This window comes from Trichosurus vulpecula, chromosome 2 (assembly GCF_011100635.1).
Source record: "Trichosurus vulpecula isolate mTriVul1 chromosome 2, mTriVul1.pri, whole genome shotgun sequence".
Lineage (NCBI taxonomy): Eukaryota > Metazoa > Chordata > Mammalia > Diprotodontia > Phalangeridae > Trichosurus > Trichosurus vulpecula.
In genome coordinates this window covers 441790654-441862742 of record NC_050574.1, presented here as the reverse complement: position 1 = coordinate 441862742, position 72089 = coordinate 441790654, and the positions used below count along the sequence as shown (strand labels likewise).

At 39.0% G+C, this 72089-nt stretch overlaps 2 protein-coding genes across 3 annotated transcripts in view; both read right to left on the bottom strand.

The window, feature by feature from the left end:
- The window catches only part of ICOSLG (inducible T cell costimulator ligand), a 22981-nt gene extending 17034 nt beyond the window's left edge, over positions 1 to 5947 (bottom strand). For both annotated transcript variants that reach the window (XM_036742894.1, XM_036742895.1), the window contains exon 1: positions 5828 to 5947. In XM_036742894.1, the coding sequence (XP_036598789.1) occupies positions 5828 to 5841 (14 nt within the window). In that variant the 5' untranslated portion in view covers positions 5842 to 5947. The remainder of the gene's footprint in view (positions 1 to 5827) is intronic.
- A 16172-nt stretch (positions 5948 to 22119) lies between these two features.
- On the bottom strand, positions 22120 to 65384 carry DNMT3L (DNA methyltransferase 3 like). Its single transcript, XM_036744202.1, has 13 exons — positions 65282 to 65384; positions 63669 to 63806; positions 62616 to 62705; positions 62155 to 62199; positions 60501 to 60580; positions 60276 to 60388; positions 57484 to 57658; positions 44455 to 44542; positions 42818 to 42906; positions 31571 to 31646; positions 28486 to 28625; positions 26418 to 26503; positions 22120 to 22279 (listed from the first exon to the last, which is right to left on the bottom strand). Exons 1-13 carry the CDS (start codon positions 65382 to 65384, stop codon positions 22120 to 22122), a joined length of 1383 nt encoding a protein of 460 aa, XP_036600097.1.
- Positions 65385 to 72089: the final 6705 nt, after the last annotated feature.

Sequence of the window (72089 nt, the reverse complement as noted above, 5' to 3'; positions counted from 1 at the left end):
GACTAGACCTCAGAAGACTAAGGACTGGCCATAGACCAGGGAAACATTTGTACGGTAATGAGAGATGGACCCCTGAGCATTAACGAATTCACCAAGAGATAGAATAGAGTAAAAAGTGGGTCCAAGGCAGAGTTCTGAGGGGACACTTGCAGTTGGTGAGCATGAGCTGGATGAAGATTCAGCAAAGGAGACAAGGAAGAGTTAGACAGGTAGGAAGAGTACAAAGAGAAAGCCATGTTAGGAGAACCTAGAAAGAAGAGATAGTGTTCAACAATATCAAACACAGCAAGAGAGTGCAAAAAGCATGAGAACTAAGAATAGGTCATTAAGTCTGGCAATTAAGAGATCATTTGGAGAATATGGTTTCAGCTGAATTATGCAGCCAGAGGACAGATTACAGAAGATTTAGAAGAGAGTAAGAGGAGAGGAAGTGGAGGTATGGAGGTGTAGATGGCTTTTTTTTTCCTGAGGAGTTCAGCTGATAAGGGAAAGAGATATAGGAAAATAGCCAGAAGGAAAAGTAGGATCAAATGAGGGGGTTTTGAGGATGAGTGAGATATGGGTATGTTCATAGGAGCAGGGAAAGAGACAGTAGATAGGAAAATATTGAAGATTAGAGATGGTATGAGTATGACAGTACAACCCACTGTAGAAGATGGCAGAGGAATGGGTCAAAGGTGCAGGAAAGGACCTTGGCAAGTAGAAGGGTCACCTGAGTGAAGGAAGATAGTAGAGAACTTTGTCAGAGGGGATGTGAGATGAGAAGGCGAGAAGAGGGAGTTTTCATCAAATAGCATTAAGTGTGTGTGTGTGTGTGTGTGTGTGTGTGTGTGTGTATGAGAGAGACACAGAGAGAAAGAGACAGAGATACGGAGAGAAACAGACAGAAAAACAGACAGAAAGAGACAGAGACAGACAGAAACAGACAGAGAGACAGAGAGAGAAATATGTGCACATCCTCAGTTGAGAGGGTAGGGGGAAAAGAGGCCATGGGAAATTTGAGGACAGATGAATGCGAAAGCTGCTGTGGTGAATGGGATAGAGAATCAATTAAGGAAGAGCTGAAGGATTGTGTTGCTGCAATGAGGGCCTAGTTGACTAAATTAATATCTTAGCACATTTTTATACATATTTATAATGTAGTATTTATTAACCCTTGGTTCCTGAATCTGATAAAGCATATAAATTAATAGATTTGCACAACCTCTCATTAATTAATCCATTAGTTCTGGGCCTTCATTCTTGTATAGAACAGAGAAAACTATTTTCCCCACTTTTATCTCTCTTTCTCTCTCCCTCTGCAACCCCCCCTCCCTTCTGTCTTATACCCCTAGTCTTAAACTTTAAAGAATATCAGTTACTACTCATACAATTTTTTTGTAGTAGCAAATAAAAATACAGTCATAAATTAATATTTACAGTGTATTGCTGTGAACAAAGTTCATGGAGTCACCCTTGTATTCTTCAAAAGGCAGGAAAAAGAGACGTGAAATGGAATATTCAGCCCTTCTCATTCAGTACTGTCACTGACTCCTCAATTCTGGATACAACAGTTCTATTAGAATGGTAACCCCACTGTTTCAGGAATTCTCTTCATAATATCTCTTCACAAAATGAGCTAAATACACTTTACTCACAATGCATTTTATGATTCTCCCACAAGAAAACAATTAACTTTCATAGTCCTCTCACAGATGACAGCTAATTCCCTCAGTCCCAAACTTACTTAAAAGAATAAAAGCTAAACTCTCAGCTCTCTTCACAGATGACAGTTAACATTGTCCTTCTCTTCCCCAAGAAAGGGTCATTTAAAATGAGTTTTCTCATAGTGCCTTACTCCTTCTACCATCACATTTCTCAGTTAGTTCCCCAAGATTCTTTTCCTTTTCTATGTCCCTCTGTCAGTATCCACAGAGGCCGAGGCTTATTGAACCTCGTGTTGTATTTGCTAAGGTTTTGTTGCCTGTCCTCCATTCTCAAAGAGGACCATGCCATCAGGAAGATGATGCCATGACTTGCAAGTGAATTGTATTTAAGTGAGGGAATGCTGTGCAAGGTCACCAGCCTCACTTTCTCTTCTGGGTCCAGTGGCAAGACATAGATCAGGATGACCAGAGATGGCCCCATTGTTATATTTGCTAAACTGGCAAGAGACTTGGCAGCACCCACTGGAGCTCAACTAAGCTGCCGCCTTCTGGCTAGCTTACCAATCAAGGTCAGGGAGTCACAGCTCTTCTGAGAGCCACATAACTTGATACCTTTTTTGTGTCTGTTTCTCTACATCAGAATTTTTAAATGACATTAAAAAAGAAAAGCTAGGGATTACTAATCTAATATTCTCAGTCAATTGTGATGTGTCTGAGAAAGCTGTCTTTGAGATAGTATTGGAGCTTTCCTAGACACAGATTTCCTGTTTAAAATATTTTTAGGGCTGCTAGGTGGTACAGTGGATAGAGCACCAGTCCCAGAGTCAGGAGGACCTGAGTTCAAATCTGATCACAGATACTAGCTGTTTGACCCTGGGCAAATCACTTAACTGTAATTGCCTCAAAAAAAAGAAAAGAAAAAAATATTTTGAAAAGATTTTTAAATGAGAGGTAAAATCTCCTTTTCATTGAGAAGATGCAGTGGCATGCTGTGTAAAGGGTCCTGGACTTGGAGTCAAAGGATTATGATTCAAATCCTTGGTTTGTTACCTATACTACTACTACCTACTTGAATGACTTTAGGTACATCATGTTCCCTGCCAGGGTTAGAATTATTACATTTAATATTGTTATGGTAGCACTTGCTAGGTGATACACATATAAGGTTACCAGGACATTCCTGAATTTGAGAAAAGAGAGTACCCTTTTTATTTTGTTATTATTCAGAAAACACATTCACCAAATGTATACTTCAATGGACTTTTAATCTAATTAATATGAATATTTCCTCCAGTGGCACAAATCGCAACAAATCTATAGATTTCTGACCCATCTGAAACCATCTATAGATTCTAATCCATTCCAATTTTGTGTAACCCTTACCCATGTCCTCCTATGTCCTTCTCCACAAGGGGTATATCCAAAGTTTGGGGGGCCATATGCTAGACCTCTTGATATTGCATGGGTACCAGTGGAGAATGCATGTTGTCCTTGAGCTATCCCTCAACTCCCAATACATGACTGGCTCATTTCCTTCTCTAGGCATACCTCCTTATGTGCAATTTTGATGTGTGATTCTGGCAACCCATCATTTATATATAGCGTAGAATCAAAACACAATCTTGGCCAGTAGTTTCAAATAGGGCCATCACAAGTTTAGAATGCAGAATTGCAATATTATTACCTCAGATAGTTTTAAAGAAATATTGTGAAGCAAATGACATTTATCTTTTGTGCCCTCCTCCTGCTCAGTGTCTCTTTCAGACATCCCCTTCTCCTCCCCTTCCTCAAGGCACCAGTTACTATCTACCTTCTGGCATCTCCAAAACTTCCCTCTCCCTTCCTTTTTCCTCTACCCTCCACTCTAGTTCCTCATACTTGAATTTAAAATGACCTTTCTCACTTCCCCTATAAAAACTCCCACTCCTTCATATGATATTAAAAGAAAAACAATTGGATTATAATTCACATTAAAGTGTTAGGTAAGGTGTCCTTTACATGAAAAGAAGAAGCAGAGAAAATTCAAAGAAGGAACAGAGGAAAAAGTTCTAGATTTGAAGTCAGAAGATTTCGGTTCTAATCCTACAACATTTAAGCATTTAAGTATGAAAAACAAATGGGTATATGAGGGAGTCACATGGTCCAGGAAGAAAAAGGAATAGGTTTTTATGGAGAGGAGAAAGATGACCTTAGGGAAGTTGTCCTTCAGTAAAATGGGGACTGGACTCGATGATCTCTAAGGTTCCTTCCAGTTTTAATCTAGGATCAAAAATCTGTAGAATTTCAGGTAGTGGAAAGTTTTAAAAACAATTAAGCTGTATAGGAGTGTCATCTGAGGATTTGGCGAAATTTACAAAATTCCTAACATAATGTTCATAGGGGACCTTTTATAGAGCTAGCCCTGTTCATGACAGTATGAATGTGTTTACATATGTTATAAAGAGATATACTTGCTGTTAAAATATTTAAAGTCATCTGCCACTCCCCAAGCTCACGTGGATTTTTGCCTACACCTCAACTTCAATGTCGTAAATCGAATCCCCTCCCCTCCTTCCTCATTTTGGCTTGTTTTTTTGGTAAGGATACTATAATACCAGCATCTTCTCAGTCAGCAAGGCTTTTACAATGATTTTGTAAAAAATGTTTTTCTAGTTTTAATTCTCTCCCCCTTTCCCCTCCCATCCCTTTCCATAATTCACCTACACCTATGGAGTCTATCCCTTAGTATTGTTTCTCTTGTCCTTCGCCACTTTTCTGGCCCCTTTACTAACGACCGAGTTCAGGCTGCCTCTTGGTTAGTCTACTTCAAAAGTCTCTTAAAATTTTTTTCCCAATTATATGTAAGAATAATTTTTAACATTTTTTTTAAAATGAGTTAATAGTCTCTACATGCCTTACATACCTTTCAAGTCATCATTACTCCCTGCTAAACTGGTCTCCTCTCAGTTCTGGAACCTGTCCCTAGCTTTCCTGCTCCTATGTGTTTGCTTGTGGTTCTCTCGATCTGCCGTGTCACAGCCATCCCCCTCCCATCAATCTGTTAAAAAACCTGCCCCAACATTGCAAGGTCTGTTCAAACACTGTCTTTCTCCATGAAGCCTTTCCTGATCTCTCCTGTCAAAGTTAATCTCTTCCCTGCACTCTCATAGCTCACTTTTCTGGGGGAAACTCTCTTCCGGTATCTTTCTACATTATATTAACAATTGTGTGCCTGTATGTTACTCTCCTCTTTGAAGGTAGGGGCTGCCACTTAATAATCTTTTCATCCTCCCTCCCCACCCCACTGTGCCACATAGCGTATACTGCGCATAAGGTGTGGACAATCAGTAAAACTTTATTGAACTGAAATTTTTGTGACCGTGGTGTTGCACAATACATTTAATTCCTGCCTTTTTACGCCCCCACAGGCAGGTTATGTATGGCGCCTTTCTACTACTTATTTAGAGATTGTCTAGTTAACATCATTTATGGATTTCTGGTAAAATATCCATTTGTGACTCGAGTGTAACTTTGCTACTTTTCCCCCGTCATGTCCCCATCCCGCCTTTCCGATACTTAAATCAGTTTTCTATGTACAGAGACTCAGGCGTTAGCTTTACTGAGAGGCGGCGTTCCTACAGAAACTCTTTCCTAATTACTAAACTTCCTTGGGTAACACCTTGCTACAATTATTAGTTCATTTTAAGCCTAGGGGTGCTCCTTACAGAAGTGCCTCTAAGAGCTGACTTTCACTGTCACCTCACCCCGGGTCAGCTGAATGCAGCCGCTGCCTTTCCGAGACTACAGCTGGCTCCTATTTAATAACGCACAGAACCCGGCAAGTGGCCCAAGTTATTCTTTTCTCTCCCGGTCTCCTACTTAGGGCTGGCTGCCTACCCTGCCCAGCCCAAGTTTTGAGGTAGTTTTGTTTAGCTAAGGATCAGTCACTTTCAGCTACTTCCCCCTTGGGGTCCTTCAGGGGGCTGGAACAGCTGGTGTCACCGCTATCTTTGCCCTCTTCCCTCCCCAAACAGCCGGGCGGCTTCCAGCTCCCCGGGGAGAACCCAAGTGGGGCTGTGTAGGTGGGAGAATAGGGTGGTTATAGAGGTTTAGCAGGCATTGAGAATCCTGATTTAGCGAGGGGACCCAGTGACTCTTCTCTTTCCCTTGTCCTAGCACCCTCCTCCCTTCTCCTCACTCACCTTTTCAGAGGCATGTTGTGAGCGCAGGAGAGATATTATGGTGATCCGACAGAGCGGCTTGGAGAGCAGAAGAGTCCAAGCACTGAGAGCTTCCGCAACCTGAGGCTGCAACCACACAGCTGTCAGTCCGGCTCCTAAAAGCACAGTCTTTCGCTTGGTCTGAGGGACTGGTGTTGGATGGCCCTCCCCTGCAGTTCCTCCTCCCACAGCCTAAGCCCTGCCCACACCCGGTCCCGCCTCTACCCTTCCCTACTTTGTCCCCTACCGGTTGGCGCACGGTTTCTGAACATCCTCGTCAGCTCCCAGGCCATCCAGCTCGTTCCTCTTATTTCAGGCCAAGCCCGGGTTAGCCCACAGACCAACTCCAAGCACTCTGGAATGGATTACTTTGCTCAAAAGGCAAGAGAAACTGGGTCTGTTCAGGGACAATAGTTTCCCAAGGCTGGATGGAAAAGTGAAAGAAAGTGGAGGGTGAAAGACTTCCCGAGGCATACCTCTATTTGTGCGGAATGGGCTGTTGGGCTCCGGGCAAGGGACTCAATGTCTTGCTGCCGCGGCCCCCCCCCCCCCCCCGCCCCCGTCTCTCCCCGGTCCAGTTAAATGGTCCCTAGCTCTTCATACCTGGCATTCTCCTGCGGCCATGAAGCATGAACACTCTTCTCTGACAGAATTTAAAGAAATTATCAATTGTCAAACTGTCAATTGTCCAACTGTCCATTGGGCAGTGGAAAATCAGCCTTGCCTCTAAAGACCATTAAAAAGCTGAGAAGAGTTAGAAGTAGAAGAACCTGGCCCTAAAGAGAGACTTGCCATTGGGAATGACGGGAGAGGAGAGAATTTCTCCCTCCTCTCTGTCCTTCAGCCTTGTTGCTTTGGAATAGATTTACTACATTTTTAGGAGAAAATGTATCCAGCAGGAACCAAAGAAAAACACTTCCAACTGACATGGATACAGAGACAGTCACTTGAGGAAGGGTGTTGCTGTCAGAAGCAGGAGCCAAACTTGTACAAGCAGGGAAGGGAGCCAGCTGCAGACTCCTAAATAAACTAGCCCTGACTATCAAGAGTCAAGGTGTAGAGAGCAGCAGACCCAGGAAGCCCAGCTAAAGAACTCACCCAGCTGAGATGTTGCACAGGGGTAGAGATTTGAGAGGACTTTCACTGGAGAAAAAAGACTTTTAGACCCTTTAATACTAGACTAGTGAATATTTTTACCATGTATGTTCCCCAGATATGTGCCTCACTACCATTGTACCCTAAATTTGTACATCCTCTTTCTGTAGATGGTTTGTATATTTGCAGGAGAGTATGCCCCAGATTATAAGGGAAATGAAAGCTACTTTTTGCTAAGAGCTAATTGCATCTACAGAGTATAATGGCCCTGGAGTCAAAAGGATATGAGTTCAAATCCAGCCTCAGACACTTACTAGCTGTGTGACCGTGGGTAAGTCACTTGTTTGCCTCAGTTTCCTCATCTGTAAAATAAGCTGGAGAACGAAATGGGAAACCACTCCAGTATCTCTACCAAGAAAATCCTAAATGGGTTCATGAACAGTCAGACACTACTAATTGACTAAGCGACAACAATTGCATCTACTGGCCGTTAATAGGAAGCACACCAGGGCTCATCAGGTGTAGTGATAGGAGCATGTACCACTAGCATCCTCCCCTGCCTTTGAACTTGGGGTAGCAGTCACCCTCTGGGGAATTAAGCCAAGAGTACAAATGGAAATTAGGAGAGTAGTCCAGAGGGTCTGTTACATACAATGATCTTTAGCATTTTTAACAACTTTTATTCCTATGAAAAACCCAGGAAATGCTAACCCTGTGCACTTCATTATTCTCTTGGAGATATTTGTGTGTGTGTGTTTGTGTTCAAGTTTCTGTTTTTGTGTGTGTGGCTATGATGATCAAGGATGTGAATACAGAGTAGGGAGTGGTTGAAATGACTGATCCCCAAAGTAATTTCTGTGCAGTTCAATTGAAGTCTGGAGCTTACAGCAAATGTTTACAGCTGTTGAGCTTAGTTGGCTCCGTGTGGTTCTACTCAATTGCTTTTGGTATGTTTGTGAGTATGTGGGGGCTGGGCAGAAGGTGAGTAGTTGAGATAGTAGCCCAAGCCACCTGCCTATAATGGACATGAAGAGCCAAACCCTAGGGAGCCTGGTGGTTTTCCCCCTCTTCACAGCTGCACCTCTGTTTCCTGCTCTGTTTCTGGTGATTACACCACACTAGCTCCTGCAGACCCTGCCCCCTATAGACGTTGCTGTAATCATGAGTCTCTGTCCTGGGTCAAAGCTTTTCTTATTTTATCATATGACTTCTGAACAAAATGTTAGTACTAAAGACAGGGGCAGCTATAGAATAGGGGAAGAAAATCTAGCCAGTTTTAGGCAGGAAGGCTAAGCTCAAGTCCCCTTCAGATCCGTACTGGTGGTGGGACCCCAGGCTAGCTACGTAGGTCTCATTGCCTTCAGGCAACTCTCTCTAGTCTCTGAGGCTTTAAATTGCAGAGTATGCAGCAGAAATGCTTTGATAGATGTTATTTCTTCACAAATTTTCTACCCAAAAAAATTTTGCATCTAGTTTAAAAGAAAAAAAGGACTCATCCACGGTGAGCCTGCTTAATAGTTTTCTCATATTCAAACTCAGTATTTCAATGTTAGCAGCAATAGATGTGAAAACAAGGGTGAGGGAATTCTGATGCAAAGGAGAAGTGGATGTTGTTATAAAACCCAATTTGTTAGTTAATCCTTGAAAAAAAGACAATTCATGGCCTAGGATAAAAATCACTTTCCCAGAACAATGGCACCTACGTCAATTTGTTTGGTTTTGTCTAGATCTGTGATTTTCTCTGTGGAGGGAATTCTGGGTGAGGAAATTCCCTCTACCGATGCATATCTGCAACTCATGTTCAATTTGTAGTCTTAGAAGGATGAACAACAACACAAGACCAATTAGAACTTCAGAAGATTGGTAATAAATCAGCTTTTCACCCCTTGGCTGAAAGTTGAGGATTACAAGTGCAGAATAAGATTTCTTTAAAAAGACATTACCAATGTGGGAATTTGTTTTGAATGACTACAGACTTTATTACAAGGGAAGGAATTTGTTTTTCTTTTTTTGGGGGAAGTTGGGGAGTGGTGTGGGGAAGGGTATGATAGTCATACTACAGAAAAAGAAGACAGTCTTAATGAATTATTAAACATACACAGACTCATGCAGAAGGAAGTTTAGATGGGAACTCAGGCAAAAGGGCAGAGTTGCAACAATCATATTAGGTATGAATAATACCCTTAGATCTTGAGATAAGCACAGCGCTTCACAACAAGCATTTATTAAGCACCTACTGGGTACCAGGCACAACCCCAACTTGCAAGGAGCCTCACTCTTCTTCTTTTGTTTTACTCTTTATGTCAAAATGTTGTTTGTCCTTCATTTTGAAAGAGTACCAATGACATGACTAGATGATGTCTTGACTTGCATATAACTTATATTTAAGTGAGGCAGAGCTGCACAAAGTCATCAGCCTCACTCTCTCTTCCAGAGTCATCAAAAGTCCAGTGGCAAGACAAAAGACAAAAGGATGTCTTGTGGTGGCCCAGGATGCAGTGGATGGCCCTGGTGTTTTTGATGTCTGACCAACCTTGAAGCACTTCACAGTCACCTTCATAGCTATTGGAACAAATTATTCTCATCCACCAATTTCACTGGGGGGAGTCTTCACAGGCTTGGAGTAGGCACCCCCCTAACTCACAGAGAGGATTAAGGCCTGTCAGTTACCCTCAACCTGGTCTGGCCAGTCTGCCAAGAAGATTTACTTGGGTGTGGCTCTTGCGTATACTACATTTTTCTTTTTTGTAATTTAAAAAAAAATTTAAATTAAAAACAAAATGAGAAAAGAAAAAAAAAACATTGCAATGTACACAGCAGACCATCAGAGAGGATTTAATATAAAACAATAAATTTCCATTTCCAGAAAACCTATGTAATAAATACTGCACATTGTTTTCAAAGCTGCCCAGCTTTTCTTTGCTTCTTTGTTGGTTTTCTTTTATTCTCTGCTGTGTACTTTTTACTTTATTTTTTCCACTCCATTCTTCTCCACACCCTAAAGAAGGCTACAATTAATCATGGGGATAAATATTTATATATATACATAATATATGTATGTAATATATATGTATGTATACATACATATGTATATATATGCACATTTACATTGATATCTATAAACATACACATATATGCACTCATACACATATATGTAAGACTGTACTATGCTTATTTCCTCCTATCATCTGTTTCTCTGAAGGTGGATGGCATCTTCCTTCATAAGTTCAAGTCTTTCCACGTTTTTCTAAATCAACCAGATCATCTCTTACACCACAGCAATATTACAACTCAATCACATCCTATCTGAGAGATTGTCTATGAAAATTCCCCCCCCCCCAATTGTCTGCATTCCTTTTATTCTTGGCTATATAGGTTTTCATTATACAAGAACATTTTAATTTAAAATAATTGAAATTATCCTTTTTATACTTCAACAATGCTCTTACCTTCAATATAGTTTAAGGTCTGATACTTCTGAATCTACTTCCCTTACATCTTTTCCCCCTGATTTCTTTAAAGTTCCTGACCTTATGTTCTTCCAAATGAATTTTGTTATTATTTTTTCTAACTCAGTAAAATAATATTTTAGTAATTTAATTGGGATGACATTGAAAAAATAGATTAGTTAGGGAAAATTGTTATTTTAAAAATTATATTGGCTTTAACTACCCATGAACAATAAATATTACTTCAATTATTTAGATTTGAGTTAATTTGTATAAAAAGTATTTTATGTTTATGTTCATATAGTTCCTAACTCTGTTTTGGCAGGCATATGCTCAGGTATTTTATACCATCCAGGTGTTTTAAATAGTCTAAAACAATAATGAATAATATTGGTGACATATAGTATAATTTCTCTTTTTTTCACATTTTATTAAATCTATTTTAACTTCAACTTTGCCTGAGATCATGATTACTATCCTGCTTTTTTTTACTTACTTAAGCTCTGTTCCTGCTCTTTATTTTATCTTTGTGTGTATCTCTCATTTTTATGTTTCCTGAAAGCAACATACTGTTGAATTCAAAATTTTAATCTGCTGTTTCCATTTTATGGTTAAATTCATCTCATTCACATTCTAAGCTACAATTACTTGTGCATTTTCCTCCTTCCTATTTCTTCTCTCTATGTTTCTCACCCTATTTACCCTGTTCCTCCTCATTCCACTGCTTTACTTCTACCCTCTACCTTGCTCTCCTATTCCTTAACCTACCCACCCCTGTACGAGTCCCTCCCTTATCCTCTTCCCCACCCTATCCCCTTGCCCTCTTATTTCTTTCTGAATTTAGAAGACTTTTATACCCTTCTAGATATATATTTTGTTCCCTCTTTAACTCATTCCTGATGAGAGTAAGGTTCCAGAACTGCCCACCTTTTCCCCTACTAGCTTCTTCTGTATCAATTTTTTCTTTTATGCCTCATTTGTATGAGATAATTACTCCTTTTTATCTCTCCTTACACAGTTTTATTTTTTTAGAATCACCCTATCATACACAGTTCAGCCCATACCTTTCTTTCAAACTACCCCAATAATGATGACAATCATAAGAGTACTGCTAATATTTTCACATTTAAGAAGTAAACAATTTAGGGGCAGCTAGGTGGCACAGTGAGTAGAGCACTGGCCCTGGAGTCAGGAGGACCTGAGTTCAAATCTGGCCTCAGACACTTGACAAACTTACTAGCTGTGTGACCTTGGACAAGTCACTTAACCCCAATTGCCCTTACTTCCTCCTTCAAAAAAAAGAAGTAAAGAATTTAACCTTATTGAGTCCCTTAAAAGTGGTCATTAATGTTCACCTTATATTTCTCCTGGGTGTTATATATTGAATTTTCCCTTAAGTTTTGGGGGTTTTATCACAAAAACCTGAAAGTTTTTGAGTTCATTAAATGACCATTTTTTCCCATTCAGGATTATACTTAACTTTGCTAGGTAAGTTACCATTGGTTGTAACCACAGCTCTTTTACTCTATAGAATATAGTATTCTAAGACCTACAGTCCTTCAGTGTAGTAGCTGCTAGGTCTTGCATAATCCTTGTTGTAGTTCCATGATATTTAATCTTTTTTTCCTTGTTGTTCCTAATATTTTCTCCTTAACCTGGGAGATTTGAAACTTGGCTGTGATATTCCTGTAAGTTTTCCTCCTAGGATCTCTTTCAGGTGGTGATCAGTAGATTTTTTCTATGTCGATTTCTCCTTTTTGTTCTAGAAGTTCAGGGCATTTTTCCTTAATAATTTCTTGTAATACTGTATCAAGTTTCTTTTTTTAAACTGTAATTTTCAGTTAGTTTGACTGTTCTTATATTATTTCTCCTCAAACTGTTCTGAAGATTGATTATTTTTCTGATGAAATGTTTTACTTTCTTTTCTATTTTTTTCATTCCTTTGATTTTGTTTTATAATTTCTTGGTGTCTTAGAATGTCATTGGCTTCCTCTTACTCAATTCTAGTTTTCAAGGAATTATTTTCTTCCTTAAGTTGTTGATTCTTTATGTCTAGTTGTTTGACTTTCTTTTCATAATTTTCTGATTTTCTTGGATTGCTCTTATTTTTTTTTCTAATTTTTCCTCAAACTCTCTTATTTGATTTTCAAAGTTCTTTTCAAGTTTTTCCAAGAACTTTTTGTGCTTGGGACCATTTGACGTTTCTCTGTGAAAAAGGAGTGGCTTTTTTTTAGCTCCATTATCTTCCTCTGAATATGAACCAAGATCTTCTGTATCCCTATAGTAGCTATCTGTGGTTGATATCTTTCTCCTTTGCTTACTCATTTTCATTTATTTATTTTTTGTTTTATTTTGTTTTTAGCAGCTATTAGTGTAGCCAAGATGTAGTCCCGAGGTATGGGGAATGATGCTCCAACTCTCAGGTCCTTTTTACTGTTATTTTCTGAGGTCTGTCTCAGGGCCCAACCTTGGACTCTCCTCCCCACTCCTAAGCCACAGGTAGGGCTCCCAGCCACATTGTCCCACAAATGATCTTGCTCCCTGCAGTCCCTCAGGTGGCTCCAAACTACAGCTGTCCTTTCTGTCCTGGAACTGAAACGAGGAACTCTGTTCTCCTGCAAGTGCCCACAGCCAACAGGGTCCCTGCTTCTTGCTACTACACTCACCAGGTGTGTGCTCCCTTCTTCTCCACAGCCCTGGATGAGTTTGGTCAGCTCAGCTGTGCTTGGAGTCCCTCGACAGAGGAGGGTCCTTCAATCTTCTACTCAGTGGTCAGACCCCAACATAGTCTTTGGGATGAAAGTTTCTAAGGCTGAGGTTGCCTCCCACCCCCAGCTGCCCCCAGGGGCTTGTTTGTTGATTCTGCAGAGGCAGCCTGGAGCTGTTTGCACTTCCCTCAGGCCAGAGGTCTGGTCTTTCCTGGGGGTTCTTCTCAAATTGTCTTAGGAGAACAACTGCTTTACCCTGTGTTTATTTCTGCTGCTCTGAGGTGATGCTCTCTTTTGTGGAGGAAATTTGGAGAGCCAAAAGTTTTCTGACCTACCCGCCATCTTCCCAGAATCATCTCCCATATGCTAAAGCTTCTTGGAGCCACAGGTGAGTACGGGGTATTTAAGAAGGACTAGAACCTCTGGTGTGAGAGCTTGCTGAGCCCCTTTCAGGGCTGCTCATCTACTTGTATGTCAAGGTACATGTTTGTTGATATCTATTAAATTCACAATATAAAGGAAAATGCTCACATGGATCTGTAATCTCATCAATTCGAGAGTTATCTCCAGTGATGATTCCCATGTTTGCCATCCATAGTTTCTTGAATATATTCTCCCAAAAGTTAACCACAGGGGGTTCACCCAACACTCTGGAGCTCTTCCTCACTTTCTCCTGACAGTGAAAGTAAACTTACCAAATGAGATTCTCTGCCTGACATTGGCATAGGTGTCATTGGCAATTCTCCTTTTGTTGTCCTGTATTACCTTGGTGATATCTTTTACTCCTGTTCTTAAGGGTTCTTCATTGGTTATGTATTGCAGCTTTTTCACACCATCATGCACCTATCTATCATCCTCTGTGAGATGTTTGTCTTTAGTTCTTTGGAGGTAGTGGTGTCCCATGTCTTGTTGCCAGATTTCAACACTGGTAGAATGGTAGAAAGTTTTGTGATTTTCCAAAAGCATCCCAGGTTATTCTACTTTTCCTTTTCAATTGTCAGCCTATCTCATTGTTTATCTCTACTGTCTGTTCCAGGGCAACTAGGCAGCTCAGTGGATAGAGTACTGGGCCTGGAGTTAGGAAGACTCATCTTCATGAGTTCAAATCTGGCCTCAGACATTTACTTAGTAGCTGTATGACCTTGGGTGAGACACTTAATCCTGTTTGCTTTAGTTTTCTTATCTGTAAAATGAGCTGGAGAAGGAAATGACAAACCACTCCAATATCTTTGCCAAGAAAACCCCAAATGGGGTCACAAAGAATCCCACACAACTGACTAATAACAATAACATGACCCTGTAAGATCCCAGGGCAAGTCACTTAATCTGTCTGCCTCAGTTTTCCCAGCCATAAAATGGAGATAGTAATGGCCCCTACCTTGAAAAGTTCTTGAGAAGATTAAATGAGATAATATTTGTAAAAAGCACTTAACACAGTGCCTGGAGTATTACAGGTGCTACATCCATCTCCTGTTTCATTCTACTGAATCAAATGCTATATTTTGTCATCAACAAACAATATTCACAATGGATTAGAGTTATTAGATGCTTGTTTCCTTCTAATAGGCTCATCAGGTAGCCTGATTCATGTATAATCATAACCTGAGGTCTCTTTCTCCAATTAAAAACTTTATAGACTCTCTTCCTTTGATCACCACCCAGAAAAAGAGATTGCTTGGCCAGTTGGTGCTTTTTTGTATGCATATCCAATTCAAGAAGGAACCCTTTTTGCCATACAGTGAGCAGACAGGAGATAGCCATAGAATGGATCCATGCCCTGCTCTGAGGTTCATCTTGGGGACTGCATCATGTAGAACATGCTGTGCCAGCTCATAAATACTGGCCTTTCATTGGCTAGTTCTCCAGTATACCAATAAGGTACTGAAACTGATCGAATGCTTCAGCTCATCCCTGATGCTTGAAAAGAGGTTTACAGAATCACTTTGTTATATACTTAAAAGAAATAGTAAGTTGTATGTAATAGATTTGCAGTTTCATGTGAAATCATCTTTTTTATTATACTATGTTATGGAAATGCTTGTTTTATTCTATAAATTAAAAATAAAATAATTTTTTTTTTTTTAAAAAAGAAGATCACCATGCACAAATCAGAGGTGGAGATCTACACTAGGTTGAATCAACTCAGTGTCCTTGATGGACATCTTTTCTCTCCTATGGCTAAGTAAATTTTCTTTTGCTAGATTTTAGGTGTACTACAAATGTCTCATTTCATTCCTCAACTCCCAGGGGACCAGCTTGATCAGCAACTGAAACTCTCATCCATCACAAACTTGTCCTGAAATGTTATAGGCTTCCTCCCCTCCCATTCTCTCCCTGCCACCCCAATTTAACAATCTTTGGCTTTGCCAATATTACTTTCAAAAAAAGGCTCTATTTTTAACCTTGCTCCAGAGTTTCCCATTGTCCCCATGCTGGTCTGGGTAGTCTTCCTGCTAGAACCAACCTATTGAATGTACATTTGGAAACAATTTTATTTTCTCCTTTTACGAACCCTTTCAAATATACTTCATTAAAGTCTTTTCAGGATTATAAAAAGTTTTGGTAAATAAGTCAGTAAGGGAAATGTAATGAACTTCACCTAGGAAGGGTTGCCAGATTTTTCCCAAGTCTGGGAGCATAGTTTATATTTTCTATAAATTTACATCCTGGTTTTTATGTTTTTTGGGAAAAAACACAACCCAAACTCATTCTGGGTATTGTCTGCAAGTGTGACTTCTACCATAATATATTTTAAGTGGCCAGCGAAAGAGTTGGATAAATTAGTAGGGATAGAAGAATTTTAATTTATGCCACTGTATGTAACTTTATGTACATGCATATGCATATGTGTGTATAGACAGTATACTGACACAAGGTGTCCCAAAGGTCTTGGTACAGTTTTAAACTAATTAAAGCTTAAAGCCCATTAGTGGAGATGGAGAGAGTACAGTGTAGCATCCCCTCTGGATCCAGCTGCAACTTGAGTTTTTATTGTTATATCTATGAGAAGTGTCCTGAATTCTAAACCACTAACTTTTGAAACAGGAACTGTCTATAAATTGGAGGCAGTCCTATCGTTAATTCCACCTTCTTAGGTGATGTCTGGAAGGGTGGGGAGGCTTACTTATTCTGATCATTTAAACTTAGGAAAACTTAATACTGCCCAAAGACTATTGGGACATCCTGCATAATAGGAATGCTACACATTTCACAAAACAGCAGAAAATATCTGAAATGGATTTTCTTTTCACTATAATGCTTGTGATCATTTCATAAGATCATAAGATGATGGATTTAGAACAGAAAATATAATACGCTATGTATTTTGATTGAACATAGAATCTCCATGTTGGCTGGACTTCAGAGGCCATTTAGTCCAACCCTGGGACTTGAGGTATGAACTCCCTCTACAATGTCCCTAACAAGTGACCCTTCAACCTCTGTGATGATCTCTAGTAACTTACTATTGCCACAGTCCAATTATCTCCTATTCCACATTTGGACATGTCTAATTGCTAGGATGTTTTTTCTCATATTGAGCATAACCTCCCCCCACCCCCACCCCAGTACTTTCTAAGGGCCAGCTTTTCAAATATTTGGAGTCCACACCATCCTTGCTCAATTCTTTTCTTATCCAACTATATATCTCAGTTCCTTCCATTGATCTTTGCATGTTTCCCACTCCTTCATACAAGTTGTTCTCCTCTGGACAAATTCAAACTTATAATTATCAGTCCTAAAATGTGGTCCCCTAGAATAGGCATATTATTTTAGATATGGTCTGACCAGGGTGTAATACAGTGGGATTGTAGTTCAGAAATCATAAAAAGTCACATTTTTGATGCTAGAGGAAGATATTTGATTATAATTTCCTACTAGATTATAAATTTTTTAAGACAATACAGGCTGGTATATGTAGAGTCTGGGATCCCTTCTCAATTCTTATACTTTCAGTACTTTATAATGGAGTGTTTTGCACATAATAGTTGCTCATGTGACTCAAACTCTTGTGACTTAGGCTTCCATGTGACTTAAGCAGGTCACATGGGCCTATTAATGGATGGGAAAGCTCTTCCAATTTGCTTTACCTTTACACACACACACACACACACACACACACACACATTATATATATTATACATGCACACACAAACACACACATATATGGTGTATATGTGCATATATGTGTATATATACACATATTTGTTTCTAATAGTAGCCATCTCTGGGGCAGGAGTGAGGGGTGCAGAAGGGAAAAAAAAGAAATGTACATGATAATTTTGTGGTATATTTGAAAGGAATAGCTAATTGTGCATAGTAGATTTGAAGTTTAATGTGCAATCATCTTTTTAATTGTACTATGTTATGGAAATGCTTATTTTATTATATAAATTAAAAATTATAAAATTAAATTAAATTAAAAAAAGAAAAGGAAAAAAGAGTACATTTGTTAAGCTAGTGGTTTATAGATATAAAAACAAATGGTTCTTACAGATGTAACAATAAAAATCCAAGCTGCTGCTGGCCCCAGACAAGATGATGCACTGTACTTGCTCCATCTCCAGGAAAAGGCCCCTTCCATCTCTGGACCCCAGCATGCACAATCCAGTTCAGTTCTAGAGTTGTTTAGCCACCTCAAGAAAGGTCACATTTTCTTTCTCATATTTTTTGGTTCTTTTCACCTCAGCCCCATAGCCCTGGGTTTTGGCTCAATGGTAACGTATCACCAAAGAGGGGAGTAAAAGGATACTTGATGCACAATATGGCTCAAGTATAGAACAGCTATTTGTTTCCACTGAACAAAGAAGTGCCTCACATACACAAGATACACAAGCACCCATTGACAGAGAAATTGAAACAAGCAGCAAACATAACTATAATCCTGGAAGGTGAAGCCTTAGAACCACCAGAAACAGAAAGCATTTTGCAGAGCTGCTGATTAGACTTTTTACATTTCACGTTCACTCTGCAGTGTCCAAACAATTCTACATCTTCTGGAAAGCCAGGTTCATCCTTTGGCTCTCAGTTGTCTTCTGCTGGACCTCTGTAGAAAACGTAGAAAGGGCACTTCCTGCAATGCATCTCGCACAAACTGAGCACCCTGGATTTCCTCATCTGTCAAGACTGGTAAAACTGCCTTTAAGGCTGGACCATGACCCTGCCAGTCACCTATGATTAGGTAAGGAAAAATAAAGCAGAAGAGGAAGCTAGAACCAAGGTGTGCTGGAGCTACCTCAGACCGGCTTGGAGAACTAATTGTTAACTTTTCAGTAAGAATTTACATCTTGAAAACAGGAAAATACTGCAAATTGGGGCTTGATTTGCTGTGTTGTTGATTTTCTAGACTTAAGAAGGTGATAGAGAAAATATTAATAGCATAGATTAAATTTACACGCTTGTTCTGCATTGTTTGGAGAGCTAGTTGTTAAACATTTACCAGCCCATGCCTGCAGCTAGGGATCTGAGATACAATCTCAGGTTCACCCAGGCAGGAAATGTGCTTTAGCTTCTATGTGCATCATGTGTCCAGGGTGAGGGAAGGGCACCAGCTCCTCTTTCCTACTCCTCCAGGGAGAAACTCAAATAGTCTTGACATGCATTGAGCACTGAGCCTAGAGTCAGAATGACCTGAGTTCAAATCCAGCCTTGTCATTTACTTGAAGTGTGACCCTGGGCAAGTCACTTAACCTGTTTGCCTCAGTTTCCTCAACTGTAAAATGGAGATAGTAATAGCATCTATCTTTGACTGTTGTTGTGAGGATCAAGCAGGATAATATTTGTAAGGCACTAGCCGAGGGTAAGGAATCCATTAGGCATTTAATAAATGCTTATTTCCTTCCTTCCTACACAGAAATAACGTTATTAGTGCTCTTTAGTCTCCCAACTAGTCTACAAACCCCATTTTACTCATAATGAAGATAAACTGGAACACTAATAAAATTTTTAAACATTTCCATAATAGTTATGTTGTGAAAGAAAGCATAGACCAAAAAAAAGCATCCTTCAATCTATATTCAGACACCACTAGACAGAATTGGATAGAATTTTTCTTCATAAGTCCTTCAGAGTGGTCCTGGGTCTTTGTATTGCTGAGAATACCTAAGCCAGTCATAGCTGATCATCTTACAATACTGCTGTTACTCTGTACACAAGACATTTTATTTTGCATCAGGTCGGATAAGTCTTCCTAGGTTTTTCTGAGAGCATCCTGCTCATCATTTCTTGTAGCACAATAATATTCCAACACAACCACATACCACAGTGTTTGTTTGTTCAGCCATTCCCCAATTGATGGCCATGCCCTCAATTTCCAATTTTTTTGCCACCAGAAAAGAGCTGCTATAAATATTTTTGTACATATAGGTCCTCTTACTTTTTGTTTTTTTTCCTCTCTTTTGGGAAACAGACCTAGTACTGGTATTGCTAGGTCAAATATGCATGATTTCATAGCCCTTTGGGCATAGTTCCAAATTGCTCTATGGAGTCAGTTCACAGCCCCACTAACAGGAGTACTGATATTATTATAGTGTTCCTTTATTCTGTGTGAAAATTGGCCCTCAGTTCTCAGCATCTAGAAGTGCTTGAGCTAGAACAAGGGATGCTAAGAGGTGGAGGTGAGGAGTGAATACATCTAAGGCAAAGGAGACAGCTAGAGCAAAGCCATGGAGACGAGATGTTGAGTGGAAAAAAAACCAGCAAGTAGGACAATATAGCTGTATAGTAGAATATGAAAAGGAGAATAACATATGATAAGTCTGGGAAAGTCTTGGGCACAGGTTGGAACAGGTTTTAAATGAAAGAATTTGCCATTGGGAGAGCAAGCTGGCAAAATTCACTCCTGGCACTAAGTATGGCTTAAAAATGGTTCTGATTTAATGCTAATTTTACTTAATACCTTCTTTCTTTAATCTTGATCAAGTTTTCCATATCTGCAAGTGGTGTGATGTGGATTCTTTTTGTTTCTGTAGACTTTCTCCTCAAGGCTTCTTTTAAATGAACTGAGATGAATCAGAAATCAGCCTGATGAACAAATAGTCCTTTCGCTGGGCATCGATGGTGCTATATTCATTTCCCCCCTTGCTTTCATTTCCCAATTTTGATTTTTTCCCAGCTTGCACATATTTATCTTGGAGTTGCTTTATCTGGTTGTGGCTAATATGAGCAATTTTTAATAGAAAGTAAATGAGAGTAAGGCTGTGAATGTAGGTGAGATCACACGCTTTTGTTCACAGTGGTTGGTGGTTAGAGGTGTTTGGCTAAAGAGGAGTAATCTCCATCTGGCACCCAAACTTCATGTGGGTAGATTTGCTCTTTCCCAACTCTCTTGTTTAAGCATGATTCTTTGCTTAGTCACATGCTTACCTTAGCCCTGTGAGAGGAAAGGAAAGTTGCTGTAGATCCTTGCTTTAGAGGTCTTGGGAGAATGTTTTTCTTTCTCAAGTCTCCTTCTTTCTGACACTGTTAACTCATTCATGCCCAGGGGAATTCATGAAGGCCAGGATTCACGGGTTTTAATCTTTTCCCTACTTTGGGGAGTTACATTTATTGAAAAAATCATTTTAGTTCATTTTTGAGCCTCTATCTGGAAAAACCCCAGTGTTTCACACTGAAAGTTTCATTTTTTTCTGTGTATTTGGCTATAACCTCCTTCTCAACTGCCCTTGAGTAAATATATATGTATATGTACATATACACATATGCACATATGTGTGTATGTATATATAAAATCAATAATGCATTAGATCAATTGTAGTTTTATCTTAATACTGGCTTTTATGAAGAACAATGTAAAGAAAGACATACCCAGCTGAGGTGACACACACCTGAAATTCCTTCTCCTAGGAAAGCCGAGACTAGTAGATTCAATCAATCAATAAACATTTATTAAGTGTCTACCATGTTCCAGGCACTGTGCTAAGAGCTGAGGATTACAAAAGAGGCAAAAAACATCCCCTGCCCTCAAGGAGCTCACAATATAATGGGGGAGATAATGGTCGGTCTGACGCTGCTTGCCTTTAGTGAGATTTCGGCTCCCCCTCTCCTCCTACATGTCTCCTCCACCCCCATGGTCATGGTATAGTGGTATAGTCATACACACACACACACACACACACATATATGTATCTATATATACGCATATAAAAATAATATATATACACACACCCATATACACATATGTATATATAGATGTATATGTGTGTGTATATATATATATATATGTGTGTGTAAATATATATATATACTTCTTTTTCATGGTATAATCACAGCCCTGGGGCTCCCAGGAGCCCATGTAGATAAGTGTTGGGGACTTCATATTCTCCAGTAGACACGGAACTCCAGTGCCAAAGCACAGTCCTATTTAGCGTCACAATTTGTGATCGCAGACTTAGAACTAGAAGTAACCTTTGAGGTCACCTTTGTCTAATTTCCTCATTTTATAGATGAAGAAATGAATGCCCAGAGAGATGAAGTGATTAATTGCTCAGTATCAAACAGGTGATAAGTCACAGGCACTGAGTATGAATCCAGGTTTTTTATATTCAGACCCCCCCCCATTGTTTCTACAGTACTTCACCATTTCTTTTCCTGACTTTTGCTGATGTGAATAGCATGCTTTTACATAATGATATTAGCTGTACTGCACTTATAAATAAACAACATGAAAACTGATGAAATAAATATCTTTTAATAAATCTGTTAAGATGTTTAAGTTATAGCACACAGAATGGTTTCAGGATGTTTTCAACATACACCCCATATAACAAATTTTTTTAAAAAGAGAACGGAAAAGTCATACTTTTAGGTTTTTTAACATTAAGTTAAGTAGTGCAGACAAGCAACTTGGGGCCTTTTCATAAGTAAAACAAAGCAGCAAACATACATGACAATATATAACAATAACTAAGCAAATGATAAAAATTATATGAGAAAATAACCATAAAACATATGTAAAAGAGCAGAATGTTAGGAAACATGTTTTAAGTAATAGTCTTTTTGTTCATGGTAAATGACTCACTTGAAATTAAGAAGTGTGGTCTTCTGAAAAACATTTAAAATATTCTCTCAGAGGGATAAAGCATTTATTCACAAGCCTGGCTGGCCACAGAGAAAAATCACTGAAGCTCTGTATATTCTGTGCTAGCAGAGATAAATCCCAGTCTGAAGCCAAAGCTGAATTATTGCTACAAAATAAAAAAAACAGCGGAAAGATTATAGTGCCTTAAAACAAACACCACTCCCACCCCTACCCCCAAGCAGGAAGGAACTAAGGATTGGGGTGGGGAGGATGAAGAAGAGATGGGAATGAAAATTAGGTGGGGATGGTGGTGGTGAAAATGTCCCAAAGAGTTCAAAAGACATTAAGATGCAGTATTTAATTATAGGTTGTCATTTTCTGCAGTAACTTTAAAAACTGAATAGTGGAAATAAGCAAATGTTTTCTATATTATACAGTCACAAATTATCTTGAAACACGTGATGCTGTAAGAAAGTCTTGGATTTCACCTCATGTGGAACTGGCCTGCTTGCCTTCCATCTGAGGTTACCTTCTCTCCACTCTCTGTATCGCTGTTGGAATGTTCTTTCCCACATTAGAATGGAAGCTCCTTGAGAACAGGGACTGTGTTTTGGGCCCTCTTTGCATCCACAGCACTCAGAAGAAGCGATACAAGGGCAATCTCAAGGTCTCTCTGAGGAACTTTGGAATTGATTGTGTGACGTGGGAGACGCTGGCGCAGGATCACTCGGCATGGCGTGCCCACATCGAAGAAGGCACTGTGCTCTATGAGCAAAACAGGATTGCAATAGCTCAAAAGAAACATGAGATGCACAAATTTAGAGACATCTCCACTCCAAATGTTCATGTGGACTATTTGAGCCTGCTGAGCTCTTACTGGTCTGATCAGTCACAGTCAGTCACACTGTACCTTGACCCCCTCATAGTGATGCCATTTTGGTCCTCTTCAAGAACAAAAGACAAAAACCAACCAACCAACCAACCAACCAACCAGTATCATTGTTGGAATGTTCTCTCCCACATTAGAATGTGATCTCCTTGAGAACAGGGACTGTGTTTTTATCCTTTGTATTCACAGCACTTAGCACATTGCTTACACACAGTAAGCATTTAATTAAATGCTTTGTGGATTGACTGACTGAATCAGGCCCCCGGACCTTGCAAGCAGTTTTTACCCTCATTTTCACAAGAAAATTCCTGAAATCGGTCATGGGATACTCTCTTACTCAATTAAAAGACAAAAATCGAAACAGTAAGAGGGGGGAAAAACTAGGGCAAATAAGAGATCATAGGTAATCCTCACCCAGTACAAGTGAAGTGAATAGCTTTGATATGAAATTGGTGCAATAGAAAGAACATTGAAACTATAGTCAGAAGTCCAGGGGCTTAGTGACATCTAACTGTTTATGCAGATTTCAATGTGCTGTTTCACCTCACTCAGACACAGTTTCCTCTTCTGTTTAGTGGTCTAGTCTAGAGCTAGCATTCTGTGGAATTCATGCATCACACAAGAACTGAATTCTTTGCTAGGCTATGACTGAACACACATTTATTGGGGAAGCATTAGATATAATGAATTTTCGGCAGGACATTTCTTGGTATACAATTCCATACCTGTGTAACTACAGTCTCCAGAGTTTAGTATAAGTGTATGTTTCACAAATATCCTACCCTTTCACCTACATAACCATCTATTTTTTTCCCTGTTTTAGGGTCCATAAGAGTAAATATTAGTAATAGAGAACTGGCTTTCCAACTGGGAAGACGTGGGAGCAAGACCCACCCTTTTCTGACAAATACTTGCCATATAACCCTGGGAAAGACCTTTAACTGCTCAGAAGCCCAGGCAACTCTATTAACATGCTAAGTTGTACAGTAGGTCCTGATCTACAGTGGAAGAGGGGATTTCCTTACTGGGACTTTTTTTTTATAACAATAAAATTACTGGTTCAGAACTCCTCTCCTACATACTCATCAACTTAAAAATAGTTCCAACCTTTAAGATACTTTACATTAGGACAGGTGAATAAAGTTAATAGTATTCGATAGAATACATAAAAGTATTTGGGGAGGATGTTTGAGTATATTGGGGGTCAGTTACTTTAAAGAACCATACAATTGGGTATAATCTTCCTAGTACTATATTTTCATTTAGTACATACTTCTGTCTTTTAGTTCATACCATTTGGTTTAAATAAGCAATTTCTGTACTTGGTGACATGTGGTCAAGGACACGAATATTATACTGGAGCTTGTGAAGGATTAGTGCAAAGTCCCATTGAGGGGATAGTGTCCTTGAACATCTTAATAATAACCACTTTGGCATGTTCAATTTGGAACTGGCTGCTAATGTCCTCTCTGGTCTTTTGCTACTTTTAAAAGATTTCACATGTGGTGACTGCTTATCAGAAATGGAAATGGTTTTCTGATTTTAATGGATTTGTTTTGTCTTCATCGACTATCAAAAAAAGCTCTGAGCATTAAAGAAAAAATATCTTTCAAAAGAGGAGAATTTCCCACTGACCTTTTTGCCCTCTAGGAAATAATAACTTTTCATGCCCTGGGCTAGTAATCCTGGTTATAAACCCAATTAAAATATTTTGCTTAAAATTATTCTTTCGCACCCCCATCTCCCAAACTCCAAACACAATAATACTAAAGGACACTGACTCTCTAGCTCCAATACAGAGGTGTGAGATTCTTGTGTAGTCCAACCTAGAATACTTTACAACCAATAACCAGGATTATATGGAATATGTTGGTACATCATAGTGCCTGGGGGAAGAGTTCGGATCGCTGTCTTCTTCATCTTATCCACTCTGCCTATAATTGTCTCCCTCCCCACAAAATCCAACCCAAATTAAATCCAATCTTTCATCAAGAAAAAGAGTGGATTAAGAGAGAAGATAAAGAGATCATAGGTATGTTTTGGTGGGCAGTTTTCATTTGTTTAGAAAAATTCTCCAAATACATTAAGGATCCATTATTTTGTCAGGTTACATATTTCCTTTGCCAAGGCAAATCACAACACCTCTCTCACTTACTGGACAGACTGAGAGTTTCTGTGTTTTGTCACCTTGAAGATATACAGTCTTTGAAACTTTTCTAGTCCGCACAAACCTGGAAGAACTTAGGGTTACCTTCTTACCATGAGGGCCATTAGGATAGAATAACCATCATCATCTTCACCAACATGATGGTGATTATCACTTATCATCATCACCACCACCACCACCACTACCATCATCATCATCACCACCACCATGATTATCATTATCATCATGATCATCATTACCACCACAATCGTCATCATCATCATCATCACCATCTTCTTCACCAACATGATGGTGATCATCACTATCAGTGACACCATCACCACCACCACCATCATCATCATCACCACCACCACCACCACCATCATCATCATCACCACCACCACCACCACCATCATCATCATCATCATCAACACCATGACTATCATTATCATCATGGTCATTGCTACCACCACAATCATCATCATCATCATCAACATTTGTATTGTGCTTTAAGTTGAGCAAAGTGCTCAATACATACTTTTTATTTGACCCTCACAAGAATCCTCTGCAATAGGTGCTGCTATTATCCCCATTTTACAAGTAGGGACACTGAGGCTTAGTAAGGTTAAGGGTCACACAATTAGTAAGTTTAAGGGCAGGGTTTAAAGCCATGTATTCCTAACTCCAAGCCCAACATTGTATTCACCATGACATGCTGCCTCTAATGGAAGCCTCAGAAGAAGCAATTAATTTAATGACCTCTAAAAGAAAAAAAAAAAGAGTCCTGAAGCAGTGTGCTACATTGTTCCACCCCACTTCAAAGACCATTTGTGGTGCTTATATGAACAAGGGTTGCCACAACTGTTTTCTAAACAAGAGGCCTCACTGAAGTTTCTTTGGTTTCAGAGTTTCAAGGAAATGGACACTGAAACTATGTAGGCTATGATCTTCTGATACTACCTTTTTGCCATGGTGGAAAATAGCACGGTCACTTCTGGATAATACTGAGAAGAGGGACTTCAAAAAGAGGGGACATTAAGCCAGGCCAATGGCCCTGGGGCGAAATCCATGGTGTTAGATATCAGAAAGAATCTCCTAACTACCTCTGTACTCTTTACTGTCTCTACAGTATCATTGTGTCCTATATGTTCAAAACCTTTCCTGGTAAAATGGATTTTCAGTTATTTGACTGAACATCAACTGTGATTTCATTGTTCATTTCTCAAAAAAACTTTGAAAAGAAATTTAAAGTTACATATTTTACATCACCTTTTCATGGATGGTATGTTGCTCCATACAAGGACTGCATTCTTGACCATCTCATCACACACCTCATATATGGTCACTGGATCAGTCTTAACAAATGGAAAATGTCACTTTGTATGAGTATGTAATGGATGCTAAGTAGCAATCTCTACCCCGACACCCCACTCCACCCCATAGTATAATCCTAATGAGTACAGAGAGTAGCTGACCGCAGAATCATCTGTGATATTAAAAATGTGTTTACCAGGTTGTCTACACTGAATAAAACTGATAGATTAACAAAACATTTGTTTACATTTGAAACTTTCCTTATGCAGATAACTCCATGAGAAGAGGAGCCACATTTACTTCCTTTGAGTTTCATTTGAAATTATTCTAATGTGGATGCAATCCTTTGTGTAAGCACCTTAGTGAGCTGCCACCTCTTTTGTCTTCAGTATTGGGAACTGTGCTCCCTAATAGGAACCACAGTGTTCCTCTAAGTATATATGACTTGAATAAAATCACATGAAAATGGGATTCCAGGTTTATGGATGGCATCATGTCAGCTTCTTATAACTTTAAATGAGTTTTATACAGTAAAAAACATCATAATTATTATAAGTCTTGGTGGTATTATATACATATTTTAAAAAAGAACAAATGCTGGAGCAAGAATTAGGAACAATGATACATCATGTTCTTCTCTATGTGGATATTACCTTCACTAGTGCTGACTACTCATTCTGTGCCACTATTTGTTTTTGTTTTTTTTTTTTTTTGCAGGGCAATTGGGGTTAAGTGACTTGCCCAAAGTCACACAGCTAGTAAGTGTGTAAAGTGTCTGAGGCGAGATTTGAACTCAGGTCCTCCTGACTCCGGGGCCGGCACTCTACTCACTGAGCCACCCAGCTGCCTCTCCACTCTTACCCATATTCTTCCATAAATTCTTCACACAGAATATTCTCAGTGTTCTATAAACCTTGTTCTGCATTTCAATATCTAAAACTAAAATAGTTTACGTTATATTTTTCTGATCATAATAAAAAAGAGTTGAAAAAAGTTTTCCTTTTATCAGGATACAAATTAGAGCAAAAATTCCTTATCTCCTATAGGGTATTTGTAGCTAGGAACAACATCCTTTTGATCCATTTGAATTTTTAATCTCTTAGTAAAATTATAATCAGGAAGAGAAATAGTTTAAAAAGAAATTAAACCTTAACAGAGGAAGGCTCCTGAGAGAGGAAGGAAGAGTATTAAGAAGGAATGAGTAAAAAGTTTCATCCATGATTATGACTCATAAACTGAACTGAAAAATCACTGAGACTGAAAGAATCATCATCATAGTTTGAACTAATATCAAAGAAAGATGAGGCTGACAGAGATAAGAATCATAAGCCAGGAAAGAAGACCCATCCATGACTTAGTATGAATCAAAGTTAAAGAAAAAATAACTGCCATAATCATTGATGTTAGGTACTTGGTGAGGAAAAGTGTGTTGACAAACAAAGGAGGATGAGAAGGAGAAAGGTAAAGAAAGAGAGGAGGAGGAGGAAAAGAAGGAAGAGGAAGAAGAACAAGAGAAAGGAGGAGAAGAAACAACATGATATTTGTCTCTTCAAAAGCAAAATTACAGAAGTAATTTTCAAAAGCAAAATAATATTATTATTACAGAAGTAATTTTCAAAAGCAAAATAATATTATTATTACAGAAGTAATTTTTGAGAATATTCCACATCCATATATAGTTACGATTCCCAACTCTTCCTTATTGGCCAACACCAATGATTAGGACAAGATTGAAAAATTAAGAAACTTAACTGATGGTCCCCTAGGGCAGTACCCCACAACTAGAAACAGGGATTATATTTCTGCAGCATTTGCAGGTCAAAGATAACAAGGCTTTAGCCTTTAGCTTGTGGTATCTAACTTAAACCATTAGGTCTGACCAATGTCAGCGCCCGAGGGTACATGCTTCCTAGAACACAAGGCAAACTTTGTGTTACTGAATGAGGAAAAGATTTGGGGAGACTTTGGAAAAAGATTCTGTTTGTTATGGTGAGCTGACCTTGAAACACAAACATCTTTATACCTCAAGGAATCGAGAAGCAATTTCTCTGTCATCTTCGGTCAGGACCAAATTGTCCACAAACATCCAGAAAAATGGCTTTTCACTGTCCATCTTAGGCTTCCCATACTCTAAGATTCGGTAATACTGAAGGAAGTACCATACTAGAAGTAGCAGAAAATAAAGGGAATTATTATTCCGAAAAGAAACAAAGGATATAATCCTAAAATGTCTTCCTCTAGAAAGTGGCAACATGGACCCTGAAAATAAACTCTGAATTAAATATGTGGGTAGGCATGCCAGAGAAGAATGGAAAAGAGAATTATTTGACATTGGATACAGATTTATCATCTTGTTTGCATTTAGTCATATTTTAGTTTCTTGTTTTATTTCTTTCCTCATGTCTAGTCTTTCCATGATAAAAAGAATGGGTAAAATCTGTTCAAGGGAAGTATCAGAGAAAATAGGGCCCACTTGGTTTTTGCTGACTTTATTTCTATTGTCAATTATTTTAAAAACATTTTATTTATTAGTGCATTCTGATTTTATATCATTTTAATTTCCTAATACATCTTGCATAGAACTGTCCTTTGTAACAGAAAAAACCACATAATGAAAACAAATCAAAACACTGACCATTTTTGACAGTGTGCAGAATTCTGCATCTGCTGTTCATCACCTCTGTCTCAACCAAATGAAGAAAGTGACATGAGTTATTTTCCTCATGGATTTGTACAACTGAAACACTAAGGGAATGATGGTAACACATAACTACTCTCCTTCCATAGGGAGCAAAGCCAGATTAGTTCCTGAAAACAGCAGGCTTTTATTCTGTGAGTCTCCCCTGACAGGACTGTTTTGTGATTTGGCGACCATTTTATTACGGTGCAGGGCTCTCTCTGAAGAATAAAATGGGAGAGAGGAGGAGAAAGGAAGAATTTAAGCTTTTTCTCTACCATAACATGCCTGATTCTTTGCCCTGGAAGGAAGCAAATAGACACTTCTAAACGACAATGGAATGTTCTCTGAGGGTTTCTGGAAAGTGAGGAGTCTGTCCGTCCCTAACTGCTTGGGTACAGCGTTGCTGCCACACTTCTGAGGGCCAGCCTTGCTGTGTGAAAATTCAACTCAATTTAACAAACTTTTGTGAAATGCCTACCCTAGGCAAGACAATATATTGGGCTTCTGAAGATACAAAGTGAAAAATACCAGTGTTCCTCCCCACCTTTTCTGGAGCGCATTGAGGTGGGGTAGTTCATCAACACAAATCAATATGACACAATATGGTATTACAGTAAGGGAAAAGGAGAGATTCAGAGAAAGGGCTGTAAGAAATTTGATGAAGAAAATACTTTTAGCTGAGGAGGAGAGAGGCTGAGGGGAGGTTGCTGTTTGGATGGGATCGGTCATCAGAGTTTGGGCATTGGTTGCCTGCCACCATGGTACCTGCTCCCTCCCCTCCTGAGAGTTCCCTCTACCACATGAAGAATAATACGAGAAACATAAAAATGTTGATTGTCAAGGAGATCAGTTTTCACTACATTAGAGATTTTTAACCTTTTTTTGCATCATGGATTCCTTTGGCAGTCTGGTGAAGGCTATGGACCCCTTCTCAGAATAATGTTTTAAATGCATAGAATAAACTACCTAGGAAGACAAAGGAAATATAATGGAAACCAATTACATCAAAATATAGTTATCAAATGTTTTTAAAAATCAAGTACAAGAAATCCTGTTCTGGTGATTCTCCACTCATCACACTTAAGGCATGTTGAGACAGAAAATCTGGGACGGGAATGGGAGGACAATTTTCTACTCTTAGTTATTTGTATCTTTCTGAGAAAGGGGAAAACATAGCTTAATACTGGTTATGAAGTTATTTAAATATTCTTATTATAGTAGGGACAAAACCTCTCCTTATCCTGGCCTAGTCTTTTTCTCCAACAGGCTGTATATTCTTTAGCCATCTCCACCATGGGGATGGGATAGCTCCTTCTACTTTGTAACCTTCATTTCTCCCCTACCCCTTCTCTGAAAACCCTCACATCTAGAATTTTCTATTCCAATCTGGAAACACCCAATTTCCTAGCTAAAACATGGCTCTCTACATATGATATCAGGGGTGGGACAGCAATCAGACCTACTCAAGTCCGTCCCTAGCTTATAAAAATTTGAACATCTTTAATCCTGGGGTGGGCACATTTATCTCTCCTTCTACACCCCCAAGTCCAGCAAACTACCCAGAAGCATAGAACGAAATCCAAGACAATTGTCTTCTCCCTCCCTCCCCTTTTGTGGTCTGAAGACCATCATGGCTGAGGATCCTTGAACATGGTCCTAGTTAACCCTTTCTCTTCCCCTTCTACTTTAGATGTTTTAGTCTCAATGTGTGGGGGATGGGGTTGCATCAGGACATATCAGTTCAGCACCTACTGGGGCTGCCTCAGTACTCTTTCCACTTCTTTTGATGATTTTTCCTGTTTTTCTTTCATTGTCCCCAGTTTAGCCATGGGACCTTCCCATGTGGGCCTCTTTAGCTTATAAAAATGTCTATTGTTTTCAGCATTGCCTGGCTTTCTTAGTTTTTCTTATGAAGCTCCTGACAGTTCCTAGACCTCATATTCAACTGTCTACTTGATCTTAAGAACAACAGCAACAAGAAGTTGTCAAAAAAAAGTTAAGAATAATACAAATTTTAGATCTATTCATTTATTTACTTTTCTTTCTTCCTTCTAAAAATTTTTTGTTAGGACTGGGTTTCTCTATCTCACCCAAGCCAGAAGTATAGCGGATACTCAACAGGCAGATCCAATTCTGATCTTCCTCAGGGGAGCTTTGGCTTGCTCTGTTTCCAAACTGAGTTAGTTGACTCCTTCTCAGGCAACCTGGTCTCCCATCCTGGGTGCTCACTATATTAATGCAGAACTTAATGGGAACACTCTGCGGGCTGAGCCACTGGAACTCAAAGCTTCCAAACTCAAGAGATCTACCAGCCTCAGATGGGATAATAGGCCTCTACCACCACATGTGGCAATCTTCTAACATAGATGGTTGAAATATGAAGAGAATTTCAGGAGATAGTCATTTAATGTCTCTAAGTGTCTCTTACCAGGTGGATGTTCAGAGATTTGACCAATTGGAGGAGTAGAACCATATATTAAATCAAACGGTCCCCATTCTTCTACCTAATTAAACAAAATATTTCAGAACTTTTGTTATAATTTCTTTATTTTGACATGTTATTCAAGACTTCTAAAAGGGTATTTATTAGTCTCTAGTATATTTGTGAAAAGTGATAGAACCTCTGTCTCTCTTTTATAGCATCATATTAGTAACAACAAACATAGCACAGATTACTGAATTATAGAATTCTAGAGCTAAGACTTTTAGAACTTAGAGGTCATCTAAGCCCAACTTCTACCCAGGTCTTTTCCCCAGCAACTCTTTCCAGTGGTTTCCAGTCTTTGTTTGCAAACCTCTAGTGATGAATTCATTGGGTGTCTCATGAAAACACCTTTCCTTCTCACAATAGAACATTTTTAATTTTCAAGAAGTCCTTTCTTATATTGAGCGGAGCTTTACTTCTCTGTAACACCACATACTACTGATAGGTCTGTCTTCTGGAACTACACAGAACATGTCTAGTCCCATTTCCCCATAAGAGTCCTTCAAAAATATAAAAAACAGCTATCATCTATTCCCTGAGCCTTCTCTTCTCCAGGCTAAACATGCCTAATTCCTTAAACTTCATAGGGCAAGTTTCTAGATCCTTTCACTCTTCCACAGCACTTTTGTCAATATCCCTCTAAAAATGAGGCACCTACAACTGGACATAGTTGTCTATGACTGTGGGAGCACATGGATGAACTTTTACCTGCCTGACTCTGAACCCTGCTTTGGTTAATGTAATCTAAAACTGCCTTTCTCTACCAAAGTCCTTTTCTGAAGCTTCATTATGACATGGAGGTGACCTTGCTTGTGGCAGCTACTCAAACTCTGACAGGCTCTTCTAAGCTGGAAGTATTTTAAGTTGGAGACCAGAGATGGGCAGTATGTCTGTTGTCCCAAAACCAACCTAATATGTGGATCTGCACAGGTCTGACCATGCCACTACATTGCAGAACAGCCTCCAGTAGCTTCCTATTGCTAATACATATGTTTTAATTTGGCATTTAAGGAGATGGTGGGAGACCAAATATGCATTTAGTAAGCACCTACTACTATGTGCCAAGCATTGTGCTAAGTACTTTCACAAATATTATCTCACTCAATCCTCACAACAACCTGGAGAGGCAAGGTGCTATTATTATCCACATTGAGGGTGTAAGAGGTTAATAATAGTAGTAGTAACAACTAACATGTACATAGTGCTTACTATGTGCTAGGTACTATGCTAAGTACTTTATAATTAACATCTCATTGGATCTACACAATAACCCTGGGAGGTAGGTATTATTACTATCCCCATTTTACAGATGTGGAAACTGAGGTAAAAACAGAGGTTATCACACAGCTAGTATTTCCAGCCATATCTGAACTCAGGTCTTCCTGACTCCAAGCCTAGTGCTCTATCCACTGCTTTATCTAAGGTGGTTCATAATCTTGCTTCTACTAACTTTTCCAGTCTTACGTTACATGAGTTCCCTTCACACACTTTACATTCCAGCCAAGTTGCCCTCCTAGTTGTTCTCTGAACTTGTGGTTTCTATTTTTCGTCTCTTTCACAGAGGTATTCTTCCATGCCTGGAATCCCCTCCATCTTCAGCTCCACCTCTCAGAATATTTATCTTCCTTCAAGGTTCAGTTCTGCTGTCACCTCCTGAATAATTCCCTCTAGTTGTTAATGCTCTAAGCCTCCCCAAATCACCTAACATCTAAATATGTTTCACCCCGTAGAATTCAAACTCCTTGACAGAAAGAATGATCTCTTTTAGTCTTTGTAGTGCCAGAACCTAGCACAATGCCTTAAATAGTAGGTACCGAGTAAGTGTTTGTTAAATTGATTTAAATTTTACTGAAATTACTTTCTGAGAACTATAAATGATCAGTCTACAATATAACATTCTAGTCCAGTAACCTCATAAAAATTAAAATGATGATGATAACAATATAATATATGATATGATATAATTAATAGAATATAATATGATACGATACAACAAATATATAATAAATTAATTAATTAATATAATGTAATGTAATATAACATAACATAACATAACGTAATATAATATAATATAATAGCTAGCATTTATGAAGTGCTTTAAGGTTTGCAAAATGCTTTACATGTGTTATATTATTTGATAAATAAGATTAGTCTCACATGTCTTGCTCCTAGTGACCTCATGTTGACTTACTTCACATCTAGGTAAATATCCTTTAAGAATTACATGAACTGATGCTGAGTGGAGTGAACAGAATCAGGAGAGCATTGTACGCAGTAACAGCAGCATTGTATGGTGATCAACTTAGATAGACTTGGCTCTTCTCAGCAATACAATAATCTAAGACAATTCCAAAAGACTCATGATAGAAAATGCTATCCACCCCCAGAGAAAGAACTAAGGAGTCTGAATGCAGATCAAAGCATTTTCTCTTTTCTTTCTTTCTTGTGGTCTTTCCCTTTCGTTCTGATTCTTCTTTTACAACATGACTAATGTGGAAATATTTTTAATGTGATTGCATTGCATTATATATGTAGCCTATAGCAAATTGCTTGCTGTCTTAGGGAGGGGAGAGGAGAGGGAGGGAGGGAGAAAAAAAATGGAGCTAAAAATTTTATAAAAGTGAATGTTGAAAACTAAAAAAAAAAAAAAGAAAATTATCACATTAAAAAAATAAAACAAATGAAATGTCCTTTAAAACATGAAAGCGGTGGTATCAAGCAAATCTATATAGAGTAAAGAGAATCAAGGAAGATGGAATAAATTGCATATAATTTACTAAACAACTTTGCCTTAAGTTAACCCTGTATCCAAGTATCCTTACCCACAAGATGCACAGACGCAGCTGAAGATGGGTGTGGTTACAATAAAAGAATGCCATCATCCAAGGATAACTTCATGGAATGATTCCTTGAGCAAGAGATTATTAGTCCTTGATGGAGACCCCTTGCAGTGTTTTCCTGATCATGTTCCATGCGATCCATCTCCTTGCCCCACATCCACACAGAATTAAACCCTTAATTGCTCTGACTCAATTCATGACTTCCTGCTTTCTGCACTTGTGAACTTCTGAATTTGACCTAAGCTCAGCTTTCTTTTTACTCCTACAGATTTCCTTTTGAACCAAGCCATTCCCAAGAACTCCTTTATCTCCTTACTCAATCCTCTGAGTCTGTTAAATTTCAATAATTTACATCATTTCCTTGCTCAGGGGAGGAGACATTTGACATTTTTGTATTCCAGACTCCACTCTTCCAGAGTCCCTCCAATTGCGATGACTGAAATACATATACTAACATGCAGACCTGTAACTCTTGTGACTTTAGGTGCAGAGGTATTTTGAATTATTCAGTTTAATTATTTATCTGCTCTGCTCGTTTTCCAGTTGGGTCCATTGGCTTGCTTCCTACAATCTGGACATTGTGTGACTCCGAGGGAAATGTACTTTCTGAGCCATCAGGAGTATTTCCTAGACTAGACGTATATTGTAACTAGCTATAGCCCATTGCCAGATCTCAAAGAGGAGTTCTCTACTCAGGAATTTAGGGATACAACTGATGCATTCAAGGCACAGCACATTGGCTCTACCACTGAATTACTAGCCTGGCTCCAGGAGTAACAATTGCAACCAGCTAGATTTCCTTACTACCCAGATCTAAGAGTAGAGTAGAATAGAATCTGGCCTAGGACAGCTCGGTGGTGCCATAGTGCACAGAGAACAAAGGCTTGTAGTCAGAAACACTCATCTTCCTGAGTTCAAATCTGGCCTTTCACACTTACTAGCTGTGTGACCCTGGGCAGGTCACTTAACCCTGTTTGCTTCAGTTTCCACATCTGTAAATGAGCTGAAGTAGGAAATGGCAAACCACTCCCATATCTTTGCCAAGAAAATCCCAAATGAGGCCACAAAGAATCACACAAGACTAGACAACAACAAAAATATGGGACATGCCATCTCCCATCTGTTCCTCTGCACAGTCTGTCTCTAGTGTCTCTCAGATGATTTTCCTCCTCATCTCCATCTTCTGGATCCCTTGGCTCACTTCGAGGCTCAGACCAAGTGTCACCTCCCACAAGAAGTCCTTCCTGAGTCTCCCATCTTTTGGTACCCACTCAATCACTCTATATTTATTCATTATGTGTTTGTTTGTTTTTCAATATATTCCATATTTTAAGAGGCGGCTATGTGGCATAGTGTACAGAATGCCGACCATGGACTCAGGAAGACCTGAGTTCAAATCCAGCTTCAGAGGCTTACCAGCTGTGTGATCCTGGGCAAATCACTTAACTTCTTTCTGCCTCAGTTTCCTCATGTGTAGCAATGACATGAATCTCTCAGGGTTGTTGTGAGATAATATTTGAGATAATATTTGCAAAGCTCTTAAAGCATTCTGTAAATGGGAGCTATTATTATTTTGTATTTTTTTCAATTGTGTCTGACTCTCTGTGATTCCTTTTGGGGTTTTCTTGGCAAAGATACCAGAGTGGTTTACCAGTTTGTAAGTAGCTGAGGTCAAATCTGAACTCGGGTCTTCCTTAATCCAGGCCTGGCACTCTACGTACTACAACACCTAACTGCCCCTATTAATTTGTATATATTTTAATATTTACTTAACTGTATACAAATTGCTTCCCTCAAGTTGAAAGTAAACTCTTTGAGAACAAAGACTTTTGTTTTTGCCGTTGTAGCTTCAGAACTAAATATAGTACTTGGCATAGTAGGTGCTTAACGCAGCTTTCTTGAAATGAGCTGAATGGAACCCAGATCTACAAAGGTGATGAAGCAAAAAGACTTTCTAGACATGTTATGGTCTGATGATGGTTATGCCATTTATCTTGTGCAATTCCTCCTACAATGTCAATTTCTGGGGAGTTCATGCATGTCATTTTTTAAAGTGATTATGAGCTATGTGAGAGAAATGATTATTAATAACCAGTGATTTGGGGAGACTCAGATTTCTCCCTTCTTTTATCCTCCTTTCAAGACCTCACTCTCTAAAGGTTGAGCTAGCCTTTTCCTCTATCCAGACTCCACCCAGGTGGCCAGCCATTATGTTTCACTCAGGTTTAGATGGGGATAAATTCTTTGAATAGATGGCCCAAGACTGGGTGTAACTTAAGAAATAAATGATATAATCAAAGTTCAGGTCCAGGCCCTCATTGTAATATTCATTTTCTCATTAATTGTTAACCAATCAGAGTTGATTGCCACTCTCAAGAACACCTACTCTTCAAAGGGCATATAAACTGTCAGCCATGATTGTCTTTGGTCTAAGAGGCAGACAGTCAAATGACCATCCTTTTATTTAAATGCTGTCATTATTAATAAAATGATTAAATTACCCAGAAATCATGTCTCTTGAACCTTTTTAAATGCCACAATGGGGTGTTGGCTTATCTTGATGAGATCCTCATTGTAGAATAGCATCATGGTTAGGATTGGGATTAGGGTTAGGATTAGTGGACTTGTCTAGAAAGAGTTGACCTTTGAGATGGGATGACCTTGGCTCATATCTTAGCTCTAACACAAACTGGCCATGTGACCCTGAATAAATCATTTAACCAGCGCAGGCAACCATTTGAAGCTTATATGTTGCAGGGAAGGTCCTGATCAACATTGGTAGACATAGTTTCTCATCAGATCTGGTAAAAACATTTTTTCCCCTCTAGTGCAAGACTTCATCAATACCATGAATTTTCCTGAGTTTTCTTTAGCACCTATGATAATACCATCTGTTTATGAAGTCAGAGTAGCACCAATTCTAGGAGATAGAATTGTTGTAATACTTAGCAGGCTGAGGGGCAGTATCCACGAATGCCAGTAAAATGAAATCCGTGCTACAAGGAAATCCTCCAGTCCATGAATTCTCTTTGGTGTTTCTACTATTTTACAAGATCTGAAGAGTTTAGGGTTAGAGCTGCAAGGGACTTTAGGGGTTCTTTAATTTGATACCCTGACTTTACAGAAGAGCAAACTGAAAAATAGTGAGGTACCATGATATGCTTGAAGTCACACAAGTAGAAAGCACCAGAGCTGGGATTTGATTTGGTTTTTCTAACCCTAAACCCATTGGACTTTCCATTTTACTCTCAGGAGACACCATTATCTTTTAACTCCTAGGTTGCCTGCCCTGATAATACCTCTGACAGACTTGCTGAGACCTTCCATTGGACATTAAAGGTGGGAGATGCATTTAATGAACTCAAGCACCAAGTGAGTCCCCATCTTGACTACCTGGACCCTCATGAATAATCATATAAAATTAAATAAAAAGTTTAAAACTACATTTAATAATAGATGCTGGTACACCATCCTTTCACACTCTGTGCCTCCTGCCCCCCACAACACAAATCTACAAGCTGACCTCAGTAGAGAGAGAAGGAAACAAAACAAAACAACTATACTAAATGGGGGAAAGGACTACTTGCTCTATATTTGAGGTAGGGAGAGATTGCTGTACAAAAGAAGCTATTTTCAGGATAAATTGGAAATAATCAATGTGGGGTGGGGCAGTAGAAAATGATAGGGAGAGAATTTAGTAGAGCCCTTATTGGCACTTGTCCTAGCTTCACTGTTAACTAGCTTCCCCTGGGAATCATCAGTCATCTTGACTTATGTCTTGTTTTGTACATGTTTGCTGGCTTGTCTCCTCCACAGACTGAAAAAGAAAAGGCAAAATTCTAGGTTCCTATAGTCAATGTGAATAATGATGAGATAAGTAGATCCCTTACAACAATCTCTCCCTACCTCAAATGGATGACATGGAATCCAATCTTAGTCCTCTTCAGTTACCTCGTATACTCCCCACTATTCCCACTGTTTCTGTCTACCTGAAGGAGTTGGAACCTGCCTGAGTTTACTTGTAAAATCCCCTAACTATGTATAAATGGCAGTTCAATTGACAGTGCACACCCAGGGAGCCCTTAGGTGTTGGTGATTCGATTCAACTCAGCAAATGTTTGTTGTTCCTACTTAGCAGGGCTGGCTGGCTGCCCCAAATCTGCATGCCTCAGCCCAGCTTTCTGTGTAGCTGCCTGGATTGTGATTTGAATTATGATTTCCTGCCCCCTTCCCTACTTCCACTTTTCTTTCCCTTGAGGTCTCAGTGCTTCCTATTTCTGGCATGAGTCAACTTCCACTCCCCCACTCTTCCTGGAAAGGGGTGTGGAAATGGAAATGGAAAACTTGTGTAGGATTTTCTAATGACTGAATTCATTGCATGTGTTAATTTGGTGACTAGTAAACACACTAGCAAATCTTCTCATGAAATGAAAAAGGATAAATGATAAGTAAGTAAAAAGAAGGGGACCCTTGGTAGGGCAGGATTTTTAGCCTGAGAATCTCCCAAACTTGCTATCTTGGAGCAGTTACTAAGATGGTAATGATGGAAAAAAAGACTGTCCTTTCCCTTCCAGAGCTGAGAGAAAGGTCAGTAGTCTGAAGACTGAACCCCTCCCCAACAGATCTCTTCAAGATGGCAGTTTCCATGACATTGGAAGCTTGTATCAAAGGTACCATCCCTTGACCACTCTGCTTCTTCTCCCCTCTTTGCTCAGCAAGACCTAAGTCTATGGTCTGAGAATTCACCACAGTATAGAATAGGAAGGCCTGGGTTTGAATTCCATCTCTGACATTTGCTAATTGCAACACCTTTAGCAAGTCATTTCCCCCATCTAAATTCCAATTTCTTAATTTGTAAAATAGTGATATAATTCCTGCAGGGATTACTATCATTTGTCTTATGATACATATTTCATAATCATGGTACAGTTAGATCCTTCAGTTATTCAGATTGGGGGAACAGTGATTCATCTATCAGTGTTTCTTCATAAAAGAAATATAGGCATATATCTAGGGTTGGAAGAATGGAAAATTGTCACAGGAATTGGTGGATTATTGGCCAACTGGGCCCCTGCAAAATCATAAAATTGGATGTCATTTTCTGTACTTCTCTTCTACTGTATGGCAAGTCTTTTTAAACTGTTTTCATTCTTTTTTTGGAGGGGGGAAGGCAGGGCAATTGGGGTTAAGTGACTTGCCCAAGGTCACGCAGTTAGTAAGTGTGTCAAGTGTCTTGAGGACAGATTTGAACTCAGGTCCTCCTGACTCCAGGGCTGGTGCTCTGTGGTGTCACAGCACCACCTCACTGCCCCAATATATAAGTCTTAACCCTTAGATTGCCCTCTGGCTGTCCAAAGCACATCATTCCCCCAACCCCAACTCCTCTGGATAGGGCTAGGCATCATCAAATTTTTTCTTTGATGCTTTTCTACTTGACTTTCTGTACCATCTTTTTGCCTTTTGTCATCCTCTCAGTCAACTCCTTCATTCTTTCTGATTTTTTAACCCTTTTTCTAATTTGTAAGTAAATGTTTAATTCAAGGATTGTAGGTTCTGGAGAGTAGGTGATGGAAGTATTTTTTGTGGGAGAGAGGTGAGGGTGGTAATTTCAATGACTTTGAAATCACTACAGGTAGGTGGTGCCTACATACTTATGTTTAAGGACATATTCTATCTGTATGATGATGGACAAGTCACTTAACCTTGCCATTTGCCGGGAAATTCTCTAAGATTGTATTGTATGCAGAGGTGTTGTTCAGCTACCTTGGCAGAGGGAATTTCTATACTAGGAATTACATACAATGAAGAAATGATAGGCACAGGCCATTCTCTCCCTCTCTAAATCCTGCAAAAAGGCTCATTCTGTAATCTGACATAGTGAACAATGAAAGGATTAAATGATGGTTCAGATGTTGCTCCATAGAATAGAAGTTCCTTGGGTCAGCAAGATGGCACCATGGATAGAACACTGGCCTTAGAGTCAGGAAGACCTGAGTGTAATGGCAAACAAAGTGGGACTTTTTGTTTTGCTCTTTTTTCTTTTGGAGTTCTAGTTCTCAGCGCTAAGGTAATCAAATGCCTTTGATTGAGACTTGCCTTTGTTTGAATCAAGAGTCTTTGATTAATCAAGAGTCTTTGATGACATGCTTAAGTCACAAGAAAACCTAAGTCACATGAGTTCAAGTCACATGACTGTGATGCCCTCTGTGGGCAGCCCCTGAAGAAGTGTATATATACTCTGAGGTTAGCATTTCACTTTGGGGGCTCACTCACTGGAGGAGTGTTCATGAGATTTGGCCAGATGGGACTCTGGGTAGCCATTAAGGAGCCCCACTGGCTTTGAAAATCTAGATGTTGGTGTTTCTCTCTCTGGTAAATATGTATGTATTGCTATGGTCAGACAGAAGCCTGTCTGTTGATTTGTGTTATTTTCTCTGTCATTTCTGTTTGTGTTTTCTCTGAAGTTCAGGGTGCTGACTTTTCCCCCTGAACTAAGTGAATGATACATGTATGTTTAATTAAAGTGAGATTGTAAACCCCTTAAAGTTGCTTTCCTTAGAAAAGCAGATCAAAGAACCTATGGTAGCAGCCCTCCTGTGTGCTGGTGTTGTTGGTCTTACACCTCCACACCAGCTATTATTGGTGTTACACTGAGTTCAAAAGTCACTTAACTCTGATTGCCTCAAAAAAAAAGAAGAAAAGAAGTTCCTTTAGAGCAGAGGTTGTTTTTCCTTGTTTATCCAGTGCTTAACAGAGTGTTCCATTGTCAGTGCTTAATAAATACTTGTTGAATGAGTGGATGAATCAATGACTTACAATGTCTGTGTAATAACTACACACCAAAACAATTTGGCTATTTGTAAAATAACAATCCTGATGACAATAATAATCAGTCTTAGTAGTACAAAAATTGCTGGAATAGAAGTTAGAAAATGAGAGTTTAAAGCCTGCCTCTGATACCTGCTGCCGGTGAGACCATGGGCAAGCCACCCTTCATCTGGACAAATACAAATAACAATATCTGCATTAACTACATGAACAAGGCCATTGTGAAGAAAGCTTAATAATAATCTATTACTGTTATTAATCTATTACTGCTATTAAAAATAGGATACATTTCTAATGTCCTTTGTGGTATACAAAGTAAAGGAAGGGAATAAGCATTTACATGGCACCGATTATATGTCAGGCACTGTGCTAAGGTACTTTTCAAATATCTCATTTGATCCTCCCAACAACCCTGCAACTACTATCTCCATTTTACAGTTGAAAAAACTGAGGCAGGCAGATGTTTACTTGGCTTGCCCAGAGTCATACAGTTAGCAAATGTGTAAGAACAGATCTGAACTCAAGTCTTCCTAATTACAGGCCCAGATCTCGATCCACTGTGCCACCCAGCTGTCTCAGTAGTTTCTTCCAATATCCCTGTGAGGGCAGCATTTTTATACCTATTTTTATAGGTGTAAAGATCAGAGAGGTAGAAGTGATTTGCCCAAGGTTGCATACTAGTAAGGGGTAGAGCCATAACTTAAACCACATGGCCTGAGACTCATTCTAATATGCCACAAATACATGGCTATGACTAATAGCAGTTTGGTTTGCTAATCTTGAAACTGCCTCTGGTATAAGGTAATATACGTTAATAGACAACTCTGTTGTCTACTTGGAATATATTAAAGGAATATATATCTATCTATGTATATGTACACATATATATATATATACATATATATATATATATATATATATGTATACACACATATCAGAGACTTTGGAGTGAACTTGTTCTCAAAGCAGATAAATGGTACAGTGGATAGAGCACTGGGCCTGGAGTTAGGAAGCCTTGAGTTCAAATCCACCCTCAGATGCTTCCTAGTTGTGTGACCCTAGTCTCTCTGGATCCCTTTAAAATAAGGGGATTGGATTAGATAATCTGATTTTTTTTCCAGCTCTACTAAATCTTATGATCTTGTGAATGAGTATTTCGTATCATTCTACAGTACTGTTATATAGGGCCTTAGAAATTTAGGGAAGCAGAAATCAGAAATAGCTGAAGAATAGCTCGGATTTCATTTTAATGTTCACATGATTCTGATGACCCCCCAAAATGCAATAGTAACGTTTCATCATTTAATTTCAGCTTTCAGGGGAAGTAATGAGGCAACTGGTGTCCATATGTTTCAGAGAAAGCATTATGTACGTTAACAGGACATAGTGGTTTCCTCCTTTATTATGCAACATCTCATATATGTGCATATATATACATAGTTTCCGATTCTAGTGGAAATTAGATTTTAGGGATATGAAAATTCTAAAATTAGAGAAACACATGCTGCTTTATTTTACTTACATCTTTCCTGACTACATCTGTTACATCATCCAGATGTTTCAGCTTTCCATTACCAGAACTTTTTTCCAAAAATCCGAACTTGACTAATTCTGTATGGGGTAAAGAAGGAACATATTATGTAGTAATACACATTTTGATTCCATAAGGTAATAAATGAGAAATCTAATTACTAATTTTTAATAGCAGATCTATCACTAAACCAGTCCATCAAGGATGTTTGATTTCATTGTGGTTAGTATTCCCTTGATCAATCTAGATTACAATTCCTCCCTTCTCTAGTTGACAGTTTTAATGATTTGTTGTGGCTGGAGAGTGTAATGGCACAAACATATGAGCCCAAGAAATATATTAAATTTTTAAAACATTTTAAGTTTCAGTTTTTTTATTGGTTTTTTAAAAAAACTTTAAATTATTAATAGTCATTTCGAAAACATGCTCCAAATGACTAATAGTAAGAGAAATACAAATTAAAATAATTCTGAGGTTTCATCTCATACCCTGCAAAGACAAAAAACAGGAATGGTCAATGTTGGAGGGACTGTAGGAAAATAAACACATGACTATGCTCTTGGTGGAGTTATAAAATGGTCCAACTCTTCTGAATGGTTATTTGGAATTCTGGAAGAAAATTGGTCAAACTGTTCGTACCCTTGACCCAACAATTCTACTACTGGACATGTACCCCAAGGAGGTCAAATCCAGTGTTCTCTTGTCCTACACCTCCAACTGCCTGCTGGAAATCTATGGATATTCCCTTTGGATGAACCTGGATGATCCAGAAACATCTTAAAATCAACATAGCCAGAACAGAAGTCATTATTTTTCTCCTTAACCCATTCTTCCTTTGAACTCATTTATTTGTTTTAAGAGCACAACCAAAGTTCACAACCCAGAGATCAGCCTTCATTTTTTACTATCCCTCATGCCTCAGATCCAGTCAGTTACTGAGTCCTACTCATTCAACCTTCTCAACATCTCTGCATCACTTCTGTCTACTTAGACTGAACCTACCCTAGTCCAGACTCTTATCACCCCTTTGTCTGGACTATCATAATAGTCCCCTAATTATTGCCTCTCTATGCAATCTTTCCCCTCTTCGATTCATCCACCACGGAGCTGCCAAGGATCCATGGGCCATACTTTTAGAATTGCTGGATTTGATAGTCTCTGACATCCTTTCTAGCTCAAAATCTATCATCCTAGGATCCCTTTCTGAGGCTGTTTCCTCATCTGTAAAATGGATATAATACTTGTGCTATCTTTTGGGTTTATTTTGAAGAATAGGCATCATAAATACTATAGAAATGAGTCATTGTTAGTCCTACAATACCATTAACAGCTATTGTAAGCTCTGATCTATGTAAGTTAGGGACTGGAGCATCTATACTTTGATACAATATATATTCCCCTTTTCTCTTTTTATGGAATATAAGTCCCTGGAGGGCAAGAAATATGTGTTCTGTTCCACTAGTGCATTGTTGAATGTCTATTAGACAGACAACAAATTTTCTTTTGTTGGTATCTCCCGCAGACCCTTCGAGATAATCAGTACTCGTGAAATGCTTATTGAATGAAAATGAAGTTTTTTTAAAAATTTAAAACATAACAACTTTGGATAAGATTGTAAATGCATTTACCTTCCTCGATATCACCAAAAAGGGATAAAACTTGGATTGGTTTTCGCTTCCATGTAGGCACAGTTTTATACACTTCCAGTAGTCTCTGCTATATTAATATATAAACAAACATTTATCATTGGTCCTCTTGGAAAATGAAGAATGAAATCAACAATGTAAATAAGCAAATAAGTAGAGAAATAATTTTAGAAAGGTTTGCAGTTTATTTGATCACATGCCATGCAATTCCTCCCCCACAATTGGGCCAGAGAGGTGGTACAATGGATGGAGTGCCAGGCATGGAGGCAGAAAGGCTCATCTTCCTGAGTTCGAATCTAGCCTCAGACAACTAGCTGTGTGACCCCGAGCAGTTTACTTAACCCTGTTTGCCTCAGTTCCTCATCTGGAGAAGGAAATGGCAAACCACTCTAGTATCTTTGCCAAGAAAACCCTAAATGAGGTCACAGAGTCAAACTTGACTGAAATGACTCAATAACAACATACAATTCTTCTTCCTTCCAGTACATCCATTTATTTCAATTCGTAATAATAAAATAATAAACCTGGACTATCTTTGCAATTTTAGGTTTCTAAAAAAGTGATTTTAGATCAGGGTATAAGTGTTTCACTTTCATCATTTAAGATTTTACATAGAATCAAGAATGACACAAATTGGCTGCTGCCTGAAGAGTATGAAGATGCATTTGACCACACTGAAGTATAGCGGAAAGAGTGCTGGACTTGGAATCAGGGGACCCAGAATTTGGATACTGACTCTAACACATACTAATTGTGTGTCACTTAACTTATCTAAGCCTCAATTTCCTAAACTTTAAAACTATAATGACTATACATACATTATCTCCCTCAAGCAGTTGTGAGGAAAACATTTCGTGGAGTACATAGTGGAAAGAGCAGTAGATTCATAGGCAGCTGACTGACCACTCCTTCTCTATTTCTTACTTATTCATCATCCATGTCACACCCACTAACCGTGGGGATACTCTAAGTCTATGTTCTAGGTTGTCTTCTTTTTTCTTTCTATGTGTTGCCACTTGGTGACTTCATCAACTACCACAGGCTCAATTTTCCTCTCTATGCAGTTGACTCTGAGAGCTAAGGATGCAGCCCTAGTCTCTCTCTTGAGTTCCAGTTTGAACATTCTGAATTGCCTTTTGGATATTTCAAATTGGCTGTCCCATAGACATCTCAAACTTAGCATCTCCAAGCTAGAGTTAATTATAACCTCCCTCCCCCAACTCACTCTTCTGAATTTCCCTATCACAATGGAGGGTATCACCATTATTCTGGTTATTCTTTACTCCCTTTTTCCATATGTCCAGTCATTTGCCAAATATATATATATATATATATATATATATATATATATATATATAATTTCTCTCTGTGCAACATCTGTGCTTAGTGTGGTGCCTGGCACATAGTTGTGTTTAATAAATGTTTTTTGACTTACCTATTATTGACTGCCATCTCTGACACATGCTCTCTCTTCTCCATTCACACAGCCATAATGCTAGTTTGAGCCCCCATTATCTTTTGTCTGGATTTTTGGTCTCTGCATCATGTCTCTTCCTACTCCAGGGAGTGGGAGGTATTGCCATAGTGATTTTCCTAAAGCACAGGTTTGACCCTCTCACCCAGCTACTCACTAAATTCTCTATTATATCAACTAGTGGTCATAGTGATTCCCCATTACCTCTAGGATCAGATATAAATGCTTCTATTTGGCATTTAAAACCCTGCATGACACAGATGCTTTCTAACTTTCCCATCTTCTTACTTTATCGTTCTACTCCCAGGACTCTATAGTCCAGCCATACTGACCTACACAGTCTTCCTTCTTCTCTCATCTTTCTGCCTTTATCCTGCTAGCCCCACCCCCACCCCATGCCTGAATGTCCTCCCTCCTCTCTTCTTCCTTTTGAAATCTTTGGTTTCCTTCAAGAATGACTCCCTAAGGGGCAGCTAGGTGGCATAGTGGATAGACCACTGGCCCTGGAGTCAGGAGGATTTGAATTCAAATCTCCACTCAGACGCTGAGTAGCTATGTGATGTTGGGTAATTCTCTTAACCCTGATGACCTAAGAAAAAAGAATGACTTCCTCCTGCTAGTGCCCTGCCTCAGAAAAAAAAAAACTGTCTTGTAGTTATTTGGCAGACATCTATATGCTGTATGTTGTCTCCCTTGATAGAATATAAGTTCCCTGAGGGCAGGGACCATTTTACCATTATCTTTGATTCCCCATGCTTATCATTGGGCCTGACACATAGTAATTATGTTCTTTTTTTTGAAGGGGGGGAAGGCCGGGCAATTGGGGTTAAGTGACTTGCCCAAGGTCACAAAGCTAGTAAGTTGTCAAGTGTCTGAGGCCGGATTTGAACTCAGGTTCTCCTGACTCCAGAGCCGGTGCTCTACTCACTGCACCACCTAGCTGCCCCAGTAATTGTTCTTGATTGGGTGTCCCAATTTTTTTTTCCCAGAGCGGTGCTAAAGACTGAAAGGAATGTTGACCCAAGAGCTAGAAGACCTAGGATCCATCCAAATCCCACCTCCAGAGCTCTTACTGTCTCTGTGATGGTTCCCTCACTGCATTTCAGTTTCTTCCTCTGCAAAAGGACAGGGTTGGACTAGGTAGTTCTCTTCTAGTTAAGATCTATTATCTTCATGTTACAACTATTTCTAACATCAGTTCGGGGAGGAGAAGGGGGAGAAGAAGGAGAAGAAACAAGCATTTATCAAGTGCCTACTATGTGCTAAGCAATCTCATTTGATCCTCACAACAACCCTGGGAAATACTACTATCATCCGCATTTTACAGCTGGGGAAAACTGAAGCAGCAAGAGGAGAGACAAATGACTTGCCCAGGGTCACACAGCCAGTAAGTGTCTAAAGCCAGATTTGAACTCGTCTTCCTGACTCCAGGCTTATTACTTTATCCACTGTACCACAGGAAAAGCTATGATTACTGTGTTTAAAAAATTGTTGAGGGATAGAGTGGCAGGGTTTTAATGGCCGAAAGAAAAAAATAATATCTCCAGAAGGAAACTCCAGTTTGTAATTTCCAAATTTCTGTGTTGTTCAGTTCTGTCTGATGCTTCATAATCCCATTTAGAGTTTTCTTGGCAATGATAACGGAGTGGGTTGCCATTTCTTTCTCCAGCTCATTGTACAGATGAGGAAACTGAGGTACACTGGGGCAAGTGACTTGCCCAGATTCACATAGCTAGTAAATGTCTGAGGCCAGATTTAAATTCAGGTCTTCCTGACTCTAGGCCAGGAGCTCTATCCACTGTGCCACCCAGCTGCCATCCGTGAGATATATGTTATTTATGCTATCTAAGAAATAAATCCAACAAGTTCAGGAAATCTAAAACATGTCATAACTCTGGGAAGCAGTTAACATGATACATATAGTCCCGGTACCAGCTGTTCTGATTTCATCGTATGCAGAGAGAAGTCAGACCCTACTCTCTGAGACATACAAGCAAGTTACACAACTTTCAGAGGCACTGAGGAAGGATCTAAAAGCAGCTCACACTGTTCCTTGTCATGGTTGTTTGTGCGTTCCCATGCTAATCGAAACCAGATGTGCAGTCAGTAAGTGCCAACATCACTAGTTACTTTAGCCAATTTCTAACTACATTATTATTAAGTTCCAGTTTGGCTCTGAGTAGGCGTACTGCAGTCGAGTTGTGAAGTAGGATGATGTTGACTCAAACCACAATTTCGTTGTAGACCTGATAAACAGCTAAATAGAACATTGGACCAGAGTCAGAAAGACCTGAGTTCAAATCCTGCCCCAGACTTCCTAACTTTGTGACCCCTGGGAAATCAAAAACCTCTGTCTTCCTCAGTTTCCTTATCTGTAAAATGAACATTGTCAACTCCTCTCAGTTTTTTAGATCATAGCCCATCCAAGCCTTCTCATCCTAGGCAACAACATACCTACATCCTCCCTCAAATCTCCAATATGGGTAAAGCCTTCCTCTAAATCTCTTACCATTACATGAATACCAGTGCAAAACATGGACTATCCTTCTATTATCCTTACTTCTCACTACATGGCTGGCCAACCCTCCTAACCACACATTTATGTATTGATTTTTAATGTCACTTGTGCACAATTCAATGTTACAACATATTTACACTCAGCCTATGTTATTAGGATACCTGATATCTTTTAGACAAAATGCAATTGAGTTGTTTTTGGAGACCGTGTATTCCATGATTCCTAGCCACAGAGTATCAGTGGAAGAATATTGGTGTTTAAAACTCAGAATTTTTTCTTAGTGAGAAGCTTGAGGTGGAGGGGAGGGGCATTGCATCACTGAAAGTGCTCTAGAGTTTCCCAAATGTAAGCCAGGTCAATCTATTCTTATTCAGTTTGGGGCCAAGTTCATTTAACATCTTCAGTATTTGTCCCAGACATATGTTCTGATGGATCAGTCTATCCAACTGAATAGTCTAAACTATGGGTATTCCTTATTAGTTGATTTTTATGGAAGAATATTTTCTTTATACTCTTTGTCTTTAGATCATAGTCATTTCTCAGTCCATCACCATATTTAACCTTCTTTCACGATAAAGAGATACAATTAAGCAAAAACATTTGATAAAGAAACCTTTCCTGACAACGCATGCTCATATTCTTTTCTAGTAATTCTATCATGGGAGAAGAGATAGTTTTGTATTCTCTTCTTTAGGATCTTCATTGGCTTTCCCATTACTCAAGAGTAAAATGACTTTTTAAGAAGCAATTAATTTACTTTGCTGCAGTCATTGTGTATATTGTTTTCTTGGCTCTGCATATTTTGCTCATCTTTGTTCATATAAATCTTCTTATGTTCCTTTGAATTCCTAGAATTTGTCATTTCTTGTAGCAAAATAATATTTTATTATATTCATGTACCATTTAAAAAAAAAGTCATTCCTTGATCAATAGGCAACCACTTTGTTTCAGTTCTTTGTTATAACAAAGCATGTGGCTATGAATATTGGGATACATACTAGACCTTTACTTCCTTGGGTTATAGACACAGGAGTGAAATTGCTGGGTCAAAAATTATAGATAGTTGAGTCACATTGGTAATTGCATAATTCTTCCACTTGAAATCTAGAATTGTTGGATCGTATTGCAGCTTCTCCAGTAGAGCATCAGTGTGCCTGTCTTCCCACACCCCCTCACTAATGACTGTTTCTGTTTTTGATCATTGCCAGTTTGCAGGAAGTGAGGTGGAACCACATCAGTTGATACTTCCTGTGTGAACTGTTAAGCCAAACTTTATTGAATGACTGATGGATCTCATTTAGGAGGCTCTGTTATATTCCATGGATAGATAGAGTCAAACCAATGTAATGTGCAAAGGGGAACATCTGGAGAACCTCATGCTCTATAGAGAATTCTTCCATTAGGCTCTGTGCTGGATGATATCATTGACATTAATGATCATTGTGTCATTGAATAAAGTTAATAACAGGGTTATAGATTTAGAGTTGGAAAGAACCTTATATGACATCAAGGCAAATTCTCTCATTTTAAAGGTTAAGTGCCTTGCCTGAGGTCACACAGCTTGAGGCAGGATTTGAATCCAGGTCTTACTAACTACAAGTCCAACACCCCATTTATTTGCCTCTTTGATTGTATTATCTTTTCTATTGTGTTTCTCAGCAGTTTTTGCATGGTCTCAACCTATGGAGAAATCTTATTGAAAGACATCTTTTAAGTCTATATTTTGCTCTACCAGAGGATTTTTTAAAAAAAGCTTTATTGATGACTTTTGTTTTAACAACAAAGTCATTTATGGATTTACTTCCACACCTCATATTTTGTACTTCCTTACCCCTATCTCAGCATTAAATCTTCCTGCAGAGGCAGCTAGGTGGGGAGGTGGATAGAATGCTGGACCCGGAGCCAGGGAGACCTGAGTTTAAACCCCAGCTGAGATACTTACAAGCTACGTAACCCTGGGCGTGTCACTTATCCTGTTTGCCCCAGTTTATTCATCTGTAAAATGGGAGTAATTATAGCACCTCCCTCCAAGGTTACTGTGAACATAAAACTGTACAATATTTATAAAGTACTTATATAAATGCCAGTCATTGTTGTTGTTGTTAATATTATTATCCCATCTTGGTTGTCTTCTTCTGGACACTGTCTAGTTTATCAATGTCTTTTTTTAAGGCAAACAGGGCTGAGTGACTTGTCCAGGATCACACAGCTAGCAAGTATCTGAGGCCAGATTTGAATGCCGCATTCGAACTCAAGTCCCCCTGACTCGAGGGCTAGTGTTCTATCCACTGTGCCACCTAACTGCCCCCAATGTTTTTCTTAAACTGTGGTGTCCAGAGCTGAACACAATACCCTGAATGAGGTCTGAAAAGGACAGATTACAGTCAGACCACCTCCTCTCTAATCCTGTAAGCTATGGCCCTCTCAGTGTAGCCCAAGACTGAATTAGCATATTTGCCAATCACATCAGTACACTGACTCATATTGAGCTTGTGGTATACTAAAATTCCCAGGTAATTTTTAGAACAACTGCTGTCTACACAGGCCTCCCAATACAATAACACATACATACATACATACACACACATATATATATAGATATACACACACACACACACAATATATACATATGTGCAATATATGTTTATTTTTGGTACCCAAGTATAATTATCTCTATCGAATTTTATATTAAATTCAACCCAATACTTGTCAAAATCCTTTCGGATCCCATCTTTGTCATCCACAACCTCAATTATCCCTCCCAGCCCTGCATTATTTGCAGATGTGATGAAAGTGCCTTTATCCCAGTCATTGATAAAAATGTTAAACATCAAGGGGCCAAACAGATCCCCAAGGTTTCCACTAGAAACATCCTACCACACTGACATTGAACTACTTTGAGTCTGGCCATCTAACCAGTTCTAAATCTAAATCTTTCTGGTTTTCTCTATCTTCTCCACAAAACCTGTATGAGATAATTTATCAAAATCTTTGTTAAAATCCAGGTAAATAATATGCACAGCATTCTCCTACTCTACTAGTTTAGTAATCCTGTGAAAAAGGGAAATAAAATTAGGCATAATCTGTTCTTGATGAAGACAAATCTTTGTAATCACTACTTCCCTTTTTAAAGGAGATTCACTATTTCTTTAATGATCCATTCTAGAATTTTCCCCAGGAATCTAAATCAAACCCACTGGCCTATAGTTTGTAAGCTCTATCCTCTTCCCTTTCTAAAAAATATCATTGAAAATTAATTTCTACTCCTTACTTCCACTACCACCTTCCCTTCCGCCATTGATGAAAAGGAATTGGTGAAGGAGATTAAGATCTTTCTTGGGAAAGCAGAATGGACAATGTAAGGGACGTATTCAAGTGAAGGACACTTCTCTTAGAAGTCAATGAGCAAGAGCTAACAATGGCATTGTCTAGTCCCAGAGGGCTGGCTGTTACCCAATTCCAGAGTCACAATGTACTCAATAGGGAAGGCCAGGGTATTTTTCAGAGGAATGTTCCTGACCATCAAGAAAGGAAGCCCTTTAGTGTTGGTTAGGATATGCCTTGGAGGTGATATAGGAGAGAAGAAAAGAAGAAGAAGAAGAAGAAGAAGAAGAAGAAGAAGAAGAAGAAGAAGAAGAAGAAGAAGAAGAAGAAGAAGAAGAAGAAGAAGAAGAAGAAGAAGAAGAGGAAGGAGGAGGAGGAGGAGGAGGAGGAGAAAGAGAAAGAGAAAGAGAAAGAGAAAGTGAAGGAGAAGGAGGAGAAGGAGAATCGAGCCTTAATTTCTTATTTGAAGATGCAAGGGCAGTTAGGTGGCATAGTGGATAAAGCACAAGTCCTAGAGTAGCTGAGTTCAAATCTGGCCTCAGACACTTTCTAGCTATGTGACCCTGGGCAAGTCATTTAATCCCACTTGGCTCCAAAAAAAAAGAAAGCAAGAAAGAAGATGCAATACAACAGGAAGAAATGTTTGTAGATGCTAGACAGCAAGTTTTGTGACTCTGAGAGTAAACGTGGTTGTTATGTTAAATCTCTTGATAATCTTCAACAGGAAGAGGAAAAGTGTCTCACTGTGCAATACTGAAGAGCTGTTTCATAAAGCAGTAATCAAGGGAGCAGGATCCATGCAGAGCATGGACTATACTAGACTGATACAAAGAAGGAAAATTCTGGATGTAACTAGTGATTGTGCACACACAGTCTATTATTTACTTAGACTTGATATAGTTGGTGAAGAAAATAGACAATAAAGGACAGAAAGAGTGGGTGGAATCCCCTCGCAGGCAAGGGTTGGTCTGCATTTTTCTTTCGTTTTTTCTCAGTTATGGACCATAGAAACCAAAAAGTAGACTTCTCAAATCACCTAGATCTCACCAAATGTCAGGTCAAGCCTGTTGAAGACACAAATGCACAGAGCCATTCTTGGGAAAGCAAAAAAGGGGTTGAAATGGGAACTGGATGCTGACGCTTCATGGAGAGAACTAATAACAAGTACCCTGACAGTCTGAGTTTTGTAGTGCTATGGGCATGGATGTGGTAGGATCATGAATTCCGGGAACTCTTAAGAGGCAAATTCATCACTTATTTGGCAGACACTGAAGGACATTAGCCTGGCATCCAGATGTGGAAATGGAGTTCAGAATGAGGATTGCATCAGACCTCAAAGCACTTAATCCTTGACCTACCAAATTTTCATGGGTCCTTTCCACCTGGACCCATAGGATTTTGTGGAGCATTAATAGCAAAAGTTCAAGATGTAAAAATACATTGTTATTCCAGACTGTTGATCCTAAGGGTCAGTTACATTCCAATCATTTTATGAAGGGGACTTGCAACATACATAACTATGGTAAATGCCAGGGGTAAGCTTCCATGTAATAAGTGAGAAGGAAACTATTCATTTTAGGGCTTTGTTCTAGTGAGTTTGGAGTTCTTCTGGGAAGCCGTGGGTGGAAGCAAAAAGATGAATACTGTGGCCTTAATAAGTCTAGCCTCAGAAAATATCCCTGGAACTTCAGTGTTGATTGGAACCAACTGGAAGAGTTTTAACTGTAATTTTAAGTAATACTTAAACACCCTAACAACCCATGCTTCTTTTGAGGAAGCTTACAAAGAGATAAAGGATAATGTTGTCTCGGGGCATCAAAGAGCATTGGACCTTTCCAATCAAAAGGATAAATTGTGAGAAGTTCAACTTTGGAGACTCATGGCTGAGTTTCAGAAGGATTGTCTGCAGAAGAGACTCAGTACATGAACTGATATAATCTCACTCCATAAGTAGGATCTATCCAAGGAGAAACATATACAACCTGCTTCATTAACTCTTGCCTTTTTTGAGAATGATCTCAGAAAACTGCTCTCTCACAGATGGAACAACTCAGAAACGCCATGAAGGAATCATCACAGAGTCTTATAGTCTCGGTGCCTTGCTTGGAATAGAGATTTAGAAAAAGAAAGGGAAGATCTGGGTATGTGTGAACTTTTGGATTTTAAGTTTAAAAAGTAAGGTGTATCAGTACACCACACTAAAGGTACAGGTATGTTGAACTGCTTGTTGGGTAGCCAAGTGTTTTCTAGTGTTGGACCTGTACAGTGGATACTATCAGATCCCCATGGAAGAAGATAAGGAGAAAATGCCTTCATCTGCCCAATGGAATTCTTTCAACGTCAGCACATGCTTCCAAGACCTTATAGGGCTTCTGCCACTTTTCAATGACTTAGGAACTGGCATGTTTCCCTAATAATTTTACAATTACCATGAATACTTAATTGCCTCTTTAAAGAAAACTGCTGGTTGAAATGAAGTCCTTGGAAGCATGGGTGCATCCAGATGATCTAATCTTATTTGGGAAACAGTTGGAAGAGCATGAGGAAAGACCACTGAAGGTATTAGACAGATTAGAAGCTAATGACCCAAAGCTGTCAGTTAACAAGTGCTAGATCTGCAGAGCCTTTACCAAATACCTGAGTTGCATACTATCTCAATTGGGAGTGAACACTGATCTTGAGAAGGGAGGAACACCAATCACTTGGCCACAGCAGAAGAATTCTTGAAAGATGAAGACTCTTCTAGGATTTGGTGACTACTACTGGAAATTTGTGAAGAACTAGATAGCTTGAAGCTAAGAAGGTTCTGGTTCAAATTCTGGATCTGACCCGTAGTGACTGTGTGACCCTGGGCAAGTCACTCAACTTCTCCATTCTCTAGGCTACTCTTTAAGACTATAAGTTGCAGAGAAGGTGCTGACCTACATTGGTAAAGGCAATATCTTTTTCAGGGATATATTAGTGAAATTATATATCTAATCCCTAGTTCTAACTCTTCTCAGTCTGATCAGTTCCTACCATGCTACTAATCTCAGAATTTCAGCTATCTAATCCAACACATCCCTTACAAATAAAATTCTTAATAACATTTTCCTTGAACTACCTCTAAGAGGAGACCCACTACTTCCCGAGGTTGCTTATTTTATTTTTGTATAGCTTTAATTGTTCGGAAGTTTTACAGTGTTAGATTTAGGTTTGAGGCAAGGAAAAACTTCCTTACATTGCTCCTAATTCTCATCTCTGAGAAAAATGGAGTAGAATTGAATCAACTGAGTGGTGCAGTAAATAGAGGACTGGACCTGGAATCTAGGAGACCTGAGTTCAAATCTAATTTCAGACACTTATGAGCTGTGTGACTGTAGCACCAATGCACTATTCATAGCATGTAAGGTGGCTATCAATATGCTGGCATAGTTCTGAATTGCAAAATATAACAGACTATCCACATGGAAGACAGAACCAAAACATTTATTCAAACACCAGAAAGCTGAATCCCGATGCCAGAAAGCCAAATCCATCATAGCAACATAGAAGTCTATACACAATAACAATTCGAGGGGCATCACCATCTCCAAGCCTTCCGCCTGATAGGGCCTTCCCACAAACAGACACTCACAACTAGTTGCCTTCTTCTTCTCTCTCTCTCAACTCTGCCTGCTCTGACCAACTTCCTCTCAGTTCTGCTCAGCCTTTCCTGCGCCACCCTTTCCCTCCACAGGCTTCATGTGACTCAAGCTCATGTGACTTAAGCAGGTCACATGGGCCTATTAATGGATGGGAAAGATCTTCTCATTTACATTACCATTACAGTGACCCAGATCATCTATCTCAGTTTACTATAAAATGAGGATAATAATAGCACCTAGTTCCCAGAATTGTTATGAGAATCAAATGAGATAATATTTTAAAAGCACTTATCAGGGGGCCTGGCACATAGTAGCCACTTGATAAATACATGTGTCTTCCCCTTTCTACTTAGCAACCTTTTAAGTATTCAGATAGCTAGTATGCCTTCCAAGCCTTCTATTTTCCAGATTTTAGAAACATATCTAGTTCCTTTAACCAGTCTTCATAGGGCATGATCTCAAGGCTCTTCACCATCCTGGTTGTCCTTCCCTGAATGTTCTCCAGTTTATCAATGTCTTTTTGACAATGTGGCACCCAGAATTGAACACAAAAGACCAGATGTGGTCTGATTGGACCAAAGTACATCAGGATTATAATCTCCCTAGTTCTTAACATGGAATTTCTTTTAATGTAGCTTAAGATTGCATTAACTTTTTTGGCTGCTGCATCCCATTATTGAGGAACAACATGGTAAAAGGTATAGAGTGCTATCCTTGGGGTCAAGAAGACCTACATTCAGAGACCCAACCCCCATCCCCCAACTCAAACTCTAAGGGCTCCAGGCAGCTTTGAAACATCACAAGATGCTGATCTGCATCGATGTAGAATGGTCATTCCCTGAAGTTGTTGCTGTTGAAAAGTGACTTCTAACTCTTTGTGATCCCATTTGGAGTTTTTCTGGCAAAGATACTGGAGTGTTTTGTCATTTTCTTCTCCAGCTCATTTTATAGATTTGGAAATTGAAGCCAACAGGGTTAAGTGACTTGCCCAGGGTCACACAGCTAGTAAGTATCTGAGGCCAAATTTGGTCTTCCTGGTCTTCCTGGATGAAGGCCTGGTTCTTTATCCACTGTATCACCGAGCTGCCCATCCCTGAAGTTATCTATTACAATGAAACCATAACTCTATGCATAAATAAGTAAGCAAACAAATGAATGAAGGCATAAATAGATCAAAATAATACTCCTGATTCATATTGACTTTGTAGTCCACTGGAACCCCTAGATATTTTTCAAAAGAAATACTGTCTAGTCACACTTCTCTTTCATTGTTCTTATGAAGCTGATTTTCAATGCAATGGAAGACATAACTAAACATAACCTGAAATGTCCTTTAAAATGTTAACTTAAAGAATTTGGAGCGGCTATTGTGCATGATATTGTATTTAATAAGAAGTCTCAATGAATGGAAACAACGTAGTGAATTAAGGTCAGACAAAACTTCCTAATAATTTTGCATTAAGAACCTGTTAATCACCCACAAAAAGTTTAACTTCCTCTGATTTGTAAGTTATTTAAATTCTTTCTCTGAGACAATATAAGACTAAATTTAGGACCATATTAACGGCTTTTCTCCTAGGTCTTGGAAAAGTCTATTTTCTGAGAGCCTGCTTGCATTCTGCTCTACAAATGCAGCAGACCACAATGACGATGATGTCCTTTAAAAACCCAGTGGACTAGTCTTTGCTTCCACCTGCTGGAATTTAAGAATAACTGAAGATAAATTTCTGTTTCTCCAACAAGTACTTTTTCCCACTTGTTGGAAGTGCCTAGTAATCAAGATTGTAAAGGAAAAAATGTAGGAATTAAAATTTCCTTTTGTATTTTATTAAAAATGCTATTATAAAATGGAACTTCACTCACAAGGAGTAGAAAAGAGAAAAGTGGGAAGGGGAAAGAAAGATAGAAAATGTGTTTAAAAGACTAAAAATATAACATTTACTAAATGAATCATCACAGCACATGTAGATAGCAGGATAGTAGATAAGTAAGCTACATTTCAGTTCTATCAATCTTAACAAAATCCCTCCTATTCATTTATTAATTTTTAAAGTTGTAATGTTCCTTACAGACTCTCGATCATAGAAATCCTTTAGGTTCTCCCGCCATTTCCTCCTCTTCTTCAGTAGCCCATTTTCTGATATCAAGGGTAGACACAAGAAGCATTTCCAGTTACTCATTGCTTGAAATTTTGCTGAACTTCCAGGATTTACAAGGGCATCAACACACTCAAAACAGTAACATCTACAACCAACCAAACAGACAACAATATCCATTAGAGTTCTTCCATCGACAGCTTGGAAATACCTCCATGACTTGTATGACTTCTCTGTATGACAAAAATCCCATGCAGAGTATCACATGAATAGCTCATTTAAAAAATAAATTTTGAACTACTTGTTTTTCAATTAAAGTTATTGGAGTTGGGGCATTAGAAGTGTATGTGAAGCTGTGGAAGGCTTAATAGATATGAAACTGTGGAAGGAATAATTCATATAGGTAACACTGGGACACAACTACAAGGGCATTGTTTTGTTAGAAGGTATATATGTAATTTCTTGATTAGACTTCTCAGTCACCTGTCTGACAAAGAGTTCAGGGTCTGAGCAGATAATTTTTAACTAATATATAGCAAAATTCAAAGGAGAAAGTAAGCACAATGAGAAAAACGGCAGGTCAGGGAAATTCTCAAATAAGTGGACTTAAGGATATGAGAGATGAATCTAGAGAATAAACTTAGATGCTCAGTACTCAGCAGGCTATGACCAAGTCGCTGATGTTTATTGGCTCTGTTTATCTTTATTTAGTACGTATAAAAGGCAACATGGTATGGTAGGCAGAGAGCTGATCTCAGCATCAAGATTTGACCTCTGACACATACTGATTGAACCTAGGTAAGTCACAGGTTCTCAGTGACCCAGGCAATTATTTAAGTTAGTGATCTATATCAATAGAAGGAGTTTTCACATGGGGAACTGTCTACATTGATGAAATTTTGAGCATGGATGAAAACCAAACAAAAATGACATTAGGGCAGGGTGATATAGGGAAGGCTCAAGGAAAGAAAAGTTTCTTTTTTTCCACCACCAGTCTTTGTCATTAACTTAAGTACATGAACTCTCTTCCCATTTGGGGAATGGGAAAGATATGTTCCTCTAATTAAAAATTAAATTATTCTTTGTTTTTCTTTTATAAATTTAAATTTAATATTTTATTTTCCACCCAATTACATGTAAACACAATTTTAACATTCATTTTAAACAATTTTGAGTTTCAATTCTTTTTTTTTCCTTTGGAAGGACTTCTTAGAGAACTTTCGGTGAGAGACTCTTGTGTCCTTTTGCTTGCTAGGAGTACACTAAGGAATTGTGCCCAATCTGAATTTTTATTGGGCAGCCCTAATTTATAATTCTTGTATCTGCTATTTTTAGCATTGGGGTGAGGGATCATATCTTATATTTCAAATAAATCAATAAATATTGATTGGGTACTTATTATTTGTTCAGCAGTGAGCTAGGTGCTATGCTTGGGGAGGGCTACAGAGGATAATAATCCACTTCTGTCCCTATTGTAAACTATCTGGGGAGATAAGAAACTAAATTCTGGAACAGTTAAATAACAAAATTTGTAAACAACAGTTCAAGGCGATAGTGGAAGACATATTATGTGCCAGCATGATTAACTTACACACGAAGAAGCATGCAGACTCTTCTTATAAGAGTTAAGACAAGGAGAAAGTCAGTCGAGAAAGCTTTAAAGAGGAAGGGGAGGCTGAGCTGGATTTGAAGCAGCTGTTGGCTCTGGATAAATACAGTATGTTTCTCCTCTCCCCTCCTTTCTACCCCATCTTAGTGCAATTTTAATTTTTCAATCATAGAAAGTTGCACTAAGATCCTTGGGACACCCTGTGTGTATTGGGTTTTCTGGTGGAAGTAAAGCCTTCAGAGCCTAATGAAGAAAAGCATGGTAAGTGTAAGGTTATTCTAGGCACAATAAGCAAAGTAGTTTGGCTAGAACAGAATAAGACTAAGTACAGGGTAATATAGAGAGAAATGAGGATGATGTAGAGGGTAATGGAAGATAAGTCTTGAAAGGTAGGTAGGGGATAGGTTGTGGAGAGTACTGAGCACCAGGTTAAGAAGACCGGGCTTTATTCTACAAGCAATGGGGAGCCTTTGAAGGCTTTTGAGCAGGCACATGACATGATCAAAGAGGTATTTCAGGAAGATTAATTTGGTAGTGATGTGTGGGATAAGCAGGGAAGACAACGGAGTTGAGGTACAGCTTCCTGTTGTACCACTAATAACATGCCCTATTCTACAAATTGCCACGGAGTTCCTAAGTTGACTTTTCCTCATCACTCATAGGATCAAAGATTTAGTGATGGAAGGGATTGTAGAGGTCATTTAATAAAAATAACTATCATTGAGTCTATCCTAATTCTACCATCCCCACTTAGCAGATGAGGAAACAGGCCATGTGACCAAGGTCACAAAATATAAAAGCTGATTCAAACCCAGCATCTGCCTCCACATTCAAAACTCTTCCCACTATACTAGGCAGACATAAAATAGATTTTGGTGGCGGGGTGGGGGGGGTGCAAAATAGGAGAATGCTATATACAAATATTTATACAGAAAGTTTCTAAATGAGATTAAATTGGAGGTCTTCCAAGGAAAGGATCTGGGGGAGCGGAGCAAGGAGAGACGAAAGAATTCTATCAAGGTTCAGTTTCAAAGCAAGATGGGCACTTTTCTCACACCAGAGAGCACCTCTTAGCTTGGATCCATTTCAAATTATATAAGAATGAAGTTGGGTCATGCTCTTAGAGTGTGTTTCCTTGTTACTTGTGCCTTCTTACCTGTTACAACTGGGGTTTTCACATGTGAGCAGTATCTCCCCTGAGCAGCAGATTGTACAAAGAGACTGATATCCATCTTCATCATATAAGAAGAATGACTCCAAGAAGTTGTCCTTGGAAAATAGTAACAGGTCAGTTGTGACAATATCTCTGCTTCTTAAAAATGTAATCCGTGCAGACTCTGTTATATTTGTACTTCTCCTTGTCTGAGTTACGTCTGCTTACCTTACATGGAATACACATTCCTCCTTCAAATAGGGGATGTTGTGTATGAATCTGGAGACTGCCACAGCATATGCAAAGATCTAAAATAGACATTTGATATGTTTAAAGTGTAATGTTTACATGCAATGACTCTCCTCTGCTGTCCTTATGGGATACAGTATTCATTTCCATACCATCAAAGCATATACTTTTTAGAGGCTAAAAACCTGCTAGTATTTGTTCCATAATGACTTTATATTTGGAAACTCAGTACTTAAAAAAAGAAAAATAGCTTTAGTTTGTAACCACTTATTTTAATTATGTACTCAATTGATCTTGCAATCCAAAGAGCAACAGTGTGATACAGTAGAAAGAATACTTAGAGGTCTAGAATCATAGATACCAATCCTTGCTCTGCTGCTGACTTTTTCCTATTTCCCTCAGTTTCCTTCTCTATAAAATGAAGGGTCTGACCTCTAAATTTCCTTTTTGCCCTAAAGACCTATGATTATCTGCTTTTCTCTTGTCTCTTAGAACACCCACTTTTTGGTTTTTTCCCTCTTTGTGTTGTTTTTGTTAAAACTGTTACTTTTCCACAGGTAATGAAAATACAATGTTAAAATAGACAGGCTTGAAAATCCTTAGAAGTCCTGCATGAACTGATTGAAAGGCGAATGAGCACAACTAGACAATCTATGCTATAATAGCAAGATCATAGAGATAAATAATTGTGAAAGACAGTAATTTTGATCAATACAATGAGCCGCCATGATTCCAAAGGACTCATGATGGAGAACTGATGGTCTCACAGTGCAGACTGAAGTAATTTTCTTACCTTTGTTTTCACTGCTTTTAAAAAAATGGCTAATGAGGAAATATATTTTACACAACTTCATGTATGTAATAGGTATTATATTTTTTGCCTTCTCAAGGGGCATGGAAGGGAGAGAGAAAACTTAGAACTGAAAATAAAAATATAATTAAGTAAAATATATAATGTAATATTGTTGCTGTTGTTGATTGGTTGTTTCCACTTTGTCTGAGTCTTTGTGACTCCGTTTGGGGTTGTCTTGGCAAAGATACTGGAGTGGTTAGCCATTTCTTTCCCAGCTAATTTTATCAATGAGAAACTGAGGTAAATAGGGTTAACTGACTCACCCAAGGCCACGCAGCTAGTAAGTGAATGAGGCTGGATTTGGACTCAGGAAGACTCCTCTTCCTGACTCCAAGCACTCTATCCACTGCACCACCTAGCTGCTCCTATTTTGTATCTCTATCTTTCTATCTTTAGATATATCTGTATCGATACACGCATATGCATACATATGTATATATAAAATTTATATTCTATCTATTGTATGTATATATTTGCTTAACTTCATGGTATCTAATATGGTACTATAGAATCATAGTTTGAAGATATCTAAAAAAACTCATACAATCCAACCCCCTCATTTTGCAGATGAGGAAATCCAGGTTTAAAGAGGTTAAATGACTGCTCACATAGGGAGTGACAGAATTAGGATTTGAACCCAGGTCTTTTTATTCCTAATGCAGTTCTCTTTGTACAGTGCTGAAATACTTCTGCCATGTTACACAGAAAGTGGATAGTGAGTTGTCATAGCTGAGGCTTAGGATATTCCTTTGATTATAGTGAAGATTTGGGAAAACTTACCTTCTATATTTCTCTGGTTAACCATGACTTCATATGCAATAAGATCTGGAAGAAAACACAGGTGATGGAGCTTTGTTCCTCCCCAAGTTAAGTTTATTTAAAGTCTACAAAGAAATCTACATTAAAAGTTGCTTATGTCTCTGAAGACCTCTCTCTCTCTCTCTCTCTCTCTCTCTCTCTCTCTCTCACACACACACACAACAGACACCGCACACACATATACATATATATGTGTATGTTACAAAGAGAGATAGGATCATGCTCAACCATTTCCTCTTTTACACTTTTTGTATATTAACTACTCAATTCTGACACTTATATTAAGCATTTGTACATCTTGCTCTTGTTTTTTATGTAGTTGTACAATGGTTTTAAATATCTGGTAATGCTTCACATAACCCAGTTGCTGGGGCTAAAGGTTTTCAGAGAATTTCTTTATAAGAAACATGTCAAAGTCAAACCTTTGCTGGGCGGTGGTGATGAGCAAAGCGACTGTTCACTAGAGTCCAGACATATCACCTCAGTGCTTGTTTTTTCTTCAAGTACCACAACTGTGACAAGAAATGGAAATGAACCCAGAAAATGCAAATTCATAATAGCAATCAAATACCTGGTAACTTCTTTTTTCCCCTAGAAATTCTGCTTTTTTTCTAAATCTAGTGAGTGAAAGGTGTGGGTTTTGGTTCTCTTTCCATCATTATTGCCTTGGACAAATGATTTAACCTCTATTGTTAATCTCATTTCTCTCTTTTCAGCAATGACCTAATGACCTAAAACAACTCCAAAAGACTCATAATGGAAGCAGACTATTTGCTCTTTTTTTGTTCTGTTTTGTTTTTTTTTTTCTTTCTCATGGTTCCTCCCATTCATTCTAACTCTTCCATAAAACATGACCAATGTGAAAATATGTTTAATAAGAATGTATATATAGAGCCTAATTCAGATTGCACCACCATCTTGAGGATGGGAGGGAGGCAGAGAAAATTTAAAATTTATGGAAGCAAATGTTGAAAACTAAAAATAAATAAATTAATTTATTAAAAAAAAATCTCATTTCTCTGTCTGTGACATGGTCACAGTTCCCGAAGGTGGGAGCAAAAGGAGACAGTGAATCTGAAAAGAGTTTGAACTTCTTGGCAGAGAGAAAAAAGCTTAGTGCAAGCAATATTACAGAAATTATTTTTGCAATGTCTTGTGACACTTTTCCTCTATGTCTTTCCATAATGTCAGAAACAAGAATCCACACACTCTTCGTATAATGAAGGTGGAGGATGCAGGGCATTTCCTAACATCTAGAAAAGGCCCTTAAATTCTCTGAGTCTCATTTTCCTCATTAGGATCATTTTGAAGAAAGTGCTTAGTAAATATTAAAGCGATATATAAATGTGCGCTCTTAGCACGAATAGTAATTCGGATACCATGCTCCCTATTAATGGGAACCAGCTTAAGTTTGCTTTGCAATTCTGATACGGAAGGCTGCGAAACAAGAGGCATCCCCGCTTCAATTTTCTTACCTATTTCATTGGGATGCTGTTGCTCTTCCTCCTCCAGGTGCTCCACTGTGTCTGACTCCCCTAGGAACACATCGCTCAGAATTTCTAGTAGAGAGAGGGCCATGCTTTTAAGGATGCTTCTTTTAACTGTCTGCAATCCTAGAACATTGGGAGGTGAAGTGGTTATTCCCTTCTAACAACGAGATACAAGAACGGTATGGGGAGTGACGAGAGGGCTTTAATGGGGTGAAGTGAGTTTAAAAAAAAAGTGCCGGACCTATGTGGAAAGGGGTATGGGAGGCTGCTGATCTGAGAAGTGGGCTTCGAGTCTGGAAGGAATTGGAACTCAGAATTTATAGCTCGAGGCTTAACTTGATTAGCTTATGCCGTGATTACAGCGAAGGTGGGGAGAGAGAATAGAATGGAAACAGGAAGAGATTTGGTTGCATGAATTTCTCTCTCTCTGCCTCTTTCATTTCCATCACACTTTTTCTTTCCCTCTCCCTCACCCCATTCTTTCCTCCCCCTTCCTTTCTTCCCACCTCTTTATTTCTTTCTGCTTACTTTCCCCACTCCATCACTCCCTCTTTGTTTTTCTTTCCCTTGCTTTTTCACCCTCTTCTTTCTCTCCCATTTTTTTGTCGTCTCCACTCCCACCTCAAGGGAAGGGCGGAGAAATAGGGACTCAAAAATATAATTAGGTTGTATTGTAATCTGTTTTTTGAGATTGGCTTTTCTCGATCCATGGGCTTTATGTAAACCCTAGCCATGTCCCTTTTCTTACCCTTCCCTTCCCCCCTTTATCTAGAATATTCCATGTCTAAAATCTTCCCGGATAGAAATTTCCAGTTTCCTTGCTAATTGGTACGGGGAGAATAGTAGGAACTTTAATTATTTCATAACATCTTAATGGATTGACAATGTAGAAATACCCCCAACCACCTGGTGGCCTAATATATGGAATATAAGGAGAAATAAAACCTAACAAACCACGGAAGGACGCAGCAAAGTAGATAATCCCATCCACTGCTGTTAACAACTAGTTGTTGTCCTTGGATATGAAACATTACAGCTTATCTCAAAGGACTTCTTTCACAATTGTAAAAGTACTTGGTCACTTGCCCTTGTTACGGGCTGAGTTAGAGCTGAGCCCTGCTCTCCTCAGACCTCCAGGCCCAGGGGCCTGCTGAGATAGACTCAGGGCTTTGGGATGTGGGTGGAGCCAGGAGGAGGGGTCTCGCCTTTGTTGCCTCCCTAGCGATTCCAGGTCGGACCTGCCTGACCACGTGGAACTTCCGGCTCTCTGGCAGAGCATGTGGAACTTCCGGCTGCCTGACCACGTGGAGTTTCCGGTCTTTGCCTGGACTGCCTGCCCGCAGGGAGCTTTGGGTAGTGTGGGAGGAGAGGGGGAGGAGAGTAGGCGGAGTCAGGGCGGTCCTAGGACCCAGGTGTATTAGCTTTACCTGTCTTTCACCCACGTAACCAAAGAGTGTACCTACGTCACTAAAGGTATAAATGTGCTGCTTGCTGAAATAATAAACGGAGTCATTCACCATCTTTCGTCTCCCGCTCCATTCATTCTCTGTGAGATCAGGTTCTTTAGCTTAGGCAAAGGCCTGGGGCTTGGGGGGAACCCCGAGCGTAGTCACGAGGCTTTGGAAGTCCGTGACATGCCCTTATATCACGCTTTTCAATAGGAGATGTCTTATTCTGGTAACAAATTCCTTTCAGATGCATGGTAGGTATTCACTCTTTGGTTGATTCCACTTCTCTCTAGCCTTCTCTTTCCTATGAAAGATGCTACTTATCTATGTTAAGTTACTGCAGAATGTTGCTAATTTGTTGTGTATTTATAAATGGGACTAAAAAGTTATAGAAGTCTGTACCCTAAAATGCTTAAGTTGCTATCAGCAATTTTCTTAGCATGTTAATACATTTCTTTGCTTTCAGTTTGTCCTCCTATCTTTGACCCACAGTCATTGGATACTTCCCCTTCCTCTTGGTCAAGAGAATTCCCCAACACTAGCAACCCGCTTACCTGAGACTTCAGAGATGAGAAAATAATCAGAGTCTCTGACTATGTGTAGGATCTCATCCCTCCCTAGAAAATATCTAGAGTTTCAGGGAATGGAGGTAGATTGAGTCCTGGCAAGACCTTGGTTTAAATGATGTACTGGGAGTGCCTCTTATAAGACTTCTTCCATTGCTGGATGGTAGTTATGCTTGAGTCTTTTGGTGACATCACCAGATATTTCCCTTCTCTGACTTGCCCTGTCCATTTCTAGAGTTGTCTATCCTGGTCTTAGCTTGGGGTGGGAAGGGAAGGCATCAAGCTATCCTAGTTTTAGAAATATCAGTTGCAGCCACAATTTATTTTTTGAGCGAGAAATGGAGCTGCTCCTACTTCATGCTCTGTTTGGTGTCTTCAGTTAATCCATTCACTCTGGCTTGATTTAAATAGGGCAAATATAAGAGCCTATGATCGCATGGCTTGCTTCCATCTTTTTCTTTATGATTCTCAACACTACATATTCTGTTCAAGGCCTGACACAGACGAGTCCAGTGGCTCAGGCTCAGGACTAGAGAAGAAAAGATTTAGTGGGACATGGTAGTTGTCTTCAATGATTCAAAAACCTGTCCTACAGAAGGAATACAAGATATATTCGTAAGATAGCTTTTTGCTGGCATAAAGGACAAGTAATACCATTTGCTGAGAGCTGGCAAGTTTCTGAGTTCTCTTAAATCTCAGCAAGAGAACTCAAGGGGACCTAACATCCTGGGCATCAGGGATAGAAGTGTTACTGAGTAAAAGGACCCTCTAGATGTATTTCTCACCTAACAGATCTGGGAACTTTATGTAAAAGTGTTTTTCTTGCTTGCTTTTTTTTCTGTCATAAAGGGATAGTGAGTAATCAGGCAGAGCTCTTGGTCACTGTTACCCCTACCTCTACCCTCCACCACACACATACACCTCGATGTGGGCCAAATGACTTTTCCCTGGGGGTGTCATTTTCTAACCACGCTCAGCTATGCCCATCTAGGGAGTGGTTTTCTCAAGGCTGTGGGTAATGATTGATAACTGACTCACCTTGCCAGTAAGTTTTGTGTTTGGTTTTAAATGTGCATACACACATACATAATGTTATACTATGTATATCAAGAGAGAGAGAGAAAGAGAGAGAGAGAGAGAGAAAGAGAGACAGAGGCAGAGACAGACAGAGTCAGAGACAGAGAGAGAGGGGGTGGGGAGGGAGGGAGAGAAGGAGGGAGAGACTCCAGCGAATTTATTCTCTCTGATCTAGACATTTTAAAATATAAATTTCCTGCCTTTGCCTTAGCCAAAAATCTTGCTCTGGCACATATAGCAATTCTCAATCTCTTTCCCTCTTGAGTTGTTCTCAATCACTCCCATCCTCAACACAGCATTCAACTGATGTATAAACATTTTTTAACATTTAATCATGATTTAAATATTACAGATTGCATATCAGAGCCCCAAGGGAGAATGCCAACCTCTGGGTTTATATATCTTGTTCAGGGTCAAAGGTGAGTCACACATGTGACTCACCCATGTGACCTAAAAGTGTCACAAAAATTCAACTTAAACCCACGTGCTCTAAAATCCTCTGATGTCACAAACATGTCACTCAAACCCATGTGAACTAGGCTTTCCCTTGAGGCAAGGAGGTCATCAAGGACTTCTAATTTAATCAAGGAAACAAAGGCCAAACTCTTCAAGAGCACTTGATTGAATAAGTGCTAAAAGCCCGTCTTAATTACCAATACATTGGAAAATTAACAAATACATCTTCAGTATGATTTCCATCATTTGTGATGCAAAGGTTGGTGTGCTTTGCAAGATTCATGAGAACTCAGTGCAATAACTCCACATTGCATCAATTTTCCTATGTGTCCAGACTTTAGGGACACCCTATATATATTATATATATATATGTGTATATATATATATATATATATATATATATATATATATATATGTACACATGTATATATCAACTACATTCACAATAAAAAGAAGTGCTAAATTTTAGAGGTTAGTGAAAAGAAAAATGTAATTTTTTCCCCCTTTCCAAGTTCATGTATTCTCTGAAATCTATCTAGAGTCCCTTGGGAGTCTTGAAGCCCAGGTTCAGATCCATTGATTTAGAATACATTGGGAGATGATGAGCAAGGTTTTTCACATTGAGAATACTCAGTCCCTTAGGTGGAGCTGTCCACTTTCCCTACACAGTTCTCTTTTTATTTTATTCCTTTTTGTTTTCTGTTTTTTTTCCAGACAACTAGATAGAATAATAACCTTGCATTTAAAGTGGGATTCATGAAGAAAGGGCTGAAAGAAGTTGATATGGCAACATTATTTTCAAGGTCTTAGAAATGAGAATTGTTTTCCAAAGTGTTTCTCTGTAGCTGTGTTTTCTAGTAGGTAAGAGCTTTGTTAGGTGATGTATGTCATTTGTTCCCCTTCTTGCTATAAATAAATTTAACTTTTAGCATTAAATGGAAAAAGTGAAAAGAAGAGAAACTTGAGGTTATCACCTTTGTTAAGACTGTGAATTCACAATACCTCCCCTTTGCTGCCTTACTATTTGTTGAATGAAAAGGAAGGTTAGCTTTAGAAATAGTTGGAGTAGCACTGTAATGTCAGTTTTCTCACACCTTATTCCCTTTCACATATTCTGTGATCCAGTAACATTGACCTCCTTGCTATTCCTCAAACATGACACCACATCTGAGTGCTTTCACTGACAGTCCCCCATGCCTGGAATGTTCTTTGTCTTCATCTCCACCTTGTGGCTTCATCGGTTTCCCTGGCTACCTTCAAATCTTAGCTAAAGTACTACCTTCTGCAAGAAGTCTTTCCCAGTCCTCCTTAATCTTAAAGATCCCTTCCTCAGAGATTTCCGTCAATTTGGGTACAGCTTATGCCAGGAAGATTGCCCAGTATAACCCTTCAAAGAATTTAAGTAGTGAAAGGTCCTCTAAGAGATCCTTGGGACCTTGCCACCATGTACATGGCATATGATAGGACTGATGCGGTTTTGAGGGGTTCAGGTACCCCTCAAGGACCAGAGAGCAGGACAGGGTCATCTAGAATGAATTTACAAACTCAAGCATTCTTTAAGTCAAGTTGGCAAAGGTTTATTTTTATGCTTTTCAGTGGGCAAAAGTTCTTAAGGAATCTGTGACCTTAGAGGGGTACAGATAAAGTTTATATAGGAAAAACTATAGTAAAACATGTGTCAGGTATCCTAAAGCAACATGCACTTTTAGTATATCATTTAGTGTGCAGGAGTTTTACTCAGAGTTCACCAGGAAAAGCCCAAGGGAGGGGCACAGGGAGGCATGGTTTTTAGGTCTGCTCCATCACTAAGTTAACTAGCAGGTCTAGGATACACACAATGAAGAGTCCAGAACCCATATAATAAGGTAGGGAGTTGGTATAGATAATCCAGTGGATATCAAATATCTTTATGAGCTAGTACAAAGCCAGTACGAACTAATAATTCCTACAGGTGTGGTTTGTTACTATGCCATGGAGAGGTAAGTGTTTTTCTGGGGCGCACTCATGAGTAACTGCTAGGCATAATGTCCTTGGGCTGGGGATAAACTGCAAGAGATGGTGTTTTTGAAGCTAGAGAGAAATATGGTTTTGGAATTGGGGTCTGAGCACAGGCACCCAAGCATCCCATCAGGACTAGTATCTGCCAGAACTTCCCATTCCTGAAATAGGAATATGCAACAGGGATTAGATTTCCCTAAAAGGTGTCCCTATAAGGTGACAAAGCTGTCCCTGGGATTTGATTGGCCCTTACTTCCCTTGATAGGGCTTTCTGGTTCCCTACTGGCATAAAAATTCTTATCTATATGGAGTTAGGGACTTGGTGGATAACTGAAGACCACATGAGGCACCCCCATTGCAAACTCATATCTATAAGAAACAAAGGGATCTTCTCTATAGAAGCTAAGTATTACTGTATCCTTGCTGTTAGGGCAAAGTAAACCTCCTTTTTGTTAACTATTTGATGTCATGAGTGTTTCATTTCATCCTGTAATTGGGTGTTAGATTAGGCACCCATCCTGGACCTCTCAGCAAGGGTGCCCAGGTACTGAGTTGGCTTTGTTTTCTACTGTGGCTCCTAGTGCTCCAAGGATGGCAAAGTCAGACCCATCTCTGTTCAGTGACCTATTGGAATCAGCTTTTCCGCTTGGATTCTCTTCTGACCATGTTATCCCCCCAATTGGGTCCAGAATCAAATACAAAAACCTCTCTTTGGCATTCAAAGCCCTTCATAACCTAACCCCTCCTACTTCTCCAGTCTTTTTATACCTTACTCCTTGCCAGGTACTCTTCAATCCAGTGACACTGGCCTCCTGGCAGTTCCACAAACAAGGCACTTCATCTTCTCTCAGCTCTGGGTACTTTCTCTGCCTGTTACCCATAGCTGGAATGCTTTCCTTCCTCATCTCTGCTTACTGACTTCCCTGGCTTCCTTCAAGTCTCAAATGAAATCCCATGTTCTGCAGGAAGCTTTCCCTAACAACTCGTAACTCTGATGCCTTCTTTTCAATTTTTTTTCCTATTTATCCAGTATCTAGCTTGTTTGTCTATACTTGTTTCCTTGTTGCTTCCCCTCCCCCCACTCCCATTAGATTGTGAGCTCCTTAAGGGCAGGGACTGTCTTTTGCCTGGCCTATAGTTGGTGCCTGATAAACACTGATGGACTGACTGTACGAATCTTTGCTCTAGTTGAGATCCTTCTGCGATATTTCCTGGAGTCTTTATGGAAAAGCAAGTCTGCTTTACAGTGGTTCATGTCACTGTCTTAACTAGAAGTCTGATTCTATGAGTACTGGAAATGTTGGAACCCTATAAGACCACATGACTCACTGGAGAAAGAATTGTTTTAATTCTTTATGGGTTATGCGTATCCTTTTTGTTTTTGCTACACTTTCTTTGGGGGTGGTATAAATGTTGAGGTCAGATTTTGGGAGAGCGGTTCAGGCGTGAAAGAATTCACTTAGACCTTCTCTGTAACTATTGAGAGCTTTATTACCTGAAGCAGCACGGGTCTCCACAAAGACTATTTAATGCTTGATATATACAATGTTACCTTGAGGGCTTGTATGGACGATGGAATCTGCTTTACCTGCACATGTGGAGACCTACCCATTAACTCTATTGAATTATATTTTGAGATTTTTCTAGTGGCAACTCTAGTCAAGGCTATCAAATAGACGATTTTGGGCATGTTTCTCAAGATTGAAGTTTATTATTGTAAGTAATTGGGGCCCTGGGACATGGATTATGTAAATATAAAATAATTTCAGGGATTGGAGAAGCACTAGAACTTTTAAAAGATCAAGAGCATTTTCAGGTACGAGGTGACACCTGAGCTAACCGTTGATGCTACAATAATAAAATGCTTTTCTTCTATTAGTTGTTTATCATAAGTGCCCATGTATAACTACTTTAAAAATGACAAATAATAGCATTCAATTAATTCATTGCCCCTAAACTATGCCATGTCTTGCCTGACTGCACACAGGAAAACCTTGTTGAAGATACTTAGATAGAACAGCCAGCCTATTCTTAGGCTTAATTCTACAATTTGGATTTTATCTTGTGAGTAACTCCCTGTACAAATGAACCTTTGTAACAAGCTTACTCATTTAAAAAGCGGATCTAGTAGGGAGGATGTGATAAAGCTCTTTGGAAACAAATACAAGAGAAAAAAACTAATCTCCTGAGACAAGGTCCTTAGTTACAAATGAATAGGAAATGCAATATTAAAGGGCCATAGCAAAAAAGAAGACACAGAATGAAAAATGAAAGAATATTAATAAAGGAAAATTATGTAAGGTGATGCAAAGTGAAATAACCAAGAAAACAATAGACTCAATGACTACAAGAATATAAATGAAAATAACAATGAAACTGAATTCCTGTTTCTGGGAAATACTAAATTCTGATTCATATCAGAACTGGTAATTCAAAAATCATACTGGTCAATCTTAGCATCAAAGAAGAGATGAGGAAATGCACTTATAACCCTCTTCTACCCAAGCCTGGGGCATTTTCCCAGAGGGATAGTCTTGTGAACTATGTGCTACATACAAAGAGGGAGATGTGACTGCTGAGTGGTTGAGTGAATGTTGGGCCACAATACTGAATACCCGCTGGAGTGGAGAAGGGATTTCTTCAGATTGTTTGAGCACTTTGAGAGAGACGGCTGACAAAAGCAAGAAGATTGGAGCTTTCATTAGAGTCACACACAGGTGGAGAAATGGGATCCTGGTACCATATGCCTGATTTCCAATGTTTGTAACCCTAGAGACTGATAACAGTAGACTATCATCCTGGTGAGATTTTAATTTGATTGAGCTAAAATCTTCCAGCCAAAGAACTAATTTACTCTGTCA

Coding starts and splice junctions, on each gene's coding strand:
- DNMT3L (XM_036744202.1), bottom strand. CDS start 65,384: ATGCATCTGAAAGGAATTTGTTACCAGAATAAGACATCTCCTATTGAA. Junction 63,807..65,281: donor GCCTCGTGACTACGCTCGGG/GTTCCCCCCAAG, acceptor CCAATGTTCTAG/GATTGCAGACAGTTAAAAGA. Junction 62,706..63,668: donor ACAGCATCCCAATGAAATAG/GTAAGAAAATTG, acceptor TTCTTGTCACAG/TTGTGGTACTTGAAGAAAAA.